The 72089-nt window shown below is 40.9% G+C and overlaps 1 protein-coding gene and 1 long non-coding RNA gene across 4 annotated transcripts; one reads left to right on the top strand and one right to left on the bottom strand.

Annotated features, from left to right (window-relative positions):
- Nucleotides 1–29103: 29103 nt before the first annotated feature.
- Nucleotides 29104–32246, bottom strand: LOC139165143 (uncharacterized). The gene is made up of 2 exons (XR_011558750.1): nucleotides 32186–32246; nucleotides 29104–31992 (listed from the first exon to the last, which is right to left on the bottom strand). It is a non-coding gene; the product is annotated as an uncharacterized lncRNA (long non-coding RNA).
- Nucleotides 32247–32397: 151 nt separating this feature from the next.
- YWHAZ (tyrosine 3-monooxygenase/tryptophan 5-monooxygenase activation protein zeta) lies at nucleotides 32398–56606 on the top strand. Of its 3 annotated transcripts, none has more exons than XM_070748146.1 (6): nucleotides 32398–32755; nucleotides 35820–36123; nucleotides 46270–46393; nucleotides 54979–55142; nucleotides 55228–55323; nucleotides 55564–56606. In XM_070748146.1, exons 2-6 carry the CDS (start codon nucleotides 35830–35832, stop codon nucleotides 55621–55623), a joined length of 738 nt encoding a protein of 245 aa, XP_070604247.1. In that variant the 5' UTR covers nucleotides 32398–32755; nucleotides 35820–35829; the 3' UTR covers nucleotides 55624–56606. The 3 variants fall into 3 exon arrangements, with proteins under 3 accessions (XP_070604247.1, XP_070604246.1, XP_070604245.1); XM_070748145.1 differs by lacking the exon at nucleotides 32398–32755 and adding an exon at nucleotides 33500–33741; XM_070748144.1 differs by lacking the exon at nucleotides 32398–32755 and adding an exon at nucleotides 33572–33894.
- The last annotated feature ends 15483 nt before the right edge of the window (nucleotides 56607–72089 follow it).

Below are 72089 nucleotides of genomic sequence, written 5' to 3'. Positions count from 1 at the left end.
ATTTAGGACGCTGTTTCCGGTTCCAAATATCTTAGTTAATCTAGGACTTGCTTTCCAGCTTTGCCAGGCTGCCTGCCAAGACAGTATAGCTGGTGTTCATCTACAGGGAAAAAGAGAAGATTCTTTGCTCATTTGGCAACGGGTTGATATTTAATAGGGGGAAGAGAGGGAATAAGCACAGGAAGTCAGTGAACGGATGGCTTTGCAAGGAACCGTTCTGAAACGTAGTTCAAATCTTAAGATTCTGAATCATTTTGTACTTTGCCAAATCATAACACAAAATGAATGGGAACAGAGAACTACTCATATTAGAATGTCATTGTAGAAATGTATGACATATCCATGCCAGTTGTGTTATAAATGGCTTTGGTACAGATATACAATGGTACCTCTACTTACGAACTTAATTTGTTCCGTGACCAGGTTCTTAAGTACAAAAGTTTGTAAGTAGAAAAAAAAATTCCCATAGGAATCAATGTAAAAGCAAATAATGTGTGTGATTGGGGAGACCACAGGGAGGGTGGAGGCCCTGTTTCCTCCTAGGAGATTCCTAGAGAGGCCCCACAGAGGCTTCTCTCTGCCTTTTCCAGACCTGTTTCCTCCCAGGAGATTCCTAGAGAGTTCCCACAGAGGCTTTCCCTGCCTTTTCCAGGCCTGTTTCCTCCCAGGAGATTCCTAGAGAGGCCCCACAGAGGCTCTCCCTGCCTTTTCCAGGCCTGTTTCCTCCCAGGAGATTCCTAGAGAGGCCCCACGGAGGCTTCTCCCTGCCTTTTCCGGCCCTGTTTCCTCCCAGGAGATTCCTAGAGAGGCCCCACGGAGGCTTCTCTCTGCCTTTTCCGGTTACAGGTTTGGAGGCTTGGGTTTGTAAGTGGAAAATGGTTCTTGAGAAGAGGCAAAAAAATCTTGAACACCCGGTTCTTATCTAGAAAAGTTCGTAAGTAGAGGCGTTCTTAGGTAGAGGTACCACTGTATCTCGTTTGAAAAGGGATATTATACAGCTGCAAAATGATATTAATGCACACTGACATTCTTCAAGAGAAAAAGGCAGGAGGATTATGGCTCCTTATAATGGAAACTTGACCAAGGTGTATAACAGTGATGGCGAACCTTTTTTGGTTCGCGTGCCAAAAGGGGGGGGGGAGTGTGTGCGAGGTCACATGTGCGCTCCCACACCCATAATTCTGTGTGCCCCCACCACACATGCGTGTGTGATCTCTCCTTTTCCCAGCACACAATGGCACACCTGTTTTTCGCCCTCCCCAGGCTCCAGAGCCTTTCTAGGATTCTGGGGCAACAAAAACGGTCTTCTCCACTTACCCAGGGGCCCTTTGGAGGCAGAAAATGGCCCATTTGCCAACTTCCAGTTGAACTGGAAGGCCCATTTTTTGGGCTCTTCCCAAGCTCCAGAGCCTTTCTAGGAGCCTGAGGCAACAAAAACGGTCTTCCCTACTCACCTGGGGCCCTCTCTCTCTCTCTCTTTCTCTCTCTCTCTTTCTCTCTCTCTTTTTCTCTTTCTCTATCTCTTTATCTCTGTCTCTTTCTTTCTTTCTCTCTTTCACTCTCTCTTTTTCTCTCTCTCTTTTCTCTTTCTCTCTCTCTCTCTTTCTCTGTCTCTCTCTCTTTTTCTGACTCTCAAAAGAAAATGAGCTTGGTAGGATTTGGGAGAATTCTAGGCACATCAGTGCTTCTGGATAGAGACCCTGGTTCCTTTACACATCTCTTTGAACAGACTGGGATTTCAATGAACATGCTTGACCTGAATTATAGCTAATTTAAAACCAGTTATTCGACAGCCCCTGGGGTTGTCAAAGGAACTGGCACAAGATGAAGTCTGAGTGAAGGAAGAGAACTATCACAACCCCTGCCAGTCTGCGTTTGCTTGTAAGGGCCTCCAGCAATTCCCATTTCATTCATGCAAGCCGCTGTGAAATTATTTAAATAGGAGAAGATGTTTTATAGACTATCAAGCCCCAAATATGTTGTTAAATTCCAGGATCCTCCTTCTCTTTTGTCTCAGGCAATAAGAAAACAGGAGCTCTTCATGTAACTGATAAGTGGTACATACCAAAGGAAGAGTCACCTGTGCATTTTATTAGAATTTGAAAGCAATTTTGCAGTTAAACTAACTTTCTTCCCCGTGAACAGTTTTATGCCTCCCCCACACCAACTGCAAATATGTAATTACTGAATGATCTGCAGAATTTTAATGAATTCTACCCTCACAATTGAATTTCCATTGCACTGACTTAAGGCTCACCCCCACGTCCCCCTACCTGTGCCTCAAAGATGGCTGGTTGATCATAACCTCATGATACACCCTCATCTCAACCCCCAGCCCATAGCTGAGGCTGCCTAGTTTCAATGTATCTGATCCAAGAGAGAAAAGCAAGCAAGAGACCTTGTAGAGGGATAGAGACTCTTTCTTCTGCAGGCTGAGTATGGGGTCCCCAGTGAAGGGCTACAATTTTCTTTACTACCACACTGGGGGTGTGGCTTATTTTGTGGGTGTGGCTTGCCAGCCATGTGACCAGGTGGGAGTGGCTTGATGATCATGTGACTGGGGGTTGGCTTAAAGGTCATGTGATTGGCTTAAAGGTGGCCAACTTGACGTCACTCACGTCAAGGGCTTGGGTTAGGGTGCCTGGCCTCTCCTTGCCATACAATTTCCCTGTCTATTTACTATTCCTCAACATCCAATTTAATTCTATGTATATATGCCATATGTGTTCATACATATTACATACAGGCACACAAAAATATATATTATCTACTATATAAACTGTATGTGTATGTACACGTACACACAGCTCTTCTAAAATTATAAACATTCAACCTCATTTACTGCGATGGGAAAAACACAGAGCCCAGAAAGGAAAAAAAGAAAAAAATTCAAATTTTTTATACTGGTACTGCGTACCTGACCGTACCCGTAGGAGCCTATCACTGGGAGTCCCTCATCTCAGTGTTTTTCAACCAGTGCGCCGTGGCACACTAGTGTGCCGTGAGACATGGTCAGGTGTGCCGCGAAGAAGGAAGCTCAGGTTCCGGTCTCACAACTTTTTGCTGAGAGAGAGAGAGAGAAAGAAAGCAAGGGAGAGAGAAAGAGTGAGAGAAAGAGAGAAAGCAAGAGAGAGAAAGAGAGAAAGAGAGAGAAAACAAGAGTGAGAAAGAAAGCAAGAGAGACAGAGAGAAAGAGAGAGAAAGAAAGCAAGAGAGAAAGAAAGAGAGAGAGAGAGAAAAGGAGAGGAAGGGAGAGAGAAGGAGAGAGAAATGAGCAAAAAGGGGAGGAAAAAAGAGAAATTAGAAAATGATTGAGACAGAGAATGAGAGGAAAGAGAGAGAAACGAAAGAGAGAGAGAAGTGACTCTTGATTTAAAGCATATGATAAAAAGCACCCAAAGAATAAGAGAGAGAAAAAACCCAGCCCTCACCTGTTTTTGGAAATGGTTCAAGAGTTTGTATACACACACACACACAAGGGGGAGGAGACAGGGATGGAAAAAGAGAGGAGAGTGTCTTAGGGTGTCATTTTGTGTCATTTTGGTTGGTGGTGTGCCCCAGGATTTTGTAAATGTAAAAAATGTGCCGTGGGTCAAAAAAGGTTGAAAATCACTGCCTCATCTGATCCCAAAAGTGAGTAGGGGCTTCACAGAAAACCAGGAGGTGCAGAAAAGCCCTATTCCACACCACATGTCAGCTTCAGACAGGAGGCTAAACCCAGACGTCCCCCACATATAACTTGCCACATATGATTTATGATGATTGTATGTTATGATTACAATCAGGATTATCACCATATTCCAGAGGTCTACTCACAGGACTGACCCATTGGTCATCCTGGAGCAGCTAGTCCATTCGGGTGCACTGCGGACCACAAAAACCAGTTGATGATCACTGGTCTAGAGCTTCTAGAAAAAAGTTTGTAGTGAGTAGCTGATCTAGAACAGTGCATGGGGTTTCCTGTAGCATCCCGTAGCATTTTTTCATCAGAGTTGAAAGAAAAAAGATAGAGAGAGAGAGAGAAAAGAAAGGGACAGAGATGAAAGAAAAGAGAGAGAGAGAGAAAGAGAGAGAGAGAGAAAAAGAGAGAGAGAGAAAAAGAAAGGGACAGAGATGAAAGAAGAGAGAGAGAGAGAGAAAGAAAGAAAGAAAGAAAGGGACAGAGATGAAAGAAAAGAGAGAGAGAAAGAGAGAGAAAAAAGAAAGGGACAGAGATGAAAGAAAAGAGAGAGAGAGAGAGAAAGAAAGGGACAGAGATGAAATAAAAGAGAGAGAGAGAAAGAGACAGAGAGAGAAAAAGAAAGGGACAGAGATGAAAGAAAAGAGAGAGAGAAAGAGAGAGAGAGATGAGACCGAGATAGACGGAGAGACAGACAGAGAGATAGGGAGAAAGAGACAGAGATGAGAGACAGAGACATGAGACAAAGAGATGAGAGAGAGAAAGACATGACAGAGACAGAGAGAGAAAGGGACAGAGAGAAAGAGAGAGATGTGAAAGAGAAAGAAAGATGAGAGAGAGAAAGAGACAGATGGGGGAGAGAGACAGAGGAAGATGAGGGAGAGGGGGAGACAGAGAGAGAGAATGAGAAAAAGAAAGAAAGAAAAAGAGAGATGAGAGGGAGAGGAAGACAGATGGATTCATATTAGTGGTCCACGGGATTTAAAATTATGAATTCAGTGGTCCCTGAGGTCCAAAAGGTTGGTGACCCCTGCTCTAGACGCACAAGATAAAATTTATTTCCCTGAGTCTGAATGTGCACTTATGAGAACAAATCATTCAAAGGTTCCACGTGCTCCGGTTTCATAATCAGAACAATGTGGAAGATTCTCCCAGAGAAGAAAAATAATACTCTGCAATTGTGTTGAGGTTCAACTCTTATGAACCCCCAGCAGTAGCCATTATGGACGGCGGGAACGATAGCCGGGTCATGTGCAAAAGAGCCCGTCCGTGCTTATTTCATGATTTGACTGCAGAAAAGCAACTCCACAAATGACATGAAGCTACTGTAACCTGACAGTCCAATAAATATGCAGCGATATAGTGGGAGCAGACGCCCACAGCCAATGTGGGGAGTGCACCCAATTACAGGCTAGTGCCATGCACTCATGTATCAAAGACATGCCGAAACCTGCCTTAAAACACAAGGCAACATTTAATTGCCAAGAGGACAATCTGCTCTTTCTCTTCCCCCATATACATACATACCACCTGCCTTTGCTGCGTTCACATGTATACAGCCTGCCTCTCTAATACAGTGGGACCTCTACTTGCGAACTTAATTCGTTCCGTGACCAGGTTCTTAAGTAGAAAAGTTTGTAAGAAGAAGCCATTCTTCCCATAGGAATCAATGTAAAAGCAAATAATGTGTGATTGGGGAAAACAAAGGGAGGGTGGAGGCCCTGTTTCCTCCCAGGAGATTCCTAGAGAGGCCCCACGGAGGCTTCTCCCCACATTTTCCGGCCCTGTTTCCTCCCAGGAGATTCCTAGAGAGGCCCCACGGAGGCTTTCCCCCACCTTTTCTGGCACTGTTACCTTCCAGGAGATTTCTAGAGAGGCCACACTGAGGCTTCTCCCCGCCTTTTCCGGCCCTGTTTCCTTCCAGGAGATTCCTAGAGAGGCCCCACGGAGGCTTCTCCCTGCCTTTTCCGGCCCTGTTTCCTCCCAGGAGATTCCTAGAGAGGCCCCACGGAGGCTTTTCCCCACCTTTTCTGGCCCTGTTTCCTCCCAGGAGATTCCTAGAGAGGCCCCACGGAGGCTTCTCCCTGCCTTTTCTGGCCCTGTTTCCTCCCAGGAGATTCCTAGAGAGGCCCCACGGAGGCTTCTCCCTGCCTTTTCCAGCCCTGTTTCCTTCCAGGAGATTCCTAGAGAGGCCCCACGGAGGCTTCTCCCTGCCTTTTCAGGTTACAGTTTCGGAAGCTCGGGTTTGTAAGTGGAAAATGATTCTTGAGAAGAGGCAAAAAAATCTTGAACATCCGGTTCTTATCTAGAAATGTTCGTAAGTAGAGGCATTCTTAGGTAGAGGTACCACTGTAGTTGTAAAAGTATACAACCCATGTTTCTGCTGCTACTTTCAGAGTGGACAAGAACAACTATTCTATTCTCCAAAACACCTGAGGGTAGAACAAGAAGCAATGGCTGGAAACTAAACAAGGAGAGAAGCAATTCAGAACTAAGGAGAAATTTCCCGACAGAACAATTAATGAGTGGAACAGCTTGCCTCCAGAAGTTGTGAATGCTCCAGTACTGGAAGTTTTTAAGATGATGTTGGATAACCATCTGTCTGCAGTAGTGTAGGGCATCCTGACTAAGCAGTGGGTTGGACTAGAAGACCTCCAAGTCCCTTCCAATTCTGTTGTTCTTATTATTATTAACATTAAGCTGAAAGACAACTTGATTCCAAGACAACAATCTCTCTGTGTGTGTGTGCTGCAGTGGGAGCAGGCATTGCTGAGCGTGGGGTGTGTGAGGATCGAGATGCGTTATCTTGGGCACAGGGGAAATGATCGGAGGAAAAACAAGTGGTTTTAAAGAGAACAAAATGCTGACGGTATCCGCCAAATTTGAATGGCAAGATCAATGAGAAATGCTATGCTGACAGTGCAGAAACCTTGAAAGAGCAGATTGCTGCATTGTCTTTACTAATGCCAGGATATCAGACAGCTTGGCTCCCAACAGCTTGAGTCTCAGAATTGAGATCAAACAAGGGAAGGTGTCTCTCTGCTGCATCTGTCCAAGATAACCTTTGTAAAATACATCAGTCCTGACAAAACCCAGGGGTGTTACTGCACAGTGAAAGATTTTCTAGCTCCACAATGCCAGCAAACGTTGCCAGTCTGACTTAGACACAGGCAAACGACACCAAAGTGATGACTTAGCAGAAAGATCCTATGGCACTAATCTCTCGCTCCATTAGAATAGTGACAGCTGCCATTTTTGCTACAATCAGAAAGACTAAAAAGATCTCAGATGATTTCCTGATAAACAGATCATTTTTCTGACCCTGATAAAGGATCTAATACAGTGGTTCCCAACCTTTCTAATGCCGTGACCCCTTAATACAGTTCTTCATGTTGTGGTGACGCCCAACCATAAGTATAGCATCAATTTTCCCAACAGAGCTTTAAACTGATTGGCAGGAAGGTCAGAAGGACACCCCTACTGTTAACGCCTGAAAGGATTTAGGGGTAGTGATTTCTGACAGTCTCAAAATGGGTGAACAGTACAGTCAGGCGGTAGGGAAAGCAAGTAGGATGCTTGACTGCATAGCTAGAGGTATAACAAGCAGGAAGAGGGAGATTATGATCCCGCTATATAGAATGCTGGTGAGAGCACATTTGGAATACTGTGTTCAGTTCTGGAGACCTCACCTACAAAAAGATATTGACAAAATTGAACGGGTCCAAAGACGGGCTACAAGAATGGTGGAAGGTCTTAAGCATAAAAAGTATCAGGAAAGACTTAATGAACTCAATCTGTATAGTCTGGAGGACAGAAGGAAAAGGGGGGAACATGATTGAAACATTTAAATATGTTAAAGGGTTAAATAAGGTCCAGGAGGGAAGTGTTTTTAATAGGAAAGTGAACACAAGAACAAGGGGACACAATCTGAAGTTAGTTGGGGGAAAGATCAAAAGAAACATGAGAAAATATTATTTTACTGAAAGAGTAGCAGATCCTTGGAACAAACTTCCAGCAGACGTGGTTGGTAAATCCACAGTAACCGAATTTAAACATGCCTGGGATAAACATATATCCATCCTAAGATAAAATACAGGAAATAGTATAAGGGCAGACTAGATGGATCATGAGGTCTTTTTCTGCTGTCAGTCTTCTATGTTTCTATGTTTCTATTGGTCAGATTGTAAAAATATGTTCCAAGGAGCCAGAATAGAAGCTTTGGTTCCTAACACTATGGGAAATTTGTCTTTTCCCAGGGTATTAGGTGACCCCTGTGAAACTATCATTTGGCCCCCAAAGGTGTCTGGAGCCCCAGGCTGAGAACCCCTGTTCTAACATGTCATCCAGAAGTGGGTTTCAACAGGTTCTGACGAGTTTTGGAGAACCGGTAGTGGAAATTTTGAGTAGATCGGAGAACCGGTAAATACCAACTCTGACTGGTTCCGCCCCATTTATTCTCTGCCTGCAGAATCCCAGCTGATCGGGACAAAGTGGGGATTTTGCAGTAACCTTCCCCTGGAGTGGGAAGGGAATGGAGATTTTACAGTATCCTTCTCCTGCCATGCCCAACAAACCACACCCACAGAACCGGTAGTAAAAAAATGTATATCCCATCAATGATTCTCATCCTTCCTTTAATAAAATATTAGACATTGTGTCTTCTCTTTTAGAGAAGTGGAAGAGATCTGGTTCACACAGGATCCTGGGAAACTCCCACCAAATTCCCAAGAGCCAGGGTGGCTCAGTGGTTAAAGTGCAGCACTGCAGGCTACTTCAGCTAACTGTTAGCTGTAATTCAGCAGTTCAAATCTCACCACTGGCTCAAGGTTGACTCAGCCTTCCATCCAGTGTTCCCTCTAATTTTTTGGGGGGGTGGGCGGAAAAGTATAGTGTCTGAGCGGCAGTCCCTTCGGGACTGGGTGGCACAGAAATAATAAACAAGCAAACAAACAAACAAACAAATAAAAAACCCACCCTGTTTTGCCTCAGATAATTTCAAAATAAAATACAGTGGTACCTCGAGATACGAGTTTAATTCGTTCCTGACCTGGGCTCTTAAGTCGAGCAGCTCTTATCTCGAACGACTTTTCCCCATAGGAATTAATGTAAATAATTTTAATTGGTTCCAGCCCTCAAAAAACTCACAAAGTTAGTCTAAATTATGCAGAAAGACATGTTTTTAATGAAGAAATGTACATGTACATATAAATGAATAATGAAGTTTCTTTCACTTAACTTGTAAACTTTCTTAAACTTTTAAATTTACATATGTTCAACTTCTCTGCCACCCAATCCTGTAGGACAGAGGTCCCCAACCCTTTTTGCACCAGGGACCGGCTTTAAGCGATCAAGAGAGGAATGGGATAAATGAATGGACGGAGGGTGGGAAGGAAGGAAGGAAAGAGGGAAGGGACAGGAACAGAGGAAGGAAGCAAGGAAACTTATGAAAGGGGAGAGTAAGAGAGGAATGAGTGAAGGGAGGGAGGGAGGGAAGAAGGTGGGAAGGAGAAAGAAAAGAAGAAATAGAGGAAGGGAAGGTAAAAGAGAGAAAGAAAAAGAGCTAACTTCCGCGTTCAGCTTCAGGAGACAGCTGCGAAGCGGCGCACGTGTTTTAAAAGGTTACAGCCGGCCTGGGGGGCTCGGGGGGGTGCTGGCAAGCCCCCCAGGCTGGCTGCAAGCACCCCCCGAGCCCCCCAGGCCGGCTGCAACCTTTTAAAACACGCGCGCCGCTTCGCAGCTGTCTCCTGAAGCCGAACGCGGAAGTTAGCGTTCGGCTTCAGGAGACAGCTCCTTGGCGCTTGTATCTCGAATTTGGGCTTGTAAGTAGAACAAAAATATCTCTCCCCTCCCAGCTCTTATCTCGAGTTGCTCTTAAGTAGAGCAGCTCTTATGTCGGGGTTCCACTGTACTGTACTGTGTGTCTATAACAGTGAGCTCATAATAGGGCAACTCTATCAATATCAAAATGCCACTTAAATAGTTGAGCTAGTTTCAAACTAGATTTTGATTTTCTTTCTCTCTTCCTTACTCCCATTCCTTTTCTTTCTCTTTTCCGTCCTCTCTTTTTTCTATCTGTTTCTCTCTCTTCCTCTCTCTCTCCTTCCCTCTCACTCGTTCCCTCTCGGCTTCTGGGCAGGTTTGGAAAACTCTGAGTTGATGATGATTTTTAAGTGAGCGATTGCTCACTGCTCAGCTTAGAGGGAACTATGCTTCCATCCTTCAGAGTTGGGTAAAATGAGGACCCAGATTGTTGGGAGCAATAGGCTGATTCTGTAAACCACTTAGAGAGGGCTGTAAAAGCACTGTATATAAACATAGAAACATAGAAACATAGAAGACTGACGGCAGAAAAAGACCTCAGGGTCCTTCTAGTCTGCCCTTATACTATTTCCTGTATTTTATCTTAGGATGGATCTATGTTTATCCTGGGCATATTTAAATTCAGTTACTGTGGATTTATCTACCACGTCTGCTGGAAGTTTGTTCCAAGGATCTACTACTCTTTCAGTAAAATAATATTTTCTCATGCTGCTTTGGATCTTTCCCCCAACTAACTTCAGATTGTGTCCCCTTGTTCTTGTGTTCACTTTCCTATTAAAAACACTTCCCTCCTGGACCTTATTTAACCCTTTAATATATTTAAATGTTTCGATCATGTCCCCCCTTTTCCTTCTGTCCTCCGGACTATACAGATTGAGTTCATTAAGTCTTTCCTGATACGTTTTATGCTTAAGACCTTCCACCATAAGTCTAAATGCTAATGCTATTGCTATCCTAGGAAACTTTGGAGTGTGTCTTATTGCCAAAATCAATAATACAGGCACCCAAAGAAACCATCTTCAAGTAAGTTACCTGTCAGACCTGGAAATCATCTTCAGCATTATATCTTCAGGCCTGCCACATTCAGTGCCGTGGGAAACTAAGAGGGAGAATTGTATGAGTGGGGAAATATAATGAAAATAACATTCCTTTCTCAGGGAGTCAAGGTTACTCTGCCCTGCATTTGGTGGAGTGGGTATGGGAGGCATCTCCAGTAGGGACAGTGCAATGATTGGACAATGTGATGGACATGTGTGGGCTGGGACAGGAACTTTTAATTTCCTTTTGAGCATGGGAAACTATTTTAATAACTTTAAAAATATAAAACACACACACAACGTACATCAAGTACTCAGTGATTTGTGCCCACCACCAGACAACATTCGTACCCCTCCACCAGAATGGGGGCATATTTTATAAATACCATTTTAACTCAAGAGCAATATAAAGTGGTACCTCGTCTTGCGAATTTAATTCGTTCGTAAGTAGAAAAGTTCGTAAGATGAAACAATGTTTCCCATAGGAATCAATGTAAAAGCGAATAATGCGTGCAATCCCAAAACTCACCCCTTTTGCCTTGTGTCACTGGGAATCCCCGCCTCTGGAATTCCATTGCCAGCCGAAGCGCCCGTTCTTGTGCTGCTAGGATTCCCCTAAAACTCCCCTTGCTGGGCTTCAAAGCAGCACTGGCAAAAATGAAGGGAATCCCGGTGAGGGGAGCCTCAGGAAATCCCAGCAGCGCAAGAACGGGCGCTTCGGCTGACAACGGAAGTCCAGAGGCGGGGCATCCCAGCAGCGGCGGTGGCTTGGGTTCATAAGGTGAAAATAGTTTGGAAGAAGAGGCAAAAAAATCTTAAACACCAGGTTCTTATCTCAAAAAGTTCGTTAGAAGAGACGTTCCTAAGACGAGGTACCACTGTATCTATTTACATATTATAAAGTGATTCCAATTTATTCCTTGTAGCTTGATCTCGAATTCTACTGACCATACATCCTCTTACCTGGTCCCATCGTCCCATCAGTTCGTGCAAATCAGTTTCATTGGCCGAGTTTGAGTGTGGAAAACTAGAAGCCTTCAGATTCGGGTTTTCTCAGATGTGCCAATATGATGTCTCCAATAAAATGTAGCTTTGAGGAAACACAAGCCTCAGAGTCTTCTTACATTGGGAGTGTAACCTGGAACCACTGAAGGGCTCAACTTACCTTTTCCTACCGTTACTGGGATCCTGAGGCCAGCGTGGGCACACGCACCTCTGACACATGTGCGCATGCCACTGTTGTACATACTCCTAATCAGTTGGAGGATGATGAAGATATTGAGGACTCGGATTCAGATAGTGTTTATGAATTAGTGGGGGGCCCGGGGTTACAGGTAGTAGAACAGGTGGGAGGCCAACCACAGGATGAGGCTATGAGTTCAGGATCTAGCGAGGGAGAATCAGACGCTTGCTGGGTTAACCCTAAATTCAGAAGGGCCCAAAAACGTAGAGAACAGAGGTCTGGAAGAAGATATTAAGGAGAGGAATGGGTTAAATATTTTAGTGATGTATTTGGCACGTCAGGGGGTCAGTGGAGAGGAAGGGTGGAGTTTCAACATTGCCAAAGGGAAGATGGCTGTGTTTCTTGCCGCTCTCAAGTAAGCAGAAGGATTCTGTGTTGTTAACAGTTAGTTCTGCTGTTTTTCAAAGTCATGCTGTTAGGAAAATAAATCTTGTTAAGTGGAGCAGGAGAAGGAATGTGAGGAATGCAGCTAAGAGAGATAACGGACCGAGTGCCTGTATGGAATGTGTTTGAATTACAGGAGAGCAGAGAAATAAATTGAGTTTCTTTATTCATGAAATGATGCATTTAATAAGAGTTATTTGTAATTGCTAAATTCCTACCAGAAACCAGAACAGCCCCCATGTGAGATTTTGCTTCTGTGCATGCACCCGAAGCGAAATCTCATGCGAGGACACTTGTGCAGGTGAGATTTCGGCAATTTTCACTCTTTTTTTGCTTCTGCACATGCACGCATTCTGCAAGTGTTCTTGCATGAGATTGCACAGTTCTCATCCTGAGGGTCGGGACCCCTTTTGGGGTCGAATGACCCTTTCACAGGGGTCGTCTAAGATCATGGGAAAAGACAAATTTTCTATGGTGTTAGGAACTAAAGCGCCATGGAACATATTTTTACAATCCGATGATTCGATGAACCAGGCGTTTACAGTGGGGGTGTCCCTCTGACCTTCCTGCCAATCAGAGCTTAAACCTCTGTTGGGAGAATTGGCACTAGACTTATGGCTGGGGGTCACCACAACATGAGGAACTGTATTAAGGGGTCGCGGCATTAGAAAGGTTGAGAACCACTGCTTTAGAATGATATCAGTATTACTGGTAATCTCCATCTACAGCTTTATCAGATAAACCAATAAAAGCTACCGCTGTCCCAGATCGATCAGACATTGATTAGATCGTCTGTCATCAGTGTAATTGAAAAGGAAGCACATGTGCTAAATCACATGAGCAAAAGGAGAATTCATTTTATACCATTTCTGTTCATGGGCTGGATTTTATTAAAAGAGAATAAATGTCAGAAATTAAGAAGGTACAGATTTTCCCATAATGGAAGGGGGAGAGAATCCTTTCACATTAATTGCCTGTTGAAAAGCATCTGTCAACAAAAAATCAAAATTACTACTGAAGGCTATTTCTATGGTTTATTTAACCATGGTTTAAAGCAATGGTTCTCAACCTGGGGGCCGGGACCCCCTTGAGGGTCGAACAACCATTTCAAGGCGGTTGCCTAAGACCATGGGGAAAGACAAATTTCCCACAGTGTTAGGAACTAAAGCTTCTATTCTGGTGCCTTGGAACATATTTTTACAATCCGACCAATCAGGCGTTTACAGTGGGGGTGTCCCTCTGACCTTCCTACCAATCAGCGCAAAGTTCTGTTGGGAGAATTGGCGTTAGACTTATGTTTGGAGGTCACCACAACATGAAGAACTGTATTAAGGGTTGTGGCATTAGAAAGGTTGAGAACTACCATGTCCAGTTAACGAAGCAGTGAAAGTGATGTGCCGGTGCCTGGAGGCTGTTAGGGTCTGGATGGGTGTCAACAGACTCAAACTCAACCCTGATAAGATGGAGTGGCTGTGGGTTTTGCCTCCCAAGGATAATTCCATCTGTTCGTCCATTACCCGGGGGGGGGAACTACTGACCTCCTCAGAGAGGGTCCGCAACTTGGGCATCCTCCTCGATCCACAGCTTACATTAGAGAACCATCTTTCAGCTGTGGCGAGGGGGGCGTTTGCCCAGGTTCACCTGGTGCACCAGTTGCGGCCCTATCTGGACTGGGAGTCACTGCTCACAGTCACTCATGCCCTCATCACCTCGAGGCTTGACTACTGTAATGCTCTCTACATGGGGCTACCTTTGAAAAATGTTCAGGAACTTCAGATCGTGCAGAATGCAGCTGCGAGAGCAATCATGGGCTTCCCTAGGTATGCCCGTGTTTCACCAACACTCCGCAGTCTGCATTGGTTGCCGATCAGTTTCCGGTCACAATTCAAAGTGTTGGTTATGACATATAAAGCCCTTCATGGCATCGGACCAGAATATCTCCGGGACTGCCTTCTGCCGCACGAATCCCAGTGACCAATTAGGTCCCACAGAGTTGGCCTTCTCCGGGTCCTGTCGACTAAACAATGTCAGCTGGTGGGTCCCAGGGGAAGAGCCTTCTCTGTGGCAGCCCCAACCCTCTGGAACCAGCTCCCCCTTGAGATTAGAACTGCCCCCACCCTCCTTGCCTTTTGTAAACTCCTTAAAACCCACCAGTGCTGTCAGGCATGGGGGAATTGAGAAACCCTGCCCCGGGCCTATACAATTCATGTATGGTAAGTTTGTGTGTATGTCTGCTTTAATAACGGGGGTTTTTGTAATGTTTGTCTTGAATTGTCCTATTGTTGTTGTGAGCGGCATACAAATCTAATAAATAAATATTGGAAAAACCAGGAGGCACAGCAAGGTTGAATCTTTTGCAACCCTGATAAAAAGGAACAGTTCGATTATAACCTTAAATTCTCTAGTGGCTAGTCAGATTAGATTAAAGTGCGCAACTAATGCTCACAGATGCTGTGGTGTTTATGCTCACAAAATGGCTGCTATTGGTTTTGGGAACATTTAAAAACTGAGTCGGATGTAAAATCTTGTAAGTCTTGTTCTCATGGGATAAAATTTAGCAAGAAAAATTGTAATGCATTTTGAGTAGACACAGTATAGCCTAATTTTAACGGTCCTTTTAAGGTTTTGTTTCCCATAAGATTTTAAAGCCTTTGAATGAAAATAGCACTTGAACCTGTTCCAATCTCTTACAGGTTTCCAAACAACTCTGATTTTAAAATTATTTTACATTGGCTTGCTTTCTTAGGTAATCAAAGGTATTATTTCTGTACTACAATAAAAGATAAATCTAAGATACCTTCTCTCTTTGTTCCTTTCCCTAATCCTATGCTATTTTATGTTGCTATTTAAAAGGAAAATAATTGCTCTTATTTGCAGCAACATTACATTGGAAAGCAGATAAACAATTGATTCAGCAGGTATGTAATATACAACAGTGGTGATGGGACAAGGAATATAATTCTCTTTTCCAGGTAGAAAATGTCCCAAAGATGCTTTAAGTCCTGTTTCCCCTTGAAAAAAATACCTTTGGGATAAACATGAGATGGATGACTGAGAATCTACATAGGTAAGTAGAAAATAGTTAAAGAAACCAACTCAAAGCTGAAACCTCAAGGCTATCTGTATAGTCTGGAGGACAGAAGGGATAGGGGGGACATGATCGAAACATTTCAATATGTCAAAGGGTTAAATAAGGTTCAGGAGGAAAGTGTTTTTAATAGGAAAGTGAACACAAGAACAAGGGGACACAATCTGAAGTTAGTTGGGGGAAAGATCAAAAGCAACATGAGAAAATATTATTTTACTGAAAGAGTAGTAGATCCTTGGAACAAGCTTCCAGCAGGCGTGGTTGGTAAATCCACAGTAACTGAATTTAAACATGCCTTTGATAAACATATATCCATCCTAAGATAAAAATACAGGAAATAGTATAAGGGCAGACTAGGTGGATCATGAGGTCTTTTTCTGCCGTCAGTCTTCTATGTTTCTGTTTCTATCATCCTCCAAATCACTTGGGCAACATTTTGAATGGCAGGTATAGTCAAGCTAGAAACAAACTACATAGTGGCTGTAGTAGTCACACTACATAGTAAACCATATTATTTGTTTTTGGCTTCACATGTTATGTAAATATAGCCATTGTGATTTGTGTGACCCATGTTAACGGCTTGGTCTGATGTATGAATCCAATTACTTCTGAATTATTCCATAAATTATTACATGGGACTACCTTTGAAAAGTGTTTGAAAACTTCAGATCGTGCAGAATGCAGCTGCGAGAGCAATCATGGGCTTCCCCAAAAATGCCCATGTAACACCAACACTCCACAGTCTGCATTGATTGCCGATCAGTTTCCGGTGACAATTCAAAGTGTTGGTCATCACCTATAAAGCCCTTCATGGCACCGGACCAGGGTATCTACGAGACCGCCTTCTGCCGCACGAATCCCAGCGACCAGTTAGGTCCCACAGAGTGGGCCTCCTCCGGGTCCCGTCAACAAAACAATGTCGTTTGGCGGGGCCCAGGGAAAAAGCCTTCTCTGTGGCGGCCCCGGCCCTCTGGAACCAACTCCCTACGGAGATTAGAATTGCCCCCACCCTCCTTGCCTTTCGTAAGCTCCTTAAAACCCACCTCTGCCATCAGGCATGGGGGAACTGAGATATTCTTTCCCCCTAGGCCTTTACAATTCATGTATGGTATGTTTGTATGGATGGATGTTTGGTTTTACAATAAGGGTTTTTTAGTTGTTTTAGTATTGGATTTACATTCTGTTTTTTTGTTACTGTTGTTAGCCGCCCTGAGTCTACGGAGAGGGGCGGCATACAAATCCAATAAATAAAATAAATAAATAAATTACTAAGTTGCGGTTTAGTGTAACATTTGAGCCCAGGTAGTAGATTTTGATCAGCAAGCCTTAATTTTTTTTCTAATATAATGTCCTTTTAATTCTCAAGAGCAGGGGTCTCCAAACTTGGGAACTTTAAGACTTGTGGACTTCAATTCCCAGAATTCTCCAGTCAACATAGCTGGCTGGAGAATTCTAGGAGTAGAAGTCCACAAGTCTTAAAGTTCCCAAGTTTGAAGACCTCTGCTCAAGAGGCTTAAAATAAAAGCCCTAGAAACTTCTCCATTTGCTTCTTTTCATCAAGGAGAGAAGCAACTTAGAACTAAGGAGAAATTTCCTGACAGTTAGAACAATTGATCAGTGGAACAGCTTGCCTCCAGAAGTTGTGAATGCTCCAACACTGGACGTTTTTAGGAAGAGGTTGGATAACCATTTATCTAAAATAATGTTGTGTCTCCTGCCCAAGCAGAGGATTGAACTAGAAGACCTCCAAGGTCCCTTCCAACTCTGTTGTTATTATTATTTTCTTTGGATTTTCTAATATCTTCTTTGAGTCAGAAGTAAACTTCAGGTAGCAGGTCTTAGCTTAGCCTTTTCTGCCCATTTTCGCTGGAATCACTTCAAAATAACCTGAACTGCATCCCCAGCGTCTAGGGAAGAGCTGAAAAATTATACTGTTGTTTTGAAAATTAACAACAAACAGAATTGATAATTACCCAGCTGTTCTGCCTAAAGGTTCTGAACAGCTTAAAGGTCATCCAGCCTAAAGGGGACCCGCTTGGAAGAATAAATCTGTGCAAGGATTTCAAGGCAACCGCGTTGCTTGGTTCTGCCTGGTTTCTGAAAATCCTTAAGCTGGGAAACCTACAGATGCTCCCAAGAGAGGCCAACATTTGTATCACTCCATCTAATTTCCACCTACTGGAGGGGCACATGCAGAGGTTGGCTGCTAAGGTGGAACGGTGACGTGTGCTCGTCCCCGTGGCTCAAGTGCTAGCGGAGTCCAGTGCAATCCTGCTACTGCACCTGAACAGGTAGAGAAATCGTGCACGGGCACACAGGGGTACCACGGGTGGGAGGGAATTTTTGCTTTCCATAGAGCCTCCGGGGGGTGGGGGAAGGCGTTTTTACCCTCCGCCAGTTCCATGGAAGCCTTTGGAGCCTGAGGAGGGTAAAACACGAGCCTACTGGGCCTACTAGAAGTTGAGAAACAGGCCCTTTCCAGCCTCCAGAGGGCCTCCAGGGGGTGGGGGGAGCTGTTTTTGCCCTCCCCAGGCATTGAATTATGGATGTGGGCGATAGCGCATGCACACGATCTTTCAGCATCTGACAAAAAAAAGGTTCATTATCACTGTCCTATCCTATCTTGCCTTCTCCTTCAAGAGAAGGATCCCATTTTTGGTTATCTCAGAAACCCTCAAAGTTTGTGACTGAAACCTTATGATTGTTTGTTTGTTTGTTTGTTTGTTTGTTTGTTTATTTATTTATTTATTTATTTATTTATTTGTTTGTTTGTTTGTTTGTTTGTTTGTTTGTTTGTTTATTTATTTATTTATTTATTTATTTATTTATTTATTTATTTATTTATTTATTATTTATTTATTTATTTATTTATTTGATTTTTATGCCACCCTTCTCCTTAGTCTCAGGGCGGCTTACAACATGTTAGCAATAGCACTTTTTAAAAGAGCCAGCCTATTGCCCCCACAATCTGGGTCCTCATTTTACCCACCTCGGAAGGATGGAAGGCTGAGTCAACCTTGAGCCGGTGATGAGATTTGAACCGCTGACCTTCAGATCTACAGTCAGCTTCAGTGGCCTGCAGTACAGCACTCTACCTGCTGCGCCACCCCGGCTCATTATTTATTTTTTATTTATTTATTATTTATTTATTAGATTTGTATGCCGCCCCTCTCCGAAGACTCAGAGCGGCTCACAACAGGAATACAAAATACAAATCCGATGATTAAAAAAGCAAAACAGTTAAAAATCCTTGATTACAAACACTCATACAACGCAAACAAACCATACATAAAACCAAACGGCCAAGGGGAATCAATTTCCCCATGCCTGGCGACAAAGGTGGATTTTTAGGAGTTTGCAAAAGGCAAGGAGGGTGGGGGCAGTCCTAATCTCCGGGGGGAGTTGATTCTAGAGGGTCGGGGCCGCCACAGAGAAGGCTCTTCCCCTGGGTCCTGCCAGATGGCATTGTTGCAGCACTATACTTTGCCCTGAGGGAGGGGAATGAAATAGGTATGGGACTCCATAGAGCAGTGGTCACTAACTAGTGGTTCTTGGACCACTGGTGGTCTGCAAGAAAATTTAGGTGGTCAACAGAAATATTATTGGCATTTTTAAATTGCCCTAAATGACGGTGTGAATTCAAATCGGAAGTCCTAAAACTATAAATTTAGTGGTCCCTGAGGGCCAAAATGTTGATGACCCCTGCCATAGAGCATACCTTTAAGTTTTAGAATTAGTGCATCATAAATTTTACCTGTTAAAATCCCATGACTTCAAGGGAACTAATATGTAGCTTCATAAAGCTTGGAATATCAATATATCCCATATTGCAGTGTTTCCCAACCGTTGGAACTTGAAGATATCTGGACTTCAAATCCCAGAATTCCCCAGCCAGCATTTGCTGGCTGGGGAATTCTGAGAGTTGAAATCCAAGTATCTTCAATTTGCCAAGGTTGGGAAACACTGCCATATTGAATGGTCATTTCAAACATTTTAAAATGCCTTTTATCCATTCTCTTTCGCATAATAACTGACCCACAGTATTTGGCTGGCTGCTAAGCTAAAATCTTATTTGTATGGTTTTGGATTTGCATTGTGCACAAATATATAATGGCTGGTTAATGAGAGATTTATAGAAAGCAGGTGAATTTGGTGAATTTCATGGTTCAATAAAATTTTGAATCTGAACAACCTGGGTCTTAGCCCAATTGCTTCCCATTGGTTCTTGCTGATTTATTTTTTCAATGAAATTTTAAACCAACTCACTAAGTTAGTCCTGCTCTCCAAAGTAATGTTTCCCACCCAAACTTCCTAGTGCAGCCACTTGTAACAATAACACATTGTTCTGAGCTTCGCTGTTGGTATTAACAAAGATTATCAGTGTGATTTGCCTTCGGATAATTCTTGACTGGAGTCTGACTTGAGGAAGGAATGTTAATTGCCCAAGATATTAAAGTTATGCTCCTCAGTGAGAGCTAATTGTTGGGAGATTGCTCCTGGATAGAGGGCTATTCTTGCAATGTTCTGCTTAGGAAAAGCTAACCAGAGAAGGGGGTTGCGAATGTGAAAAATACCTTCTCTCTTAGCAAAGGATGATGTAATCTCTTTTAGCTCTCTGTGCAGAGTGGGAAAAACAGCAGTTTTGATTCAGGAAATAAAAAAAGAAGCAGAGAGAGGTGAATTCTTTAAGTCCAATCTGCTTTGGAATGCTGCCTTCTTTTTCCTGAATAAGGCCATGAATTGAATGGCCTTTTGGGGTCATAAACTCAGCTTGCAATTTGAAAATAAACACAAAGCCCCATTAAGCTAGTTTAGCGTAGTGGTTCAAGTGTGAGGCCAAGACTGAGGAAACTCAGATTTAGATCCATACTCAGCCGGCTTGATGACTTGGAGCTTAGTCATTTTATCTCAGCCCAACCTATTTCTCAGGTAATGTTGCTGGGGGGGGGGGGAATGCATGAGTGAGCCCTATATGCTAGCTCCCAGGAGAAAAGTGAGATATGAATCAAAGAACTTCAGCCTCCCGTATATGTCTCTGAAATTCCTTTTTTGATGAGGAAATTTGTGATTTCTGAAACAATAGACCCAGAATGCACATTTACATTGCATGTATGTATGTATGTATGTATGTATGTATGTATGTATTCATTCATTCATTCATTCATTCATTCATTCCATTCATTCATTCATTCATTTGATTTCTATGCTGCCCTTCTCCTGAGAATCAAGGCGGCTTACAAGAAGTAATATATACATGATAGAAATCTATATCAAATTAGAAAAAAAAAATTCCCATAGTTAGATACCAAACAAACAGATTCAGACACCATGAATCAGACATTCATTCATTGGGCGGGGCAAGGTATTAAAATTTCAGTGGCCCCAGGCCTGCCGCCAAAGTTGGGTCCTTAAAAGTTTACGAAAGGCTGGGAGAGTGGGGACAGTACGGACCAGTGGAGGGAGCTTATTCCATAAGGCTGAGGCCGCCACAGAAAAGACTCTTCCCCTAGGCCCCACCAGACGACATTGTCTAGCTGATGGGACCTGGAGAAGGCCAACTCTGTGGGACCTGACCGGCCACTGGAATATATGAGGCAGAAGACAGTCTGGTAAGTAATCTGGTCCCATGCCATGTAGGGCTTTATAGGTCATAATCAACCCTTTGAATTGTCTTCGGAGATTAATCGGTAGCCAATGCAGCTCGCGGAATGCTATACTGACATGGGCATATCTAGAGAGGCCCATAATTGCTCGCACAGCTACGTTCTGTACTACCCTTCATGGCATTGGACCTTCTGTAGCCCTTCATGGCATTGGACCAGAATACCTCCGGAACCGCCTTCTACCGCACAAATCCCAGCGGCCGATAGGGTCCCAAAGAGTTGGCCTTCTCCAGGTCCCGTCAACCAAACAATGTCATTTGGCGGGCCCCAGGGGAAGAGCCTTCTCTGTGGCGGCCCTGGCCCTCTGGAATCAACTCCCCCCGGAGATTAGAACAGCCCCCACCCTCCTTGTCTTTCGCAAGTTACTCAAGACCCACCTATATCGCCAGGCATGGGGGAACTAAGACATCTCCCCCAGGCTTTCTTATATTTTATGTTTGGTATGTATGTGTTGTATGGTTTTTTAACAGTTGGGGTTTTCTATATAATTCTTATTATTAGATTTGTTCCATTGTTTATACGGTTTTTTATTGTTGTTGTGAGCCGCCCCGAGTCTTCGGTGAGGGGCGGCATACAAATCTAATAAAATAAATAAAATAAAATAATACCTGCAGTCTCCGAACTCTCTTCAAAGGTAGCCCCATGTATAGAGAGCATTGCAGTAATCGAACCTCGAGGTGATAAGGTAATATTATGATATGCTTGGTTTGGGTTTATGTTTTATGAATCTGGCAACTATAGTTCATAAAGCAATGGCAGGAAACTAATCAAGGAGAGAAGCAACCTAGGAGAAATTTCTTGGCAGCAAGAACAAAAAACCAGTGGAACGGCTTGCCTTTAAAAGCTGTGGACGTTCCATCACTGGAGGTTTTTAAGAGAATGGACCACCATTCGTTTGAAAAGTTGTAAGGTCTCATGCTTTAGAAGAAGGTTTGACAAGAACAGTGTTTCCCAACCTTAGCAACTTGAAGATATCTGGACTTCAACTCCCAGAATTCTGGGAGTTGAAGTCCAAATATCTTCAAATTGCCAAGGTTGGGAAATACTGGACTAGAAGACCTCTGAAGTCCCTTCCAACTCTCTTATTCTGTTAAAGCATACAGTGGAACCCCGACATAAGAGCTGCTCTACTTAAGAGCAACTCGAGATAAGAGCTGGGAGGGGAGAGATATTTTTGTTCTACTTACAAGCCCAAATTCGAGATACAAGCGCCAAGGAGCTGTCTCCTGAAGCCAAACGCTAACTTCCACGTTCGGCTTCAGGAGACAGCTGCGAAGCGGCGCACGTGTTTTAAAAGGTTGCAGCCGGCCTGGGGGGCTCGGGGGGGGTGCTTGCAGCTTTCTTTCTTGCTCTTTTTCTTTCTCTCTTTTACCTTCCCTTCCTCTATTTCTTCTTTTCTTTCTCCTTCCCACCTTCTTCCCTCCCTCCCTCCCTTCCCTCATTCCTCTCTTACTCTCCCCTTTCATAAGTTTCCTTGCTTCCTTCCTCTGTTCCTGTCCCTTCCCCCTTTCTTTCTTTCTTTCTTTCTTTCTTTCTTGCTCTTTTTCTTTCTCTCTTTTACCTTCCCTTCCTCTATTTCTTCTTTTCTTTCTCCTTCCCACCTTCTTCCCTCCCTCCCTCCCTTCACTCATTCCTCTCTTACTCTCCCCTTTCATAAGTTTCCTTGCTTCCTTCCTCTGTTCCTGTCCCTTCCCTCTTTCCTTCCTTCCTTCCCACCCTCCATCCATTCATTCACCCATTCCTCTCTTGATCGCTTAAAGCCGGTCCCTGGTGCAAAAAGGGTTGGGGACCTCTGTCCTACAGGATTGGGTGGCAGAGAAGTTGAACATATGTAAATTTAAAAGTTTAAGAAAGTTTACAAGTTAAGTGAAAGAAACTTCATTATTCATTTATATGTACATGTACATTTCTTCATTAAAAACATGTCTTTCTGCATAATTTAGACTAACTTTGTGAGTTTTTTGAGGGCTGGAACCAATTAAAATTCTTTACATTAATTCCTATGGGGAAAAGTCGTTCGAGATAAGAGCTGCTCGACTTAAGAGCCCAGGTCCGGAACGAATTAAACTCGTATCTCGAGGTACCACTGTATATTATGGCAGACCGCCAATTGTGGCTTACTCAGCAAACCATAGTTAAGCACAATTTAGTAGTCCAATGTAGTACACCAACATAACAAAAGTTTTGGCCTGCGCTGTAGCCCACCCAAGTCTGCTTAAGCATAACCTTGCAATACTCACAGCAGAAGTGCAGCTGCAGCCACTATCCAGAGTCTTTTGGGTGTCCCGCAAGCCAAGTAGGGGCACGTGGCTGGCCAACATGTGCAAAGCCTACTCATAGTGTGAGTAGTTCCAGCTTAAGGCAAGCTGCTGCAGGTTGTTTTGGCAGGCATCCTAGCTTTCTGGCCAGCTGATGTTTCTCAATACAGCAATTGAACAGCAGGTTTCTTTGGTTGAGTGGCTGGCAAGTTTTCCCACTAGATCAGAGCACTTCTTCCTCAAAGAGGCCCCTTGTCTAAAACATACAATGTAGCACACTAATGATACAAAGATATAAATATGTGCACATCCTTTCCAGAAGAGACTTTTGGTGTCATTTCAGTGACCCAGAGATCAGTAAACTTATTTCACAAAATACTGTCTTGCCCATTTCGCTCATAAATATTAGAGGGATCAGTGCAAGAACAGATGGATCCCTTGGCACCTTCCGGGCTGCCTGCCTCACCTGGGCTTTTACACATTTTTAATTACTTCTTGTTAAACAGGAAGGTTGCCTTCTGCACAACCACCATCTCTAGCGTCACCTTAGTTTTCACAAATGCTCCTGGCTACAAATGGCCACGTTTTCTTCAAACATAAAAACAATTGACCCTGTGCTCTTTCTATGACAGTGTCTGTTGGGATATAGGTAAGTTGGGATATAATAGTGTTAAGATTGGAGGAGGGAGGGAGGAAAGAAGGAAGGCTGGTATATCGATCCTTTGTGACTGGCCCTCCAATGGCAGCCATTTAGTGAATGGGCAATTCGCTCCTCCAGGAACCATTAGGTGAGAACACACACCTGATCTCAAAATTCCAAATGCAGTGGGACCTCAACTTAAGAACTTAATTCGTTCCGTGACCAGGTTCTTAAGTAGAAACATTCTAAAGAAGAAGAAATGTTTACCTCCAATACACCTGGTGTGAGGCTGCCTCCCATACTCTGGCTGCTACTGCCTGCTTCCTCTTCCTTCCCATGCTTCCTCTCGCTCACTCGCTTTGTAGCCGGCGCCTTTCCTTCACTGTGGTAACTCCTCGGCTGCCCAGAGTGAAGAGAGCGTTTCTTTTCTCTGGGCGCTGGCAGAGGTTTATACAAAGGGCAAATAAATAAAAAAAATAAAATAAAAATAAAATAAAAATAAATAAAAATAAATAAAAATAAAATAAAAATAAAAATAAAAATAATAAAAAAATAATAAAATGCTTTGTTCGCTCTGGACTACCAAAGCTTCCCTAAGTGCCACCGAAACGCTCCTCTGGCAGCCCAGAAAAGCCCGAGATGGCCGGGATTAAAGGGGGAATGCAGCTCTCAAATTTCCTGGGTAATTTTTCTGGGCTCGGGTTCTTAAGTAGAAAATGGTTCTTAAGAAGAGGCCAAAAAATCTTGAACACCCGGTTCTTATCTAGAAAAGTTCTTAAGTAGAGGTGTTCTTAAGTCTTCGGAGAAGGGCGGCATATAAATCTAATAAATTGAATTGAATTGAAAAATTGAATTCAGTAGAGGTACCACTGTATGTCCACTCTCCGAAGGGCAGACATGGAATGAAAATTGATGCAAGTGTCTCTGTGCCCAGGATAATAGTTTTTTCAAAGCTATGTTCTTACAAGATTCATAAAGCACTTTTAAGTTCACAAAATTTAAAACAAATACAATCCTATTTCCTTGTTCATCTGACGTATAGTGTAATGCATTTTAGGTTATGGAGTGTTGCTTCTTACCTGTTACTACAATTCACATCTTCATGAGTGATCCCTAAACATTTATTAGTTATATTCTTGAAAAGCTCTATTGCCTCTGAATCTCTATGCTTTCACAGAGGAGAGAATGAACAAGTTACTGAAAGCCTCTTTCAAAATTTCAAGCTTAAGGACAGTTGATGTGTAGAAAGTTCAAGATTGCTCAATTTTATTTCCGGCATGACTTGTATTAAGTGTTGCTCTTAGGCATATAGGGAATGATTTATTTACCCAGTTTATTATTAGCAAATATTTGATGTGGCATGACTATGTAACTAGTTTGTGAAATATTACAAAAGCAGTTCCAGTTGCCGCAGCTTTGCATTTATACTCTAGATTCTAGAGTCTAGAACAAGAGACATAGGTTCCAGAATATGGCACAAATGCAGTCCGCATTGAATTCATTAAGAAGATTGGTCTCGCATAAGCAAGATTACAGACTTTCTTTATAGCTTACTTCAACTTTCCCAAGAATGGAGCAGAGCTAAAAAGATTAGTGTGGATTTGTAGTTAATGGGATGGGCAAGATTGCAATCTTTGTGCTATGTGATCAGCAAAGATAAGCAAGAGCAAGCCAAAGAATAGAATAGAATAGAATTCTTTATTGGCCAAGTGTGATTGCACACACAAGGAATTTGTCTTTGGTGCCTATGCTCTCAGTGTACATAAAGAAAAAGATACATTTGTCAAGAATCATGATGTACAATTAATGATTGTCATAGGGGTCAAATAGAAACACTTCATAGCTGCTATCCACCTTACAATTTAAATGTGTATCCTGAATATTTTGTTTGGGGAGGCAGCAAGATATACATGACACTGGTAGTAATCATAATCATAACAAAGTTCACTGCTCAGGATGCTATGTATATGATTCTGGCCCTGTAATTAAATGCCATCCAGAATAATTTTAAAGTATTCATTCTGAAGTGTATCATAATTTTCTTCTGAAATAAATGTACCTAAAATGTAGCATGTTCCTGGAACAATCACTTATCCCCTAATAGTAATTAATTATGAAAAAGAGATAATAATTAGGTTGTTTAACATTTCTGCTTAGACCTTGAGTGAACTTCGCTAAGAACTTTAAATATTTACTGCCCTTGTCAGTAAAATAATTTTACATTCAGTTAAAGTAATACTTCTATTTTTTTTCTACTTATATTTCATTTTCAGGTAGTACTACCTGAACTTTCTACCTGCATTTCCTTTTAGTTTCAATTTCAAATCTATATTATTTCCCCCTAATATTTTTAGAATATCAATGAAATAAATTATCAATTATTTTCTTATGCAAAAGATTTGAAAATAAGCAAGAAAACAGAATGCATGAAGCAACAAAACAAAGAAGGGGCAGTCCAATTTTGGTCTGAAAAGAATGCACTGGTTTTTCATTTTTTCAGCTTTTAATCCATATTACCCAATTAGAGTGTATTTTCTTGATTTCTGTTATCGTTATATATATTTGGATATAAAATGTATCCAGATATAAAAATTACAGATTTAAGAGTCCATGGATAGAATCTGTGTAGATAAGGCTCAACAAAATTAAATTTAGAATCAAATAACTTTCAATCACTGGCAAGTTTATGACAACTTTCAAGTTGTTTTCAGTTCTCCCAGAAATCTGCCAATCACACCGTTCCTTTCTGAAAACTTCTAGGGTAATATCTCTGTGTTAAACAATGACAACTATTCAAATTGCTGATGTTCTTTAATACATTTCTCTGTAGAAATTGAAAGCATTTTCTGCCTTAGTAAATTTGGGGAGAAAAGTGTCTGTGTTCTCATTTGCTTACTAGAGAGAAAATACTTGTAAACATCTGGATTTCTAGTCATTCTATCATCCCAAGGATCCCATTGGTTTGGTATGTAACCTTATCCATGGATTGTTTCATGTTAATTTGAAAACTTTTTGTAAATAATTATCTGATAGTCTTGCATGTATACTTTAGGTATACTAAAATCCTAGTTTGTCTGTGTTTCTTTCCATATGGACCAATCAAATGTTTAAGAAAAAAATGGTAGCAGACAATGATTGCAAAAGCGTCTGCCCAATTGTAGTTCCATTTTGATGGGCAAAAGCTGAGCCCAAGGGACGGGTCAAACATATTATATCAGTCATGAGTCCCTTCGTGCCCACAAGTGATCTAAGTCCAACCCACCATGAATTTCTTATCTACTGCCAAACTGCAGTTCAGGTTCTTGCAGAGTTTAAGCTTACAATAAATCTTTACGTATACCCATTTGAATTGCTTGAATCTCATTTCCCTGGTGGTTGACAATACATCTTCTTTCAAAATGGATAAGAAGATGCTTTGCATTTCAGTTAAGAGTCTTATTTTCAACTTTATTTGGGCAGAATAATATGTTCAGTGTCAATTTGTAACCTAATGATCATATTTTGAAATCTGTGTTTTATCAAGATTTTAAACAAATTAATAGATTAAACCATAAGTATTAACAATTATAAATACAGCTTATTGAAAGGTGTGTGGGTGGATCAATGTGATTAAGATCTTTGTATTTCTATGGGACTAGAATGTGACATTGTTTTTTCTAATGTCTATTTGCATTACTTTGCTTTCCAATTTCTTCTTTTACAAGAAAGTTAATACTGTAGAGCAGTTTTTCCCAAACTTTTGACATATGTGTACCCTTCTATAATTTTTGTAACACTCTGTACCTGTCAAAAAATGGATGTATTTTAATAACAATCAAATATTTTTATTTTTTTGGTACATACATGAAAAATAAAATTATTCATAATAAAAACTAAATAAACATATTATAAATAACATTTATTTGGATCAATGAGAAGGATGAAATTGTTTGTGCTGAGATGACAGATCGTCATAATTTGGTTGCCTGGTTGTTAATTTTAATCTGAGATGTGGTTCCACGTCCAATAGTCTGTTCCTTTTTTTTGATTTAATGTCTATAAGTGCTAAAAAAGCAACTTCACATAAATATGAAGTTGGAAAAAGCAAGATGTATTTCAGTACCCCCACCAAACTCTTCCCCTACCCCTGGGGGTATGCGTACCACTCTTTGGGAAACACTGCTGTAGAGAATTGTGTGGTGCCCATGAAGCAAGCATGAGCTTACAAGTATTCAAAGCAATTACTGACAGCCTTAGCAAGTTGATGTCCATCAGGGCTTGAAGAATCAAAAACTACTGAACAACTGTTCAGCCTGCTATCTTTATTGTTCAGGGCAAGATTTTAATGTCTTCATCTTTTTCACACACAAAAAAGTAAATGAAATAAATATATCTAACTTGTAACAAACAAGAAAAAGTGTTCATTGGCTAGGTGCATCAGAAGACTCTGGTAGCTTGAAGCAAACATGAGACTATTTGGTATAGCAAGACCTCAATCCTGGAGCAGAAAATCCTGCAACCTTACAAATGTCTATGAGATTGTTCCCATCCAAATGGATGGGAACTGAAGAACTGAGCCAACAAAATTCTTATGTAATCTAACTTCCTGGAAGTGTAATTAATAGAGTAGTATCCCTGGAGTTATTTTCAGTGAAATTATTCCCTGCATTAGTTCTTTATCAATGTAAGAATACATATGGTTAATAAGCAGCTAGTAAGAATAATAAAATGAAGTTAGTGATAGAGTCCAAAGTAATAGACAAGATTAACCTTTGGTAAATTAAAAAAAAAAATAGATAGGAACATTTGCCCAAAGTATATTTCATTAGTCCAATTACAAGTAGTTTCCTGTACAGTATTTGTAATTCAAATTTCTATTACGGTATATATACTGTATCTGAATATCATAAGACATTGGAAAGAAGAACTGCAAATAAATTACCTAGGTTGCAGTCAGTTCCCCCCCCCCCCCCTCCACTGACACTTAAGGGACGCCTTATGATCTCTGAGCTTGGTTGTTTTGTTGCACATTTCATTACCCAAACTAGGTAACATCATCAGTGCTAGTAATGAGTGGGGTTTCCTCTCATTTTATACTCTAGTGTCTTGCCTTATAAGTTATAAGTATTGGTTCTTGGTAGTTCTTTGGTTGGACTGTTTACTGTTAGCTTGTTTGGTAGTCCTTTGATCGAGGTATTGTATGGTTCTTAATTTTCAGTCAAATGTTAATCTTGATGTTAATCTCTGCTCATCTGGATGTTGACTCTGATAAGGAAGTGTTCTGGTCTTTTTGGTCTCTCTTTGGCTTATTCTTTCTTTTGAATGATAAAACGTTGTTTATGTCTATGTGCCTGTTGATGACTGATTTGTCAAGAGTGTCAGGCTTCCAGGAATTATCTAGTGTTTTGGGGACTTAGCTTGGTCTAGGATGGTCAGTTTCCAACTTGAAGCTATGGTTTCATAATTTCTTCTGACTGCTAGTTAGCGTTCATGGATGCACTCAGCTAGTCTGTACTCTGCCTAGGCCAGAACATCTCACCAGCAACCAAACAACCAGATGGGTAGAGAAGAGACTAAAAGCAAGATTAACATTAGACTAAGAATCAAAAAGCAAATAATACCCCAATCAAGAAACTACCAAACAAGCTATCAGTAAACAGCCCAACCAAAGAACCCCTAAGACCACTCCCACAAATATTGACAGGGCAAAACACTGGAATATAAAATGAGAACAAACTTCACTCCCCACTAGCACTGATGATGTTATATTGTTTGGGTAATGAAAATAACCAAACTCGGAGAGCAACAAAGACCTCTTATTTCAACCCTGAGATACAAATAATCTCCTCTCTCAATACTGACATTTAAGTAGGGTCACCACACATAGTCACAAGATGGCAGTGTATTAAAGGCGCCTATGTATCTTTATTTCCATCCAGTGGTCATCTGATTCATACAGCCCAGGTATGACAGCTCTACATTAAGATACAAACATGTAAGACCATGTGAGAAAAGATAATTTAAGGCAAATGTAACACTAGAACATTATTTTCCTCAGGAATAGATCATACACAAGGGTCGAAAAAAATAACATTTTCAGATAAAATTATGCAGATTGGTAGAATTTGTCCAAAACATTATCAACATTATCCAATGGAGGTTAGTGACATTTTACTTTAAATCAATAAATGGTGTTGCTTTTTGTAAGGAGAATTACATTGCTCAGTAATTTGCTAGGTGCAAAAGAAATGCAAGAAGATGGAATTCTCTTTATATAAATTGCATTCACACTTCCGGAGGAGCTAAGGAAACTGCTAGAAAGCCCAGATTTTAAAAATAATACAGTATTCAACATTTTTCAAATGCCTTTGCTTAAATAATTCTTTCTATTTTTCTTGTACAGTATTTACAATTCATTTTAAAAGCACATTCTTGATTAAATTCCTTTTCAGGGGCCCAAAAAAGGTGCATGGATTTCTTATCTTTGATGAAGATGTATAACTGAATCATATCAAACACTCTTTATGAAATATATAATTCTACAAGACAGAGTTTAGAGTCCACAGGTGTCAAAATTGGCAGCCCGTGGGCCAGCTGCATCATGTGCAGGCTATGCCCACTCCAGCTCCGCAAAGGGAAAAAAAGTTATGATATGTCACGTGACATGATCAAGTTTGACACCATTGGTTGAGACCAATCTGTTGGACTTCAGGCATGTTGGTTGCATTGACTAGGAATTCTGTGAACTAAATTCCAAAAAATGTGGTCAAGTTGGAGTACTTACTGTACACATTAAGAGGTATGAACACCTTCATAAATCAATCTTAATGATCATTTCAAATCACTATCCTTACACAGTATGTGTGGCAGCTTTTTCAATGAGGGCCCTTTATATGGGGTATTTTTAAATTCTTGGTTAACCCAGCTATGTCTTGCTTGCATACACTCTTTTGTCATCAAATGAAAGTTAGGTGATAACAAATATCTGCTTTCAAAGCTTTATATTTTTAACAGACCTTTTCCCCAACTTAATAACAAGCGTACAAGAATCCATTTGGGAAGTTGTACTATTAAACCTATTTCAGGTGTTCTTGTTACAATTAACAGTTTAATTTGTTCTTCTGTACATTTTTTTGTTAAGATCTTTACTATTTACAGTGCCTCAACCTTTTAAAAATCTTGAGGTAATTAACAAAAGATGAGTGCATTATACCCATTTTTCATTTACTTGGCAGCGTGAATTATACTTTTAGATTTGTGCAGTGTAAATGGGGATTGCTTCACAAATATATATATTTGTATGGGTATGGCTAGCTGATGAGGCCAAAATAAGGCCGAAATAGATCTACCCTAGTCTCCCTTAATTTTCAAATTCAGCAAAAAACCATGTGACACATATATATATATGCTTTCGTAGATTTTCACGAGTACAGGTATGACGGTCTTGGCATATTTGGGTTTCTTCCCGTGTAGGATTCAGAAATTCGAATTTCGTCAAAACATCGCCAGAAATTTCTGAATCCTACGCGGAAAGAAACCCGAATATGTCAAGACCATCATATATATAAACATATATGTTTTTTCTGAGGCCAGAATAAGGCCGAAATAGTGCTATCCTAGTCTCCCTTAATTTTAAAAATTCAGCAAAAACATGTGATATATATATATATATAAACGTATGCCATTCAAAAGCCTTATTTCCTTTCCTTTTTTTTCCTATCACAAAAATAACATTAAAAGGAGCATTTAGTCATTCCTTCAGAACACTGCTGTTTAAACTGGAACTTTATATGTTCGGATACACACCAACGAATAACAATCGCTTTGGGTCTAATTCATATACGGGACATCATATAAAAAAAGACTGAAAAAACAAGCAAAGGCGGCCAAGGTCACCTTTTGTATTTGGTCACTATACTGTGCTGGGATCGGTACATTTCCCAAGATGGCTCCACAGCTGAATTTTAAAAGTAAATCGGATGGCAGCATTTGGACCCGAGCCTTTCGCTAACGCCCGCACACACACACACACACACCTCTCCGTCCTCGTCACACATGTAGCAAATATAGGAAACCATCGAAAAAAGGGACCCGGGAGAACTTCCTCTAGTGGCCTTGAATGACTGACTGAGACTTGGCTCAAGGCCTCAAAGACTGGAAACCCGGAAAGAGAGTCGAGCGGTGGTGGCCACGCGCGCCGTCTGAGGAGAAAAAAAAAGAGGCGTCGGGCGTTTCTGCGGCCTCCCGGCGCGAGGGCCCCACTTTAGGCCTATATCAAAATATAAAGGAAAAGGGCAAAGGCGGTAACGTAGAGATTACGCCCCCCCGGGGGGGAAGATACACGAGAGGGAAGCCCCCCGCTGCCCTTTCCCCAAACCCCGCTCAGGAGCTGACCTGCGCCGGTTAAGAGGCGCGGCCCTCTCGCATGCGCGTGCGAACACGCTCTGCGGTAGACTTGGGAGGGACGGTGGGTGGGGGTGGGGGTGGATGGGGGCGGGGGAGTTGGAATCTAGAGCGCCAGCGCGAACGCGCGCGCGTCCCCCGCTGGTCGGCCCAGCGTTTAACAGCAGGGCTAAGGCGTGGCCGACATATACGCCGCGCGAGGCAGCGGGCGCGCGCGCGCGCCGGCGGCGGTTAACATGAGAGAGCGAGAGAGCGCCAGTCCTCAGCATTGGCGAGAAGGGGAGAGAGAGAGCAAACCGCGGGGTGGGTCGGAGGGAAGCGCTGGAAAGTGTAGGCGCAGGCGCGCGCCCGCGCGCGGTTACCATGGTGCCGTTTGACGTCATGGCTCTGTGTTGCCCGTGCGTTGCGACGCGGTGATTGGCGGAGACCCTGTGTGTGGCGCTGAGAGAGAGCGAGCGAGCGAGAGCGAGGCTGCAGCGGAGCGAGCTCCGATATAGGCACAGTCGGCGCCGGTCCACCCGCCTTTAGAGACTCCGGTAACCCCCCCCATCCACCTCGCAGGTAACGGCCTATTCCGGGGACGCTTCTTCGTCTTGGCCATCTCCCTCCCTTTTCTCGCTGCGGAAAAACCGTAGGTGGGGCGGCCGCCGCCGAGCGGGGCGCACAGGGAGACCGACCGCAAAGGGAGGAAAGGGGAAGAACGACAAGGGCGAGGCTGCGGCGAGGCGGCCCCATTCTTCCCGGGCCACAAGGGCGGCGGCTCCCGGCCCTCCGCAGGGCTGACTCCTCCGAGCGGCCTGCTGTGTGTGGGGGGGAGTTGGGGAGGGGGAGAACGAGCCATTCATTCCCTGGCGGCGTCGGGAGCCTCCTCTTCCTTCGAGCCCTCGCACAGGTGCGGCCGGCCCCACCTGCCTTGGGAGGAAGTCGCGCGGCTTTCTTTGAGGGGAAGGGAGGGGAGCCCCCCTCCGCCCGAGCGGCAGGTGAAGCCGTGGACAGGGCGGCGCCCCCTTTTCTCCCCGCATCCGGGAGCCGCCGGGGTGATTATCGCGTTGGAGCGGGCGGGGGTGGTGGTGTCGGCGTTGGGAAGGGAGCCGAAGGGCCCCCACGCAGCCCGCCCACTCCTCCTTCTCCTCCTCGCCCGTCCGACTCCCCCCTTTATTCCGAGGGAGGGACGGTGGACCGGTCAAACGACCTCTCTCTCTCTCTCTCTCCACGGAAGGCGTAAAACGAGGAGGGCGCCATGTTGGGGAGTCGGGGGTGGCTCCTTCTCGCTTTCCTCCCCGCATCTCTTCCCTCGGGAGGCGGGCGGGCGGCCTTCTCCTTCCCGGCCCGGAGTGACTGCAGGGTGTGGCCTCCCCGCGGGGGTGGCAGAGGAAGGAGAAGCGAGGTGCATCCAACCGGTGCGATCCGCCGCATAGAAAAGATCCGTCGTTAAAAGGAGCAGCCTCCTCTCTGGGCGGGGGGGGGCTCAGAGAGAGAGAAAGAGAGAGAGCCCCTCCACCCCCACACACACACCTCGGGGCCGGGATGGCGCCGCAGGGCAGCGAGTAAGGAGCGGGGCAGGTGGGCGGGCGTGTCTCCTCGTCCTTCCCGCTGTTGGGCGCCGCCTGGGCTTCCCCTTTTTTTTTCTCCCTTCCCTCCTCCTTCGGGTTTGCAGGGGCGGAGATGCTGCAGCTCCCTCCCGGCGGCGCGGAGCGGAGGTGAAGTGTGTGTGTGGAGGGGGGGGGGGGAGAATTAACGTGCTGCTACAGAAGTGGGCTGGGCTCTGACACGAATCCGCCATGACAAAGAACCCAGACAAGGCGCTTCACGGCTTGAAGAGCCGGGCGGGCGGTTGCGGCGCAGGGAGGACCACCGACCGAGCGGAGTCTGGCCTGGCTTATCTTGTCCTTCTTCATCTTCTTCCTCCTTCTACTCGCCCACCTCTCTCTCTCGTCGGGGAAGGGGGAGGTTTTCGTGGGCGCTTTTGGGCTTCGCCCTTCCGTCTCCTTCCGAGCTGTGCCAATGCAGCAACCTACCCCCGTGGCCACATGAGCAGCACCATTTTATATTACAGTCGGTTCCGCCACAGGGGAAATTGCTCCGTTTTCTCCCCCTCACAACTTGTTCCCTTTCACTTAAAAAAAAAAAAGCAGAAGTCCGCCGTCATCCCTTCCGAGTGAGCTGCCGTGAGGCGACTGACCCCGCTTGAATTTTAAATAATTATTTTTCCCGTTTTAGAATTCTCTGGCGTTATTATATTATAGAGAGTATAATAATATAGAGATGGATATAATATAGAGAGCATGTCCACCAAAGACAAATTTCTTGTGTGTCCAATCCCATTTGGCCAATAAAGAATTTTATTCTATTCAATACTGCTCAAAAAAATAAAGGGAACACTTAAACCAGTGTTTCCCAACCTTGGCAACTTGAAGATATTTGGACTTCAACTCCCAGAATTCCCTAGCCAGCGAACGCTGGCTGGGGAATTCTGGGAGTTGAAGTCGAAATATCTTCAAGTTGCCATGGTTGGGAAACACTGACTTAAACAACACAATATAACTCCCAGTAAATCAAACTTTTGAGAAATCAAACTGTAGGAAGCAACACGGATGGATAATCAATTTCACATGTTGTCAGCACATTCAACTTTGTACAGAACAAGGTATTCAATGAGAATATTTCACTCATTCAGATCTGGGATGTGTTCTTTGAGTGTTCCCTTTATTTTTTGAGCAGTGTATATATGAAATACAGACGTCTATAATGATTCTTTCAAATGCTAAGATAGTAATAGATGAGAATCACAAGGGATTTTTTTTGAACCTGAGTAGCACTGTTAGTGTGAGGTCAAAGATTGTAGCACTTCATCTTCATCCTAGGATATTTAAATAGACCCGAATTTTATTGAATGTAATAGCTTTGTGTTGTAATCTTAACATATAGCTTGGAATCTGTTTCATTTAGCTATATACCCTGTTCCCCCCCCACCCCCCAAAATAAGACATCCCCTGATAATAAGGCCAATCGGGCTTTTGAGTGCATGGCAATAAGGCCAAGGGCTTATTTCAAGGTTCAAAAAAATATACGACAGGGTCTTATTTTCGGGGAAACAGGATGATATGCTTTTAAATTTAATGAGAAATAATCAACATTTTCTTAATTGTGTATAAAGGTAGTAAGAGGGTAAAGTTGATACTGTCTGTGACTTGAGTTTCATTTGAAAAAGAATTGACTTTGTCCAATGAAATTCCTAACATTGCAAACTTCCAAAATGGATGTCTAAAAATAGCAAAGCTGCTTGAAATAAAGAATCGGGATCATCTAGGGATAGAAGGTTGAAGGTTTCAAGGGAATGCTTTGCATTCCATGTATGGAGATCTCATAAAATTGCAGAGATCCAAATTATTTCTATATTCTTAGTGAATAGAAAACAAATACATTTTCTTCCTATTTTGACAGAATTATAGGGATTCGGTTTCCAATCTTATAGTCGTCTTGGATTAATCAAATTCAGTTACATGTGTTTTTCAAGATTGGAGCCTAAACAGTCTGTTCTTGCCCTTGCTAAGAAACAAACTCAATGTCAATTGCTTTTGTTTGGTAGATATTTGATAATATTTTGATATTTTTCATTCTGTAGAGTAATCAGCATGGATAAAAACGAGCTGGTGCAGAAGGCCAAACTGGCCGAGCAGGCTGAGAGATATGATGATATGGCAGCCTGCATGAAGTCTGTGACTGAGCAAGGAGCAGAATTATCCAATGAGGAGAGGAATCTTCTCTCTGTCGCTTACAAAAATGTTGTAGGAGCAAGAAGGTCATCTTGGAGAGTTGTCTCAAGTATTGAACAAAAGACAGAAGGTGCCGAGAAAAAGCAGCAAATGGCTCGAGAATACAGAGAGAAAATTGAGACTGAACTAAGGGATATCTGTAATGATGTGTTGGTAAGAATTCATTTTAATTTTTAATACTTAACAATTAAGAGTAGGTAAACCCTGGTTTAGGCAAATTCCAACATGTTCTAATGTATTTTTTAAAACAATATCTTATAAATCGGTTGAAATGTATAAATCTGTAAAAAAATCAGACAATAGAATAATTTTCCTTTTTCTTAAAACTGGAAATTTAGCATGTTACCTAGATATTGCAATAACATGTTATGTCTTGCTGACAATGTCAGTGTTCAAACAATTTACAATTCACTCAAGATAAATGGAAAATGTTTGATCAGTTAGTACTTTGGAAAAGTAAAATATTTCAATATACTTTTATAAGCTATCTTATCTATTATCTGTGTAACCTAGGGGATATATGCTTTGTATGAGAAGTTGTAATTTTCACTACAGAAATCAGGCCCCTCCTTAAATAAGATGATGTAATGCTAGCAATGACTCACCCCTATAGAGCACTTTTAAAGAGGGGGAAGAGAAAGCAGCAATAGTCTACTTTAAATTGTAAGATCCAAGCAAGTTTTCTATAACTGCACCATTGGATCATAAACATGATTGTGTGAATTAAAAAATAGCAACACCAAATGTGCTTTTTTAAAGTTTCAATTTTTTGATAAACCATCAATTTATGTTGTGTTAACATGAAAACAGTAAAATATTTAACATTGGATATATTTCAGTAAGAAATTTACTTTAATGCATTGACTCAATCATGTTAGCATGATTAATATGTATCTTAATATATTGTTTAGGTATGTCCAAAAGCCATATTTTAAACACATTAATTTACCTTGGTTTTTCTCCTTATTGAGGAAATAAGAGTGATAATCGCATGAGAGATAGAACTTATATGAAATAGCATTTTATCCCGTTAATCTCCAAGTGAGTTTTATTTAGCTATAGGAAAAATATATTTTTTGCTCTTTGTTACTTAAAAGTAATGTTGAAGATAATTAATATTTTGCTTCCTAAAGGATAAGTAGTTGCTTCCCTTTTCCACTTGAGCATCTCTTTTGGGATTGAAAGGTGGGGAAAAATGTCCATTCTTCTAACATTAAACTTTTACTTTCACCTCAAAAATGAATGACTTTATTCTGGCATGTGAGCTGTAGTTGAACTTACAGAATTACCTTATCTGTGCTATGTTTTGTCCTCTTTGTATCCCAGGATGTAAACTATTTTTTTTAGAATCACATATGCAAATGTGAAATAGAGTATTTAGGAATAAACCATAAATATTTTATGGTTTATCTCTTACTTTATATGGAGATTCTTTTCAAGGGGATCACTCTCTGGGAGAACGACATGGAGGCTAACTCATGCAAACCAAGGAGATTAAAATCATTAATGCATGAATTGAACAAAATTCTAGATTCCCCTTTTATCTCACAGACTGGTGCTACACTTATGCCAATTCCCAAAATTAAAACTGGCATGGAATTACGGGGTTTAGCAATCCATATTTGATACTTGCTAATGTTGTGACGAAGAGTCCCAGCCACCATTTCATGGTCTCAGGAACAGAAGTTAGCCTCAACCTTATGAAGAGTTAATATCCCTATTTTAGCCCTAAACAGCATGAGATTTATTGTTGAATTTTCATATGATAATGTTGGAAAATACTCCACCCATTTGCCCCAATTCTGCCTCAAGGGGTTACAAATTAAGGATCATAACAATGTGGGGTTTTTTAGTGTTAGAAAAGACTGTATAGTACCTGTCAGGGATGTAGCACAAACTATTCATAGACACCTGGAAACAACATTGACATTGATTTTTGCTCAATTATTCTTTTTATACTCAATTTGTCTTTTTCTGACTTTGCCTTAGTTCCATTTTGCCCATCTGGAAGCCCTTTGCTTCAAGTAAAATACATAGGTCTGTGCTGAAAGGAAGGTTAAGATCCTGGTGACCACAAATTTTGCCTTGACTAAGTTTAGGCAAAAGTGTAACTAAATGTCTCCCAAGCAATAGTTCCATACAGTTCCAACATAGCTGTAATATTTATTTGATAGCACAAAGAATAATAATTAAGACTGAATGATTTACTCCACTCGTCAGTGATATAATTGATCTTAAAATTGATTTAAGTAACATATTTGTGATTTTAGAGCAAATTTTGTGGATATCTGGTCATACTTTCATAAAAGGCTATAATACTGTGAATGGTTTTGACTTGATTGAATATATTTAATTCCACTTGACATATTTGGTTTTGGGAACTGCTATATACCAGGGATTAGTCTGAAGCCTTCTAGGTGTTTTGACTTCAACTTCCATCACCCTGGCAGCACAATGATAAATCAGTACAGAAAAGTTTCTGATAAAACTTACTTTTCTGAAACCTGTTATCTGTTAAATAGAAAGTAAGACTTATCCTAAAACACTGATCATTCAATTCTTTGGTTGAATATTGTCAATCCTTTATATTTTATTTTCCTCTTCTCCCTTTCTTCTTACAACGTGGAGTTTTTAATTTTGTTTGATGAAAGACATCTGAAAATTATAAAAACAGCTATAATTTTGTCCATTTTTGGTTAATGCTAATAGTTATTGATTGTGGATTTTGGAAATGTTTAAATAAAAGCTTTTCTAATATTTTAGCAGATGGATAGAAAGTCCATTTTATGTTTATTCTGTCCGTGCGTGCATGTACGTGTGTGTGTGTGTGTGTGTGAAAAATGAGATACCTTGTTTTTAAACTTGGGAGTTATTAGGCAATTCCATTGAAATGGCTTCATTTACAGTTTTTTTCCATTTAGATCTAGATATCAAAATGACAGCATAGCTGTATGATCCATCTCTGTTCACACTACCATTATTTTATTTTATTTATACAGAGAGCAAAAACTCTAAAATTTCGCAAATAAACTTGTGAAGTTGTCAGTATTAAATAAAGTAATTGTCACTAATTAACTTATTAAATTTTTCAATCCATTATTTTATTAAACTATAATTTCTACATACTATTTATGTCACCAAAGATTATAAGTCTACATTACAACATCCATATAATATTGAATCTATGTTTGATAAACAAAAGGGATGTTTCTGCTATAGTTTTTTATTACATATAGTGGTAATTTCATTTTTAGTAAGTGCAAATAAATGAAAGGTGAGAGAAATACTCCAGTGGAATCCATGTATTGTAGTTGCTAATTCATAAGTGTTTTTCATGACCAAGAAAATAATACTCTTAATCAGTAATAAATTTAGCAAATCAGGGTGGCAATTGAGATATACTGTAAGGCTAACTTTACTATAATAAAAAACGGCATCCTTACACTGGAATGAATTTCTTCTCAAAGGTAAAAAGAGCCTTAAAAGTATATTATTAGCAGGATTTGGGGATATACTTTGACTTCAAGAACTGGTTCTGTAAAGAAAACATTTCAAAATTCTAAAAACCTCAGTAACCTGCAAGTGCATTTGTAGATTCTTTCCTCATTCCACTTTCATTGAGTTGGGAATCAATACTGGTTAGGCTTGGGAAGTTGCAAGATGTCACACTTTTATAACAAATGAACTTGTTAGAATGGACACATTTTAGAACCCTTAGGATTTCCAAGTTGTTCACTAAAGTTAGCATACTCTTTCATTTCTAATTTTCTGTCAGAAATCAATAATGCTAATTGATTAGGGTGAAAATCCTCCAGAATATTCCAGTGGAATAAAACTGAAGAATCCATCTAAGTAATATGAAAGTTTACATTTGACTTGATATATTTAGAAAGAGAAGTATAGAGGGGACTGTTCATTCTTACTTATGGCAGAATAGAATAGAATAGAATAGAATTAATTATTGGTCGAGTGTGATTGGACACACAAGGAATTTAGTGCATATGCTCTCAGTGCACACAAAATAAAAGATACATTTGTCAAGAATCATGAGGTACAACACTTAATGATTGTCATAGGGTACAAATAAGCCATCAGGAAAAAATATTAATATAATATAATTGCTCTTAGTGAAGCATTTTTCTTTGCACAGGTGAAATATTTCATCAAAAGGAAAGTAGAACATTCAATAGTGCAATACATCAGTAGTATAATTACTGAAACCCCAGTTGATTTTATGTTCATTATCAGCGTCTGCATTTGAGAAACTGAACATTAAAAATTGGTTTCTTCCTTCATCATAATAGGCCAGCAAAGTATCTTAAATAGAAGGTTAATTTATAGGAACAAGGTTCTTGGTCATCTACAATTTATTTGTGGGGGGAGGGGATCTAAACGTGCAATATAATTATAATGGGTCAGTTTAGTAGTGGTCGGACTAGGAACTCAATTCTGAATATTAAAATCTTTAAAGTCAGGTTGTATAATATAAATATATATCACACATTTAATAAGTTACTTTGATATAATTGTATTTAAAAACTAAATTTATGTTACTCTTTTTTATTTATATAAATAAGAAACTATATCAATATTGTAACTAGAGAAATGTATTTTTAGTTACTACATGTGATTCTGAAGTGTATACATCTCTGCCTATATCTCTGCTTTCTGTGGCTCAGATTGGTTTTTGAGAAAATAATACGATTTCAGGAAAGAAAAACATATGGTGACAGCAAGTATTCTAGCCAGAGTTGTTGCATTTCAGAGTTTGGTGAATATATGGACAAAGCTGCATGCTTATGTTAGCCATAACATTATATACTGTAAGGTGCTAAAAATAATAAGTGCTTCTATATCATTGAGAATATATCCTTAATTGTTCATGAATTTTCAATATGCCAGGAGTTTAGACGGGTTGGGCAGGACAACCAATATATTATCTGATGATGGGGTGCCAATTCATTATTTATCTATGTAGCTGTAGTGACCATATATTAGTTGATTTGTAAACTAATATGTTGGAAAAGGTATTGAAACATAGAATTATTTAAAGCATATTAATAAGTAGACAGTAATAGGGAATAAATTCTTCACTGTATGAAAATATAGTATAATATAATAAAAATACCATTGTTGGCATTAAAAAGTATAAAATTTAGAAAAATGTTAATATTGCCAGCATCAAAGAGAATGGTAGATAGAAGATTCTTGAACTACACCCACAAATTTCATGGCATATTTTCAATTGTGAATGACATCCTCTCTCTATATTTCATATTATTTGTAAGAAAGTGGCTTTTAATCATAAGCATCTCATCCAAAAGAGATTTCAAATATGAACACAGAAGAGAGATTAGGGATAAAATGTTATTTATCATTTGGATTTATTCCTTGGCAGTTTTGCCATAGCTAGGTTCCAAGTACATGTTTTCCCATAAAAATGAGAAGGAGGGAAAGGCTTGGTGAAAAATAAGAGGTAAAAGATAGATTATGAGCAGTGGAAGATTTAGATGAGCACACAGCTGCAATGCCATCACCTGTTTTCTTTATATCAATCACATGTTATTTGATAATTTTGATGCCAGACATCAAAGAGTGTAGCTTCTTCTGATTAGATCAGTGGTTCTCAACCTGGGGGTTGGAACCCCTTTGGGAGTCGAATGACCGTTTCACAGGGGTCGCCTAAGACCATGGGAAAAAACCAAATTTCCGTTGGTGTTAGGAACTAAAGCTTCTATTCTGGCGCCTTGGAACATATTTTTACAATCCAACCAATCAGCCTTTTACAGTGGGAGGTGTCCCTCTGATCTTCGTGCCAATCAACTTAAAGCTCTGTTGGGAGAATTGGCGTTAGACTTATGTTTGGGGGTCACCACAACATGGGGAACTATATTAAGGGAGCGTAGCATTAGAAAGGTTGAGAACCACTGGATTAGACAGAGAATGTTGGGCAACAGAGGCATTCTTTTCACAGTGGCATCAAACTGCAAGAAATTCTGTTCACTAATAATTGGGCTTATTATTAGGCTTGGGCTGATTAGATCTTAGCCCCTGACCAATGAATGATTGTATGATTGCTGTACGAATGGATGTGATTGATTTTTAATACAATTAGGGGTTTTAGATAGCTATGTAATTTTAATTTAATTGGATTAATTGTATTGTAATTTACTGTTTTTATAAGTTGTAAGCCGCCCCGAGTCTTCAGAGAGGGGCAGCATAGAAATCCAATTATTAATTAATTAATTAATTAGTTAGTTAGTTAGTGCTGATATATTTATGTATGAATAGCTCAATATTCATTACAATTTCAAAGGGTTTGATTTTGCAGTTGGAAAGTGCAAAGAGTTGCTTTTACAGATACAGTGTTCCCTCGATTTTCGCGGGTTCAAACTTCGCAAAAAGTCTATACCACGGTTTTTCAAAAATATTAATTAAAAAAATACTTCGCGGGTTTTTTCCCTATACCATGGCTTTTCCCACCCAATGACATCATATGTCATTGCCAAACTTTCATCTGCCTTTAATAAATATTTTTTAAAATAAACTTTAATAAATAAACATGGTGAGTAATACCGTAATCTAAATGGTTACTAAGGGAATGGTAAATTGCAATTTAGGGGTTTAAAGTGTTAAGGGAAAGCTTGTGATACTGTCCATAGCCAAAAATAGTGTATTTAATTCTGCATCTCTACTTCGCGGTAATTCGACTTTCGCGGGAGGTCCCGGAACGCATCCCCCGCGAAAATCGAGGGAACACTGTATAGGCAACAGATCTAGGCGTCCAGAAAAAAGTTGAACTTAATCCCACTTTCTTCCAGTTTAGCTCTATCAGTATCCATACTACCTGCTCCTTTTCTTTCAGATACACAGACCAAATTCTAATAACACTTATTTTACAGGTGCTTGCTTTTTTAAAAACTGATACAGAACTGACTTCTTGTCAAGCTGCTAAATAACACTTTTTCTCTGCTGGGTCAGATAGTATGTAATAAAGCTTAAGTTTAAACTCATTAATAGAATAGTAAATTCTATTATATTCAGTCTTTATTTTAAAAAGTGAGATTGCCTTTAAATTATTCTCTCCTCTAATAAATGCTAGTCAGTTAAGTTCATAAATAACATTTTATTAAATATTTAAATTATTTGACTTTTTTAAAAAATGCTATCCTATTGAGGCTGCAAGATGATTACATAATGGAAATTTATCTTCTTTGCCAGAGATTTTATTTTTATACAGAAGAGGAATAGAAAGCAACAGCTATTCTTTACTTGTCTTATTCTTTGTATGAAATTTCTGGTCATTTATCTTTAAATTTGCAGCCTCCAGAACTTTTATTTACTGTATAAAGGTCTGTTTGCTTTCCCCCCACTTATTTTGAAATAAGGTGCCAAAATGAACTCGTGGAGTTCAATTTCCATTACACTTTTGGAAGTAACGATTGAGCATGTGCCATCAGATTGATTTGGTTTACCACATAACAATCTGTTTCTAAACTGATTTTTCAAGAGTAACTTAGTGTATCAACCTTGCTCCTAGTCAACTTTCCTTTGCTTTCTCTTTTCCCAGCATTAGAGTCGTTCCAGAGAGCTAGGTCTTCACATGCTTTGTCCAAAGTAGGGAAATTTGAGCCTCCTCATTTGTGGCTTCAGTGAGATCTCTGGGTTGATTTGTTCAATGATCAATTTCCTTATTTTCTTGGCTGTTCCCTGGTATTTTCAGAAGTCTTTTTCAATACTAAAGCTCATAAAATATAAATATTCTTCCTAATCGTGTTTATTCAAAGTCCGGTTTCTGCTTCCACAAAATATCACAAACTATACCTTTGCTTGCACTCATCTGCCATCTCCAAGTATAGATCTATCAAAGCAGTTGGATATCTTTTCCAAAACCTGCTCCATGAAGTGCTATTCTGGTGTATTTCTTGTTTATTTTGTTTGTTTTGTTTTAGATTTATGGTTGATCTTGAAAGACAGAAGCTATTCACCACTTTGGTATCTTTATTGCCAATTCTGAGATGTACCTGATGTTATTATTTGGGCTTTATATTTAATTTTAGCCCCATGTTCTTAACTGCACTACTTGACTTTTCTTACTAGAGTTTGTGATCCTTTGCATTTTCAGCTACTGTATCAAGAATAATATCATCTGTATAGTGCAGGCTATTGATGTTTCTTCCTCCAGTTTAAAAATACATTCAACTTTTTCCAGTCTACCTTCCCTTAATATATATTCAGCAGGTAGGCGAAATAAATAAGACTATGAGCTTTGCATTACTCCTTTGACAACCTGGAGCCATCCTATTTCTCCATGTTCTGGCTAGGTTTCAGAAGAGAACAATAGGATATTCTGGGGTTTCCATTTTTCTCACGTTCTGCAGCTTGACATGGTTCACAGAATCAAATACATTTCTATAATCAATAAAGCACAAAATGACAATACAATACCTTTTTTTTGTTTTGTATTTGCCTTTCTCAATTATCCAGTGTGTATCAGCAATAATGTGTTGTGTTCCTTGGCCTTTTCTAAAGCCAGTATGAACATCTGGCATCCCTTTTTCTACATTGGGCTCTAATCTGCAGTGGATGATCCGAAGCATTTGGCTAGCATGTAATATTAAGTACATTGTGCAATAGTTCATATACTCTTAAGTCTTTTTTGTGTGTATTTGAATGCAAATTGATCTCTTCCTATCTGTTGGTTATTGTATCATTTTTCTATTTTGCTAGCACAATTTGGGTAGAACTTTGAAGTTTCTTTTCGTTGCAATATTTTTGTGGGCATACCTCCAAACAGTTTGGAACTTTTTGATATCAAGTACCTCCAAACAGTTTGGAACTTTTTGATATCAAGTATATCAATTAAAATTATATTTACAGGTAGTTATACATAATTTTTGCAGTCTGTAGTTCAGTAATAGTGTTTTGGAAGTACGGTATGTTGTATTATGTCATTGGTATTGAAACATTTTTTTAAATTCAGCACCTTATTGCTGACCAGGATTAGTGTAAAATTTATTCTGTTTTAATGCTAACCATCTGGAGGAATACATTGTATTTATCATTGTATATAGCAAAACCTATATAGTTTTGATATATGTTGATTTAATCCAGTTTGGTGTAGTAGTTAAGGCACCAAGCTATAAAATGAGTGATCATGAGTTTAAGTCTCACTTCAGCCATGAAAGCCAGCTGTGTGACCTGGTCAGTCATTCTCTTTTTCAACCCATCCTATCCCATTTGATTGTTTTTGTGGCAAAAATAGGAAATTGTGTTTTTTATAGCCTTGATTTATTTGTAAAAACAAGACAGAAATAAATAAATACATACATATATAATAAATCTGTTATTATGACATTGAGTTATAATAACTGTTGTGAGTTGGGAGATTTTTCATCTATTTATTTGTTACTATTGTATTTTTTAAACTTAACTTATTGTTATGTAACCTTACAATGGTCACATGGGAGCTGTTTTTCTGTTAGAATCTCATCTGTATATGGGATAATGGTGAAATGATTTGGTCATACAGGCTGACCAAATTGTAGGTTTAACAGTCAGATATCTGCTTCTCTAGTTGAATTTAGCTTTAGCCTTAGGTTGAAGCCATTATTATAAATGCTGAGCAGGTTCATTTTCAGATAATTTCTTTTACTAATGGAATCAATAAGTGGGTTGCTTGTTTATTTGCTTATTTGTTTGATTTTTTAAGATCTCACAGATCATTTCATAAATTACTCAAGGTGGGAAACAGAATGAGGTATCCAAATATGGATACATGTGTGCATACAACTTGATGCATTTTTTCTAAGTTGTTTTTATATTGCAATATTAGTTTCATAAGCTATCCTGAAATTTCTGAATGACTGATTGCATTTAAGTTAATAATTAGGTTATTGGGATGTTTTAAAAGTTATGAAAATCCATCAAAATTTGGAGAATAGTAAGTAATTGAAATTAACAATATCTTTAGCAACACTTAAATGCTTTGTATAAACATCTGTCAGTCATTCACTTTATATTAGAACAGTGAGATGCTACACACACAGAACTATTGAATGTTCTAGTAACTATTTACTTTCTGTAACTTTCAAAATGAGTCGCCTCGAGAAGGGGGGACGTAGAAATAAATAAATAAATAGAGCCAAATGAGTTTGATTCTATTTTATTTGGGGCCACATATGCTAAATATCAGTATGCATATTCAGATGAGATAGTTTTTAAAAGATTAAACATTTTAAATTTACTTCTAACATTAGTACAGTAATTTAATTTTCTATTTTTTTTTCTTAATTGCAGTCTCTGTTGGAAAAGTTTTTGATTCCTAATGCTTCTCAAGCAGAAAGCAAAGTGTTCTATTTGAAAATGAAAGGGGACTACTACCGTTACTTGGCTGAGGTTGCTGCTGGTGATGACAAGAAAGGTACAGTGTGTTACATTCTTATAATTGCATTTTCATAGATTCATACTTAGTAAAATAATAACTGTTGGCGAGATTGTTGTTATAAGTCAGTAAAGGAAATATTTTAAATGTTTTCAGCAATGGCAACATATACCTGAATTTTACAGCAATGGAATGTTGCTTTATGGTAGTATCCCCCAAACTGGTTTCCTGGAAACATATTGGAATGCATTCCCAGCACATGTAAGTGAGGGTACCAGTTGCTTCAAGGATACAGACTTAAACATGATCTTGTTGATAATATGAATGCATACAGTTAATTGTTGCAAGGTGATATATTTAGGTAACATCTTCATAGTAATCTCTCACTGTTGTCTAACTGTATTATTTATACATATACAGAAGATACGCATTGTTTTCCAATATGTGTTTTTTAAGGTAGATGATCGGATACATTTCATAAGGTGATATAATAGCAGGATAATGGCACATTTTATTTTTTTAAGGTCATCAAGTATCTTACTAAAATTATGGCAGCTGCAGCTGATGTCTGAAATTCAAATGTCAGGCATGAATATAGTTTAAGCAGGGGGGGGGAGACTACAAATCTGTATTGTTTCTTTCTTGTCACTTGAAATGTGTTTACTAAGAACTTGAGGAGATTTATCAAATGTGACCAAGACAATTTTGTCAGTGTGAAAATATGTCTGATTTCTAATCCAGAAGTTTTCAATTGGTGGGATAGCAGGATAAGAGAAAAATGAAAGCTAACCAATCGGGGAGAGGAGGAGAGGGATGACAGATTAAAGAAAACTGAGTCAGTTCAGAGGCATTTTGAAGGAAGCCAGTTGCAAATAGAGCTGGTGAACAGAGAAAAGATTGAAATTTAAACAGAGATACAGAATTATTTTCTGCTTTCAAGAAGACAAAACTCGTCTGACATCATATTTGCTTGAAATTAGGATTAAGTGGAAAGTATTTGGAAGAAATATACTGCCAAGATCATTTCTTCTTCTAAATGAGAGCTTTAATAATAATAATAATAATAATAATAATAATAATAATAATAATAATAATAATAAGCTAAAGATATAAATGTGGAAGAAAATGTTGAAAGGAAGGATTTGTTTTGCAAATAGAACTTAAACTAAAATGCACTACAGTGATCCCTCTATTATTGCGAGGGTTCCGTTCCAAGACCCCTCGCGATAATCGATTTTTCGCGATGTAGGGTTGCGGAAGTAAAAACACCATCTGCGCATGCGCGCCCTTTTTCTATGGCCGCGCATGCGTAGATGGTGGAGTTTGCGTTCCCCGCCGCCCACGCAAAGGGGAAACCCCGATTCGGCTCCTCGCTGCTGCTGCGCTCCCGAGCAGATCAGCTGCTGGGCGGCCGAAGGAACCTTCCCTGGGTCTTCCCCCTCTTGCTGGCGGGCGGGCGAGTGGCGGGCATCAGCGAGGAGCCGGGGTTTCCCCTTTGCGTGGGCGGCCGGGAAGACCCAGGTTGGGGGTTCGGGGGGGGGTGGGAAGCCCCCCAGGTCGGCTGCGACCTTTTAAAACAGCCGCGCCGCTTCCCAGCTGACTCCCGAAACCAAACCCGGAAGTGGGGTTTTTTTAAATTAATCTTTTTTTAAAAATCGCAATATAGCGTTTCGCGAAGATCAAGATCGCGAAACTCAAGGGATCACTGTAGTACTGAGAAACTTTAGGCGGGGGGATTGAATTGAAAATACAACAGCCACTTTTCCAGTAGTATTTCTAGAAAGAGAAGGAAAGTGATATGTCAGACATTCAGAGTGGCTTCGTTCTGCCAGATGCTGCCAGTCTTCAATTGGCCCTTCCCCTTCCTTTCTCTATTTACTGGGCAGAAGGGTGCTTCTCCCCCAGCAGCCACCTTCTCTGAACCTCCTTCACCTTTCCAACAATGCCAGGGAAGGAGCATCCCCCTTCTTCCCCCGCAGCTTGCATAGGGAAGGGGCTGGCCCAGGGAATCCTGTGCTCTGATGGGGCTGAGCAGGTGGGAACAAGGCGTGGCGCAGCACTCCGATGCCCAAACTACTTTTGCCTACAGTCTCCAGCCCACCTCCTCGCTTGCTCTTTCGCTCGCTTGCTTCTTCTCCTCCCACGCCCCTTTCACAGCCCCCTAGTTACTGGAGCTGTCCTCTGGATTTGGGGAGAGGGCAGATCCAGGTTCTCCCTCTGCCCCTGGTGCGGTTCCCCCCCTCCCCAATCTTCCTCTCCCATCGGTGTGCAGAGAAAACAGCAATGGCTGTTTCCGGAGCAACCTCGCACAGCAGATCACCTCCCAGATTGAAGACTGGCAGTCAGTACGAAGCCGCTGGTGCTTCCGGACCTCTGCTGCTGCAAGGTTGATCCGGAGAACAATGCCTGGCGCCACCAGCCCACATCCTCACTCGCTCTTTTGCTCGCTTCTCCTCTTCTGCTTTCCACCTGCATCCCTTTCGCAGCCTCCTTGCTACCAGAGCTGCTCTCTGGACTTGGGGAGGGGGCAGATCTGGGTTTGCCCCTGGCATGGTTCCCCTCTCCCCAACCTTCCTCTCCATTGGTGTGCAGGGAAAACAGCAAACTGCTTCCCACAGACGGTGGCTGGACTAGCATCCCTATGGAAAAGGTGGGGGATTCTTCTCCTGTTGCTATTTGGTGGGCAGCCATCCTCCCCTTCATAGCTGGAGCAAAACACTTCGGGCCTGGTGCAAAAGTGCAACAACAGAGAACGAAGAGAAGTGAAACGAAACGAAATGAAATTCAGGAGCTTCTGATGGGACAGGAGGATTGGGAATGGGGCTTCCTTTGACAGAGAGCACTTTTGAACCTTGGAGGAGCCGGAGTGACAATCTGCGGGGGGGCGGGGGCAGCGAAACAGGCAATTTCCCATCTGACCCTGGCCTCCCCCTGCAGCAAGCCCGTGTGGATCTCGGGCAGCACAGCTTCAGGGCCTTTCCTCGCGGCGACAAGGCAGGTGGGCACAGGGGAGGGACTGGCGGCATTGGCTGGCAAGTGAGTGGATGTCCCAGGGCACGCATGTGCTCCGGTCAGCTAATCTTCTGTTTACTGGCACGCATGCCTGCTGGCTAGCTGATCTTCCAGTTTCTGGCATTGCCGCACATGTGAGGGCCAGTTGATCGTTGCGTGCGCATGCGCACCAATAACCAGAAAACTAGCTGCTGGTGCGCATGTGTGCACCGGAAACCCAGAAGAGGAATGGATGACACTGTGTGTGCCAGGGCGACATGGCTCTGTATGCCACATTGGGCACACATGCCATAGGTTCGCCATCACGGTACTAGCTGATTCATAACATTCTTGCTCCCTTATATATTTTAGACATAAGGATGGGGTGCAAGTCCTAGCTGAGTGAATAAAATTGTTTAAAAAGAAAAAAAATCTGGGTCTTTGGGGGAGACAGGGCACAAATCTATGAAATACTGTTTCTGCTTCCATCTTCTGTTCATATTGGGCAATAAAAACTTTTATTTCCTGTTCTTGACACTGCAAAGTATTACTGATTTAATGTGATGCCAGTTAGACATAATGGAATGTGTATCTGAATGTAACAGTGTGTCTCTCTATCTCAAAAAGAGAGATAGACATTATAGGTGAATCTGATTTCTTCTCCTGTCACAAGAAATAATTACCTAAATTAAATCTAGTTTGTTCAATTGCTGTATTACTATAATATACCGTGCACATGAGTATCTGTGTATGTGTATCTTCATAAACATAAACATTTGATTCAAGATATTTAATGGATGGCCTGTTTAACTCAGAAAACTTTTCAGATAGTCCTCAACTTATAACCGTTCATTTAGTCACTGTTTGAAGTTACAGTGTCACTGAAGAAAAAAGTGACTTATGGCCATTTTCCACACTTCATTGCAGCATCCCCCTTGGTCATTCAACAAACCAAAGCAACTACAGGCCATAAGTGACTTTTTCCAAAGCCATTGTTAAATGAATGGCCATAGTCCTTGTTTAAGTACAGCAATTGGAACCAGAATTTCCAAGGCAATGCAGTCATAAAGCACGATTTCATGTGTTTGCATCTCTTAGCAACAGCAATACCGTCAATGTCATTGCCACTGTTAAGCAAGGACCTCATGCGACTGTGGCTTCCTACCAGTTTCCAACAGTCAGTGGGGTCAGTCAGCCTGCACAAAGTTATAAATCCTGGGCTGCTTTCAAACAGGCCGATGGTTTGGTGGGCAGTGGTGGCCATGGCACACGTGTGGCCAGCAGAGAATGGCTCCTGTGAAGTGTGAGAGGGTGCACAAGTGGTCTCATGCCCCATAGCTGGGTTCTTCAGCAGAAAAATGGATGGTAGTGGGTTGTGATTTTCCCTGCCAGCTTCCTGGTTGACTTTTGGCTTGTGAAAAGCCAGAAAATGGCAGTCGTATGACTGCATGATGCTGCAGCTGTCATAAGTGTTCACTACTCACCCCAATCATGGTGATGATCACATGACCACAGAGATACTGGAATGAATGGGGCAAGACATAGTTATTCAGACCCTATTATATGACTGGATTTCAGTGTGGGTGCATCTAGTATATGTTTACCAAACCTTTTGTAGAAAAAGTGAACTAAATAATTTTGCAAATTAGTAGTCTTTATTGATAAATTGATAGACAATTAAAGCTTCCTGAGATAATTGCCTCAGAACAAGAGACTAAAACATGTTCCCCAGGGATGGACATACAGTTTATAGAAAGCCAAGGTTTAGTAGGATTTTTTTTTCAGATTATTGAGCAAGAATAACTAATGGCTGTTGGACCCTGCAGTATCTCTTATCAATTTCCAGTTGTGTCCTAAATACTGGTAGAGTGAATAACAGTATAGGGCAGTAGTAGGCAAAGTTGGATCTTCTATGACACGTGGGCTTCAACTCCCAGAATTCCTGAGTTAGCAGGAGATGAATCTTAGTACAAATTTTGGCCAAATCATCAGGTTTTGTGAATTGCATAATTGGAGATTTTAAAAGCTACATGACAAATGGCAGGTAAGGTAACAGGGTCTGTTTCCCACTGTGGTACCTTGCTGTAATGAATGTAACCGATCTTGTGCCAGATAGATTTCAGAGGCTGAAGGATCTTATAGCTGCCGTGAGTCCTTCGGGATTGGACGGCATAGAAGTCGAAGTTATCTGCATTTAACTTTTATTTGTTATTTGGGCAGAGGGCTGCACCTTGAAACACAAAGCCTGTTTTGTTTACAACTTCAGACAACTGAACATAATTTTTGTTGCTTCATGTTTCTGTGGCTATCCAGAAAGGAAGTAACTGCTAGGAACTCTATAGCAGAGGGCTCCTATGTCCTAGAAAAGCCCCAGCCTAATTACAGGTAGTCTTTGACTTACAACCACAATTGAGTCCAAAATTTGCCCTATTTTATGACCTACCTTGCCACAGTTGTTAAGTGAATCACTGCAGTTGATAAGTTAGTACAGTAGTACCTCTAGATACGAGCAGCTCCACGTGCGAGTATTCCAAGTTACGAGCCCCGACGCAAGCGAAATTTCTGTTCGACACCCGAGCTCAAATTCGGGATACGAGCCGAGCTTCCACTAGGTGGCGCAAGAATCTCCTTGCTTCCAGTTATCTCGGCGCGAAAAACAAAGTCTAAAGGCATTTGTTCGAGATGCGAGTTGATCGACTTACGAGCTTGGGTCTGGAACGAATTAAACTTGTATGTCGAGGTACCACTGTAATCTGCTTGTCTATGGAGATTCTCAGTCATCCAGGTCATGGTTGTCCCAAAGCTGCTTTGTCAAGAGGCAATTGGACTTTTTGGTTTTTTCTTTGAAGATGTTATGGTTCTCATCCAAGAAGCCTCTTCAGTTTCAGTTGCCAGGCATCTGACTATTGATTACATGACCATATGGATGTAAATCTGAAAAATGATTGCAAGTCACTTTTATTCACTGTTGTTCTAACTATGAACAGTCACTAAATGAACTATTGTAAATCAAGGAGCACACCTATTGTACTCCACATGTGTATCATGGGCAGGAAAGTGGTTTCCTGTTAAACCCTAACAGAAGGGTCCAGTTGCTGATGGTGAATGTATTGAAACAGTACAGGTGGTACTTGACTTATAACCAATCACTTAATCACTGTTCAGAGTTATGGCGGCTTGATGATCCATAAAGCACTTTTGGACATCATAATATATTATCCTCCCCCCCCCCCCCCCCCATGGTCAAGATGTTTGGCAACCTGTTCACATTTATAACACGCTTCCAATTGCCCTGCGGTCCTGTGATTGTCATTTGTAACCTTCTCTGCCAGCTTCCCCGGAAATTCAATGAGGAACCTGGCAAGGAAGGTTGCACACTGCTGTTTGCCAAAGGATTTCCCCTCTGCATATAGGGGGAGGGAGGGAAATCTCCATCCGGCTGCAGAAATGAGGCTTGTATCTCCACAATCCTCACTCGTCTTTCCAGCCCCATGCACAACGAGTTCCCTTCCACATGGAGGGCAGAGGGAGTTGTGCGCTGGGTAGGAGGGACCAAGTGGGGATCTTCACAATAACCACCTTGTTTGTCCAGTGTACAGAGCTGTCAGCTTTCCAGCACGCAGTGTTTTTCACAGCATTCTTAACAACCACAGCTGGGAGAAATGAGATTGTAGTATGAAGCGAAGCAATCATGTAGTGTACTTAGTAACTGCTTTGCTCAGTGACCAAAATCCCAGTCCCAATTGTGGTCGTAAGTTCAGAACTACCTGATTTGATGTTCTCAACTCATTGCGGAATATTCAGATTAATAGCACAGGTAGAACCATACACCTCACACAGGGTACCGAGTAACAAAGAATGTGAACATGGTTTGTGGTGTTATACGTGGTTTCCTCATGTTGCACAGGAAGCGTGAAAAGAATTGAGACCGTCTTAATTTCTTCCTACCAATTTCTTTTGTTTCTGGAGACGAAGAGTCAAACAAATCATAGCCTGGGCCAGTGTTTCCCAACCTTGACAACTTTGAAGTCCAGATATCTTCAAGTTGCCAAGGTTGGGAAACACTGGCCTGGGCAATCAGATTTGGAGAATCATGAAATTTCTAGTTTGCACAAAATGTGCCAGTTAACAATACTGTAGTAGAATCATATGGTGCCACGAACACAACTCAAATGGTTGGGGTTTTTTCCATTTTAAATATTTAGGATCTGATTTTATGAGCAGCTATTCATTTCTATATAAACATAATAAACAAGCCCCAAAGTCCATGATGCCTCTTTATCTTCTATTCAGGAAAAGACCGCCTTCTACCCTGCTCTCAGGTTACAGAATGCAAGGCAATTTTTCCTTGGGTGCAACTTGAAACAATAATAAAATGAAAATGCAGTTGCTCCTTGTTGTGATTAGCAAACCGTTTCTTCTGGATATTAGCAAGACAGTCACTCCAAATATGCTTCACGCTATCTATGTTTGACTGTCGGAATTGCCAGCCTAAAATACGGTTCCTAACTATTTGCTGCCTATTTAGAACAAAGCCTTTATTGCTGTATTTTTTGTTGGCTGGGAATTATAATCCAACAGTCTGAAGGGCATAAGGCTCAGGAAAGCTGAAGTAAGTTGTGCCTGTCATTGTTTTAAAAATAGATGTTCTGATCTAGATCATTCATTCCATACTGGTTATGCCACAAGGTCATTTTTAAAAATTAGTATAATTAGCTTCTATAGCATTTGCTTCTTCTGCACTAAAACACTTTTTTTTATCACTCTTCCTCGGCTCCTCACTGTGTTGTTATGAGAAAAATAGAAGGATGAGTGATGATTGGGTACGTTCACCAGCTTGAGTTATATATAGGGGGAAAGGCAGGATAAAAATATGAAACAAAAATTGTTCGATCCTGAAGTATTACAGTTTTAAAAAGGCTTTTTTGGCCGTCTGCCTACATATGATGTGATGTATTCCGTCCAGATGCCTGTCCTTAGATTTCAAAAGACTGTCCAAGCATAAACAGGCTTGAGTCGGTTGAGAAGGGTGGCATAGAAATATAATAAGTAAGTAAGTAAAATTAAATTATTAAACTGATTAGTTTTACCCTTTTTAAAATTTGGACTTTTTTCTTTAAATGCTATTTTAACATTAAATTTCATTTTAAAATTGTCATATTTCCTAGAATAATGGAACCAATGTTTCTATATTTAAATGTAATGTGTCACTTGAGTACTATTGCTGTGGTGGTAAAAACCACCCTAGTATAAACAAGAAATTGGTGGTACAATATTCTTGATACTATTATTTTTGACAGTTTCTTCAGGCAGCTGTAAGCTTTTTCTCTGGAACACAATAAAACTTATAAAAGTAACAAATTTGCAAAAGTCACATTTTTCAGGTTCTCTTTTTAAAGATTTTAATCTGGAAACATAAGTACATTAATTTTATTTAGAATACATAAATTTAACAATCTAAAAAGTTGCATGGAATATCATACCTCGGTGAATATTGCATATATTTAAAAAAATATCACTTTCTGAAACTAAGCTATCTTGTATGTGTGGGTGGTGGATAAATTTCATCTTTTACTTGTTCTTTTGAACTCCAAATAAAATTGCTAGTGTGATGTTTACTCTGTTTTTTTCAGGGATAGTAGAGCAGTCACAACAAGCATACCAAGAAGCTTTTGAAATCAGCAAAAAAGAGATGCAACCAACACATCCTATCAGATTAGGACTGGCTTTAAATTTCTCTGTGTTCTATTATGAGATCCTGAACTCACCGGAGAAAGCTTGTTCTCTTGCGAAGACTGTGAGTTGACAATCTAATTATTACATTGCATTTACTATTTTTAACAGGTTTTGCATGTATAAATTTACTTTTTTTTTAACCATAGGCTTTTGATGAAGCCATTGCTGAACTCGATACGTTAAGTGAAGAGTCATACAAAGACAGCACACTAATAATGCAGTTACTGAGAGACAATTTGACAGTAAGTACTTGGATTTTTTAAAAATACTTTATATAAGTAAGGATAAATATCTTAATGCTAAGTTAATAAAAACTGAAATCTAATTCAATTTTAAAAACCATGGCATGGATTTATTTTATTGTTCTAATTCTTGAAATAGTTGTTTCTTATAGCATAGCTTTCTAGGAGATAATCCTGCTGGACGCTTTATACAACTAAAACATTAAACAGTAACACATGTCTGCATTTTGTTTTAAACAGTTGTGGACATCAGATACCCAAGGAGATGAAGCTGAAGCAGGAGAAGGAGGGGAGAATTAACCAGCCTTCCAATTTTTGTCTGCCTCATTCTAAAATTTACACAGTAGACCATTTGTCATCCATGCTGTCCCACAAATAGTTTTTGTTTACGATTTATGACAGGTTTATGTTACTTCTATTTGGATTTCTATATTTCCCATGTGGTTTATGTTTAATATTAGGGGAATAGAGCCAGTTAACATTTGGGGAACTTTTATTTCATCCAAGGTGGCCAATATAGGGATGTGGAATTTTTATAAAAGTTTTACATGTTTGGCATAGTACTCTTGATACTTTGTGGCTTCCCACAAAAGCCAATGTTAAACAACTTCCTATGTTGAGCAATGAAAAACTGCTTGCATATTGGTCTGTCACAGTGGTTTTAAAAAGGGATGATGGTTGCAACCACATAGGTGTAGTGAATGTGGGTACTTCAATGTTGGAACGCACAGCAAAGAAAAATTAATGTCCCATGGATATTACATGTCAATCATGTGAATCTGTGGAATCTACAATCCAAGAATACATCTTCGATTAAAGCTGAAAGATGTTCCTTAAAGTGGCTTGCTAACCAAATGAACTTTCTCTAGAGAAGGGCAGAAACGGTTCACATTCCATTACTTGTAAAGTTACCTGCTGTTGCTTTCATTATTTTTGCTACACAATTTATTTGTATTTAAATGGTTTAGGCAACCTAAGAACAAATGTACAAGTAAAGATGCAGTAAAAAATGAAATGCTTGATATCCATAATTACACTGTATATCGAGCACAGCAGTAAAACAAACCCATGTATTTAACTTTTTTAGGGTTTTGCTTTTGTGATTTTTTTTGATACTTTGCCTAACATGCATGTGCTGTAAAAATAGTTAACAGGGAAATAACTTGAGATGATGGCTAGCTTTGTTTAATGTCTCCTGAAAATTTTCATGAACAATCTAAACATAACTGTTAAGAACATGTGTATTAAGTTGATGTAAGTGGAATAAAAGTTTTATGAATGGACTTTTCAACTATTTTCTCAGTAGCTTTCCTGTACATCTCAACTCCTGTTGAAGATACTTTTCATTGTACTGTCTGCAGTGCTGGATTAAGCTAATTCTGAAGTTGTTTGTATTCAGAACCTAAAAAATTGTAACATAGTTTTGTGAGCCTGCTCTGCCTGGCTACCACAGATACTTGAGAGTGAAATAATAGGTAGTGATTAATATATATAAACTCTATAAATTGTAGCTACTGATTTTAGCCCCTAATTATTAAAATACAGTGATACCTCGTCATACAAACTTTTCGAGATACAAACCCGGAGTTTAAGATTTTTTTGCCTCTTCTTACAAACTATTTTCACCTTACAAACCCAAGCCACCGCCACTGGGATGTCCCGCCTCCGGACTTCTGTTGCCAGCGAAGCGCAACGGAAGTCCAAAGGTGGGGTTTAGAGGACATCCGTGTTTTGGCGATGCTGCAATTTCACTGAGGCTCCCCTCACTGGGAAACCCCACCTCCGGACCTCCGTTGCCAGCGAAGCCCCCATTTTTGTGCTGCTGGGATTCTCCTGCAGCATCACAAAAACACGGAAGTCCGGAGGTGGGGTTTCCCATGGAGGGGAGCCTCAAGGGAATCCCAGCAGCGCAAAAACAGGCGCTTCTGCTGGCAAAAGGGGTGAGTTTTGTGCTTGCACGCATTAATCACTTTTCCATTGATTCCTATGGGAAACATTGTTTCGTCTTACAAACTTTTCACCTTACAAACCTCGTCCCGGAACCAATTAAGTTCGTAAGATGAGGTATCACTGTATTTGTAAATATTAATTTTTTTAAGGTCATTTTTGTAATGATCTTAAAAACATGTCTAGTAAATCATGTGCCAAGCCTTTGCTTGTAGAAAATTGATAGATGTTGTATTTTGTGCCCTTTTTTATTCTCTGCTAGATTCACAAAGTTTGAATGGTTTCAAAAGAGACATTAATTCCATCATTAAGGCAGGCTTGAACATAAGATAGTTTTTTTAATTGGTGCGGCCAAAAAGAGTTGGTTTCTTCTTCCTTCATAATTCGCTGCATTTATGAGAACAGGTCCATAACCATCCATAGACTGAGGAAATGGATGGTTGTTCTCCTTTTATTCCAATCCCTCTCTTTATCTGGCTATAAAATATAGCATATTATTTCTCAGCTGCCATTATCTCATAGGCAAACTGCTTGGGAGATATCACTAGTGAAGGCCAATGCGAGGCATTATTTATCATCATCAGATATGCTTTCCAATGAATTTACTGCCTACCAAGATATTCCAGGTCTCCTTTGGAGACATTGTTGCCATGGTAGAGAGCATGTGCAATTTTTTTTCTGTTTATCCAATTAGTCGTTGCAATGAACGGTGAAGTCCCAAATATATAATTCACCATGGTAAAAATCAAAGTAAGACAATTACAGTTGTGTATAAATTATAAATACAAAGAATTTGTATGAAACGTTGGCATTTTTAACATCTAAATATACCTCTGGTAGTAGTTGCATGTAGGGTTGTTAAAGATTTTATGTTTTCTGATCCCTCAATTATAAGTTTTTTTGTTCTACAGTCTTGAGTTCTTTCTCGTTACCATTTTAGAAAACAGGCAGCAAAGTTTAATTCCTCTTCATGACATGGACGAAATTGGGGTTTTGTCAATTCAGAGAAAGTTTCCTTCTATGGAAATTACCTTGTGCTTTTCCCATGCACACATTGATCTGGAAACAACAAAGAAGATCTGAAGAATAGAAATGCAGGCCCAACATGGAAAATATCTCAGTCTCTCAGGTACAAAGTCATATGATGCCTTTTCTGATGAAGCATAAGGAGGACAGAAGGAAAAGGGGGATCATGATCGAAACATTTAAATATATGTTAAAGGGTTAAATAAGGTCCAGGAGGGAAGTGTTTTTAATAGGAAAGTGAACACAAGAACAAGGGGACACAATCTGAAGTTAGTTGGGGGGAAAGATCAAAAGCAACGTGAGAAAATATTATTTCACTGAAAGAGTAGTAGATCCTTGGAACAAACTTCCAGCAGACGTGGTTGGTAAATGCACAGTAAGTGAATTTAAACATGCCTGGGATAAACATATATCCATTGTAAGATAAAATACAGGAAATAGTATAAGGGCAGACTAGATGGACCATGAGGTCTTTTTGTGCTGTCAGTCTTCTATGTTTCTATCTTTCTAAGGTATATTACAATCAGGGCAAATTAAAAATAAAACCTTGCTCCCTGTGCCTTCATTAGAGATAACAGTAACATGGCTGAAATTCCAACGTATTACAGTTTTTCTAACAGTAGTGGAAGATAAGGCAGGAGCCCATATTGCAGAAAAGCCAATAAGTTGCTCTTCCGTTCGCTTGCATATCCCTTTCTTTTCCACTTGAAAGCTTTTTGCTCACCAAGAATGGGGGCGGGAAATGCATTACTCCCTTCTTAGGTCCACAAAAGGGGTGGCCGGTGGTTTCCTTCCTCTTAACTATAAAAAGCTCCTTGTGGCCTCTATCCTTATCTTCTAAAATCTCATTCTGAGAGTGGAAAGATGCTATTGAAGGTCTTCAGAAGATTTCAAACTGATAGCCAGAATGAAAGGCAGGCTGAGGCAACCCTTGAGATTTTTCATACATGACATCCCTCCAGTTTACTTAAAATCAACACAATTTGTCTGACTGTTTACAAAACTGAGTTTGTAACGTTTCTCCATAGGCAAAACCCAAATGGGAAAATTCAGCATCAGAGAGATTGCTTTATCAATCTGAACAATATTTTACTTCCTGCTAAGAGGCAGACAGCAGCCTGAATTTTCCCTTGTTAAGCCTACTGTTAGATTAGATTAGATTAGATTAGATTTATTGGATTTAGATGCCGCCCCTCTCCGCAAACTCGGGGCGGCTCACGACAAGGTAAAAACAATACATAATAACAAATCCAATACCCACCAATCCAATTACAATGTTAAGCTAAAAATTTCATTAAAAACAACCCCAGAATATTAAAAACCGAGCACACAATCAATCTAACACCAGAACAACATGGGCAAGGGGGAGATATTTCAGTTCCCCCATGCCTGACGGCAGAGGTGGGCTTTAAGGAGTTTGCGAAAGGCAAGGAGGGTGGGGGCAATCCTAATCTCACCTGGCACCTATTCAAGTTGGAAATATTGAAAATGTATGAGGAGGTGTGAACTGCAAGCGTAAGATGATACACAGTAGATGACCTGAATGGGTCCTAGGCTAGATTTTGGGGAGGGGAGGGCAGAGGGAGGTACTATTCTCATAGATGCTAGAATCTCCTAAAATGTTTAAAATACCCAACAAGGAAGATCAGGTTTTTCTTCATCAATAAGCAATGACTCAGATGGATTTCAGAAGCAATGTGGCCTGGTATCCTTTGGGATTCATAATCTTACTCCTAATAGTTTGATCTCTTATAGCAAGCATAACAAGTTTACAGTGGTAACGTCCCCCCCTCCTGAACATAAGATGTTAGTAGAAAAATCTTGCCTTCAGAAATGTTCTTCTTTTCTTTTGTATTCTTCATTGTGCCAAAGAAAAATACAGAATGCTATTTTAGACTTCAAATTCTTAAAATTGTTTTCTCTGAATTCTTTAGTTGCTCAGAAGTATTTTTAGTGCATTGCTACTTTCCCACTTTTGTGCTTAAGGTAAAACAATCCCAGTTGAACCCTACCCCTATTTACACAGGGGTAGGCAAAGTTGGCTCTTGTATTGCATGTGGACTTCAACTCCCAGAATTCCTGAGCTAGCATGATTGGCTCAGGAATTCTGGGAATTGAAGTCCATAAGTCATAGAAGAGCCAACTTTGCCTACCCCTGCCCTAACCCCATGATGGTGAACCTGTGGCACGCATGTGCATGCACCTCCCACTAGTTTACAGGTCTGCCACACATGCGTGTATGGCGGGGCACATGTGGGAGGTGGGTGGTATGCACATGCATGTTGGGCACACAGCCATGCATTCTCGGGGCGTCCACTGGTCGCATGCACAGGGTGGGTGTCGTGTTTGGCGCTCGGCACTGAAAAGATTAGCCATTACTGTCCTTCAAGAATCTCTTTACCATGCTTGAATGTTTATCACATCTCCAGTGGAACACAACCACTAAACTATGTTATATTTCTGTGTCACACTTAACCCAGTTCCTTCATACTATCACTTGACCTGCAGCTTCAGAAAATAGCACGGTCAAAGGACCAATAGCAACTTCATTGTTTTACTTAATGAACTCATTGTTACTTTATAACAGCCACCACAGATTATGCGATTAACATTAACTCCCTTGAAATGGGCCGGGTTTAATCTCAACCTTTCAAAATACTGTTATATGTCAGTATTGGATCTCTCACTCTGTACCTGGAAGTACCATAGAAAGTCTGAGATGAGTGATTAAAGCTTATTTATTGGATATATATTCTGTGCGAAACTTACTCAGTTTTCATAGCCAGGGTGGAACTTGGCATTTGTGGGTCAGTTTCTAAATAATTTTACACCGAAGTAGTTATTGCGTATAAAGTGTAAGGAGCTGATAGCTCTATATACAAGGGAGAAGCAGGCCTAGAGCATCCATTAGTTAAAAGATACTGTACCTCCAAATCTTTTCTTCTGAGAGAGTTTCCAATGTGCCATAGCCTGAAACTAGGTTATCACACATCTGTCTCCATGCATATCAATTCTCATCTATGTATTGAGTGAATGAGAATTGAATGTTTTTAAACTTTTAGGATGTTTTTTAAGTCTTTTAACTGTTATTAATTGGATCAAATTGTTTTATTATGTATTGTTTGTTGTGAGCCGCCCCGAGTCCACGGAGAGGGTGCGACATACAAATCCAATAAATAAATAAATAAAGAGGCTACTTCCGATTCAGAAGCCTTGAGCCAAGCCACTCTGTATATAAAAATCATTCTGCAATAATTTCAGTGAATGAAATGGCTACATTTTTCTTTTGTTCTATTCTTGCAAGTGTTTTGTGAAGATCATATATCTTATTTGTAGAGCTGGCACAAGGTCCGGATCACTACAGGGGAGTAACCCCGTTCTTCCCAGAAGCTGTTACTCAGTCTTGAAGCATGCAATAAAAACAAATGAAATCCAGACTGATTAGGAGGAAGGGAATTCTTAAAAGCAAAGGTCCATAACTCACGCACTGTAAGAGCTATCTTAAGCCATTAGAATTACTCCACTCTTTAATTTTAGAATTAAAAAATAAAGAGTTTAAAAAACATAGTGAGATAGAAATGGATTTGATTATTGAACTGATCATCTTATATTTCTAGATGTTTTGCACTGTACATTCTTGATGGAAAATTCATTATACAGCTAATGATCAGGATCTCATACTAAACACTTTTCAAGCATCTTTTCAAGAGCTGTTACTATTCTCTGAGATCCAAGCTCCGTACCTAGCTTTTGCACTGTCATTTTGGGACAGGGAGCTAAAATAATAAAAGCAAGGGTTCTGTTAACAGGTGGGAGAAGAGTTAAATACATCTGCAACTGGATTTGATGAAATTTGTTAAAACTGATAAAGGTTATTTGCCAATTGAGCTTGATAAAGTCAAGGGGGAGAAGAATCTGGCAGGTATTAAAGAAAGGACACATTTTGACTTGATGAAGACACCTCAGGTTCTTTAAGTCAATTAGTCTTAGTAGGTGAGTACTCAGTACTGTAGGCATATCATGAAAAGGCAGTTTTTAAAGGAGTAGGTCCTCTTTTTATCTTAACAAAATTACACTTGTCTTTCAGATCAGTGGTCTAACGATAGAAGTGGGCTGTTCTATTAAATGATAAGTGGCATCTGTGATTTGTTGGCCAAGGCCAGCTAGTGGCCCATGAGGTTTGCAACCAGGCTGTGGAAACAGGCAAGAATACATCCCCACTTGCGCAAGCAGTCGGCGAGTGCATGCACACACACTCCATTTGCATGAGTGGCAGGTGTGTATGTGCACGCCTCTTGTGCAAATGGAGCTGCGTGCATACTTGCTAGCTGTTTATGGTTCCACATCTGTTCACAAGGGCTGAAAGGTTGGGGAACCCTGGTCTATAACACTTTTTATTTACTTGAAATTCTTCGTCGTGTTACGGGCTGGGAGTAGGCAGATCAGAAAGAGTTGATAGAATTCATGTGTTTTGTAGTGCTTCTATCTCTTCGCTGTTGATATTTTATACCAGAGCAGGGGTAGGCAAAGTTGCCTCTTCTGTGACATGTGGACTTCAACTCCCGGAATTCCGGAGCTAGCATGATTGGCTCAAGAATTCTGGGAGTTGAAGTCCACAAGTCATAGAAGAGCCAACTTTGCCTACCCCTGTACTAGAGCATATTATTGCTTTGCATATAACATACACTTTTCATCTAGATCTGAAATAGCTATCATAGGCAGTTAAGGACAGGACTTTTTATTCATTAGCTCTTTCAAGGCTCTATTTCAAATGCATCATTTGTTTGGTCAAAATGCTACAGGTGAAGGACGGTAGCAACTCATGAAAGAATATAAACGTATTGGGTCTGGGTTCAGTGTGATTTATATAGCTACCGGTAGCCACTGAATTTATGACTAGTCCTGAATGTGATACCCATGTGACATTTCTTTCCAACATATTCTGGCCTATTTGTGCATATTGGCAATAGGAACAGCTCAGGGGTGGGTTCCACTTACCTTCATTGCCAGTTCGCATCATGACTTTCCTCTTGGATGCACGCGGCCCCTCATGCAATTCTGGTTTCACACATGCTCAGTAGCTATAATCAATTGGGAGAAGGAATAAAGACAAGTATAAGTCCAAGGGGAAGGTATGAGGGCCCTTTTTCAAGCAGTAGCAGAGGAAACAACTTCCTAACAATAAAAAATTCCCCCCCAAAAGATGGCAGTGCCCACGGACCGACCGAACCGGATCCGTGACGCTATTGTGATGTCACTAACGGGTTGCTACCGATTTGGGTGATCCAGACCAAACCAGGAGGAACCCACCCCTAGAACAACCTCACTAGTTTGTTCCCTAATAAAGGGTTGGTCTATGAATGGTCATAAAATCGTTCAAGAATAAATACTATATATGTATTTGTAAAAAATCCCATATACTGTATTCACTGGGCCAAAATATTATTAAGGATCTCTGTTAATGACTTAGTGTGATATGTAAACTTATACATAGTCCAAGCAGTACTGAAGAATCCTAAATAATGGGATATTATTTTTTAAGTAAAATTTTATATTTAGTTCTAAGAAATTCCACAATTTTTTCTCGGGTTTTTTTTCCTCTTTGACATATAAGATTATAATTTACCATTCTATTCACATAATCCTTTCTCTTAGCACCATTTTTATATTCAAGTATTTGATAAATTTTAAAAATATCTATATTCGGCTTGATGCTGTCAGACTCCAAATGACTGGGCAGTTCAAAGCAGTTCATAATGCTCCAAAAATTTTATATATACTGTATATAAATAAAATTTGGAGCATTGTGAACTGCTTTGAGCTGCCCAGTCATTTATATATTTATAAAGACAGATTAGGACAAAGAAAAAGATGGCAAACCCCAAAATGTCCCACCAGCAATGATCATCCAGTGGCCTCAAACCCACTTAGCTCAAGAGCTTGGAGAATAGTCAGATCTTTCTGGCCCTCCAGAGAGCCAAAATATTCACAAAATGTGTAAAGAATGAGGAATTGTTCTCATTACCCATCTGTAATCTGAATGTGTTCTGGTGGTTCTAAACTTGGTTCAAAGCATTTTCATAAAACTGAATAATGGGCTAGGCAAAATCCCACACACTACCTCGCAAGGTTGCAGGGGAGGAAATCAGAGTACTGTGTAATTTCTTAAGTTCCTCAGTTTAAGGTGGGAAGTAAATAAAAAAACATTGGAAATATTATGAAATTCGTTAGGATCTGCCTGGCACACGGTATATAGTTTTAAACATTGTTTAGCAGAAATCTATTGTCAGGTCCCAAGAACTAAGAAGGATACATGGAATTATTCCTCTGCAGTTTCCTTTATTCTGCACCTGTAGGCAGAAATCTTGCCAAACTAAAGCCATTATCTGCATCACTATAGATAAACTCTGAGAATTACTAAGGGAGGAGCCTTACCTAAGTGTCTTTGCCCCCCGGAATGCAGCCCCTCCCTCCTTGGAATCCATACTACATTCCCCCACAGTTACGGAGTGGCATGGATTCATTCTTCCCATACTATTAACCTCTACAAGAGAAATTATTTAAAATTAGGAAATAAGATGTAATTTACGTATCTTCACCCCGCTAGGCAAGAGATAACAGGAGTCCTGACCTGGCAGCCAAGTCTAGAAAGGATTAAATGGGCACAGCGTGAATTTACAATTTAATGTGTTGGTTATCACTTATAAAGCCCTACATGGCTTAGGGACAGACTATTTATGGGCCCGCTTCTTGCCACATAGCTCCCAGTGACCAATAAGGGCCCATAGGGTTGGCCTTCTCCAGGTCCCGTTGGCTAGACAATGTCAGTTTATGGGGCCGCATGGGAGGGCCTTCTCTGGGGGGGCTCCAGCTCTGGAACCAGCTGCCCCAGGAGGCCTGTACTGCCCCTACCCTACTGGCCTTCCGGAAAACCATTAAAATCTGGGTCTGTCTGCAGGCCGGGGGCCCTTGAGTATGATACCATCTAAATCCGCCCAAAGATACGAATGATTTTTATTTTTTTCTATGGGGTTTTTTATTTTTATTTTTTTCTATGGGGTTTTTTAGCCGCTCTGAGCCCATTTTGGAATGAGTGGCATATTTATTTATTTATTTATTTGATTTTTATGCCGCCCTTCTCCTTAGACTCAGGGCGGCTTACAACATGTTAGCAATAGCACTTTTTAACAGAGCCCATGTATTGCCCCTACAATCCGGGTCCTCATTTTACCCACCTCGGAAGGATGGAAGGCTGAGTCAACCTTGATCTGGTGATGAGATTTGAACCACTGACCTACAGATCTACAGTCAGCTGCAGTGGCCTGCAGTACAGCACTCTAACTGCTGCGCCACCCCGGCTCTATATAAATACAATAAATAAATAAAAACTGTTTTTATATGTTGTACGCTGTCCAGAGTCCAGGAGGAGTTGGGCAGCCTACAAATTAGATAAATAAATTCTACAAAAGAGAATAGCTGCTAATTTGGCAGCTGACACAATGATTCTCCATCTTTGATTCTGATTGGAACAGTGCTTCCCAGACGGATCTTAGCTGGGAAGGAATCGTCCTGGGCTTACAGTTCCTACTTGAACAGCAGGTGGAGGCATAACCACAAGGGCCTTTTCATAATTGCATCTGGTGAGCCAGCTGCAGCCTCTCTTGCACCAGGAGGCCTTCCTTTCAATTATTCATACTTTTTGTAAAGTAGTGGCTGGATTATAGCAATGCACAGAAGGCTGAACTACCCTTGAATGTCTGAAAGCTTCAGCTAGTACACCAAGGGTCGTCACGTAACATTTTACCATAGGAGTTACTGCAGTGATCACCAATTAGCGTCTTATTTTATCAAAACATCCCCATTAAAGAAATCGGAGTTTTAATAGCATATGTTAGCAGGTATTATTTAGGAAGGCAATAATATATTGAAGTTAGTGTTCAATTCTAAAAAAGTTATGAATATTTTGGTTCCCGTTTAGAAGTTTAGCCAGGGCATAGATAATAGTTCATTGTTTAGACCAGAGGAGCACAACTCCAGCAACTAGCTGAGAGGTGGAAGATATATAACTAGAAAAGTGATGGTAGCACAGGATCTTTGGGGCCTCTTTTTCTAAATATCAAGTTGTAAGGCAATGTTTGTTAAGGCCAGGGGTCCCCAAACTTGGCAACTTTACAATTTGTGGACTTCAACTCCCAGAATTCTCCAGCCAGCATAGCCACCCAAAGCAATTTAAAAATGCTGGGTGGAGAATTCTGGGAGTTGAAGTCCACAAGTCTTAAAGTCGCCAGCTTTGAAGACCTCTGGTTAAGGCCATCTTAAAACACGTGGACTTCAATTCCCAGCATTCCCCAACCAGCATACTGGCTAGGGAATTCTGGGATTTGAAGTCCAACTTCAGACAGAGATTTGCAGAGAGATTTACTTTCCTTCTTGGTAAAGGAACGAATCTTTTGGAAGCCTTTAAACTTCTAGAACAGGGGTGTCAAACTCAAGGCCTGGGGCCCACAGGTTATTTAGATCTGGCTCGCAGAGCCTCCCTGGAAAGAGTGATGGACCGAGTGATGTCAGATCTCCATTATCCCTGGCAGAGGGTTGCAGGGGGCTATGGTGTTAAATATTAAGGAGTGTGCAGGGTAATCTCTTAGTAGTCAAAGATACACATACACAGAGGAAACACGGAGATGTAGCAGGTATCCAGCTAATAGACCAGAGATACTAGTAATAATTCAGCAATACCAAGGTATGCCCATGTCACACCAATATATTTTTACAATCCGACCAATCAGGCATTTGTTTGGAAACTTCAGATCGTGCAGAATGCACCTGCGAGAGCAATCATGGGCTTCCCCAAATATGCCCATGTCTCACCAACACTCCGCAGTCTGCATTGGTTGCCGATCAGTTTCTGGTCACAATTCAAAGTGTTGGTTATGACCTATAAAGCCCTTCATGGCACCGGACCAGATTATCTCCGGGACCGCCTTCTGCCGCATGAATCCCAGCGACCGATTAGGTCCCACAGAGTTGGCCTTCTCCGGGTCCCGTCAACTAAACAATGTCGTTTGGTGGGACCCAGGGGAAGAACCTTCTCTGTGGCGGCCCCGGCCCTCTGAAACCAACTCCCCCCAGAGATCAGAATTGCCCCCACCCTCCTCGCCTTTCGTAAGCTCCTTAAAACCCACCTCTGCCATCAGGCATGGGGGAACTGAGATATTCTTTCGCCCTAGGATGCTATAATTTATGCATGGTATGTTTGTGTGTATGATTGGTTTTTATAATAAGGGTTTTTAGCTGTTTTAGTATTGCATTGTCGCATGTTGTTAGCCTCCCTGAGTCTACGGAGAGGGGCGGCATACAAATCCAATTAATAATAATAATAATAATAATAATAATAATAATAATAATAATAATAATAATACAATTCAGACACACTTAAGTTTATAAAATACTATTTACTTAGTCAAATATCTTGATCAAAAACAATCCTAGTCGTACACAATTATACACACATGTTTGCCCAGGTTCGCCTGGTGCACCAGTTGCGGCCCTATCTGGACAAGGAGTCTCTACTCACTCATGCCCTTAGCACCTCGAGGCTCTGTGCAAGCCAAAAATCAGCTGGCCAGCCCACACATGCATGTTGGAGCTGAGCTAGGGCAACAGTTCGCGTGCCAGCAGATATGGCTCTGCGTGGCACCTGTGGCACCTGTGCCATAGGTTTGCCATCACTGGTATATGGCATTCTGAATGTTGCCGATTCCAAATCTGCGGAATCTGACTGCGCCCACCCCTGGTCCGCATACTGTGTCTGAGCAATCAGCCTTTCCATTTCTCTGCAGCTTCCCACTCCCAAATTTTCAATGCCTGGCACGTCTTTAGTCACATGGATCTCATTTAAAGAAAATAAACAGGAGTCTGAAAAATAAGATTCTAACCTCCTCCACCCTTCTTGCTTAAGGGAAATCCAGAAGGGGAAAAAAAACCAGGAAATTGTCCAAGCCACACCAATATATATATACAGTGATCCCTCGAGTATCGCGAGGGTTACGTTCCAAGACCTCTCGCGATAATCGATTTTTCGTGATATAGTGGTGCGGAAGTAAAAACACCATCTGCGCATGCGCACCCTTTTTTCAATGGCCGCGCATGCGCAGATGGTGGAGCCGGTGGCTGGGGAGGTGGATTCGCCGCCCCCACCAGCCCGATCTCCCTCCGGTGGCTGGGGAGGTGGATTCGCCGCCCCCACCAGCCCGATCTCCCTCTGGTGGCTGGGGAGGTGGATTCGCCGCCCCCACCAGCCCTTCCTGCTCTGAGTCAGAGCCGCGGAAACCTTTGGCTCGCCGAGGCTGCGTCTGACCCCTTCGTTTGTATTGCAGCGAAGGAGGCGAAGCAAGGCTCCAAGCTCGCCTGCCGCCGCTGCCGCTACGCCTCTGCCGCCTCAGCCACCCCCTCTGCTCTGCAGGGACCTCGCATGCCACGATCTCCCTCTCTCGCCCTCCCCGCGCTTCTCCTTGGCGGCGGCCAAACGGCAGGCTTAATGGGAGACCAAAGGCGAAAAAAGAAAAGAAAAAAAAATCCCCAAAAGAGGCAGGCACAAAGCGGGGGCACAAGGGGAGCTGCCCGGCAGAGGTTGCTTTTTTTCTTCTCATGGGCAAGTGGAGGGGGGGAGAGAGAAGGAAAGAGAGAGAAGGAAAGAAAGAGATGAGAGAGGGACGAAGAGAGTGTGAGAGAGGAAGGAAGAGAGAGAGAAATGATAGAAAAAAGGGGAGAAAAAAAGAGAAATGAGAAAATGATTGAAGCAGAGAATGACAGGAAAGAAAGAGAAAGAGACAGAGAAGTGACTCTTGGTGATGACATATGACGTCATCGGGTGGGAAAAACCGTGGTATAGCAAAAAAAACCGTGGAGTATTTTTTAATTAATATTTTCTGAAAAATCGTGTAGCGTTTCGCGAAGATCGAGATCGCGAAAATCGAGGGATCACTGTATATATATCCAACTCGCTTCACTTTTGCTGCAAATCCAAGATGCTATTTCTAGAACAGCACAGATGTACTTAGCTATATAACTGCTTCCTTCCTTCTGTCTTGACATCCAACAATATTTGAGTCTAGTAGGAAATTACCCTTATCCATTGCCCTCCTTGTCTTCCATCTCCATCTAATCAAGTTAACGGCTCTGGTGCAAAAACTAACCTAAACAGCCAGCAAACTAAAGTAGCTTGGTCCAAAGCAATAGAACATATTGCACATTTCAGTGGAACAATGGGAAAAAATGATTTTTGAATGCTTGTTTAAACCAATGTTTCTCAATCTTGGCAACTTTAAGATGGTGCATACCCTAATTCCATGCTGGCTGGGGAATTCTGGGAATTGGAATCCACACATTTTTTAATTGCGATTGGTAAGAAACTTCTATAAAAGCAATGCATCCCTTCCTCTCCCAAGTAGACATTTATTCAGCCCAGGAGTGTCAAATTCACGGCTCACAGGCCACGCCCAGCCTGGTTTAGGGAAGGGGGGGGGGGGTAAAGTTGGGATATATCATGTGATGACGCGAGTTTGACACCCCTGATTCAGCCAGTAAGGGAGATGTAAAACTTTTCAACACCACCGATAACACAGCTACACTCCAGAAAGACCGTGACTTTGTGCCTGAATGGTCAAACATCTGGAAACTCCAAATCTCAACCGAAAAAATGCTCTGTCCTACACATTGGCAAAAAGAATCAGAACACCAAATACAAGCTGAATAAACAAAACCTTGCAGACAACTCTATAAAAGACATTGGAATACTCATATCAAATGACCTAAGCGCCAAAACCCACTGCAACAACATTGCCAAAAAGGCTTCAAGAGTTGTTAACCTAATGCTACATAGTTTCTGCTCCGGTAATCTCACGCTACTAACAAGAGCATGCAAAACTTTCACCAGACCAATCCTTGAATACAGCTCATCTGTCTGGAACCCACACCACATTTCAGACATTAACCCTCTAGAAAATGTCCAGAGATACTTTTCTAGAAGAATGATAGTTTATTTAGAGAAGCAGTTTGATAAAAGAGAAGTAAAATATATATTTTACAAGAAAGCCTGCTGCTGTGTTTCATTGAAGATTTCAATTAGGTATAGTGGTTAGAATAGAATAGAATTTTATTGGCCAGGTTTGATTGGACACACAAGGGATTTGTCCTGGTGCATATGCTCTCAGTGTACATAAAAGAAAAAGATACATTTGTCAACTGTGGCTACTTGGTGGGTTAACTTCCGTGTGCGCAAAACTCTCTCTGCCCAACATTGTCAAAATTCTTTTTCTATTCAGGAGCTACAAATCCACCCCTTTCAGGCTGAGCCTAGCCCTGCAGGAAAAACTGGTGGTTGCTGATAATAATAGCTCGGCAGCTGCCTTCACATTAAAAGTACATTTCTCCTCTCATCCATTTTGGAAAGCAGCAACAGTAACTGTCATCCCAATAGTATTTGTGAGGTAGTTAACACTGTGAGTAAAACACTTGTAGGGGGGAAGGGAACATCCCGACAGAGTTCAGCAACCAAGGAAGCATCTTCTGTCTGCCCGAGAGTGCAAAAATGGAGATTGCGACAGGCCATAATACTCAGCGGTGAGGCTGCCTCCAGCTTGGTGAGTCACCACTTGGGTTGGCATGGCTCTCATCTCTAGAATTCTTGGAAGGGTTTTCTCTCATACCACTGCAGAACTCATACACTGTTCTAAAAGTCTCCTAACTACCATTGTGAATGGATTCCTAAAGTATGGTAAACCATGATTTACAGGTTTATAACCTTGGAGTACTCATTTCCAATGACCTAAGTGCCAGAGCCCACTGCAACAGCATTGCCAAAAAAGGACTAAGAGTCACAAACTTAATTCTATGCAGCTTCTTCTCTAGAAACACCGATCTACTAACCGGAGCATACAAAACATTTGTCAGACCAATTCTTGAATACAGCTCACCTGTATGGAATCGACACTGCATAACAAACATTAATACAATTGAAGGAGTCCAGTTCACAAGAAGAGTCCTCCACTCCTCCTCACACAACAAGCATTTTATGCATTATGTGAAGGGGTGGATTGCTATTACTAGCCGCTACCAGTGCATTGTGTGACAGCTTCCATTGTTTTGCATGCACGCATGTGCTATGGATGGATGTGTGCCCCAGTGTGTCTGCTTCTGCGCACTGAAATATTGCGAGGGGACAATAAGGGGACATGTGTGAGATTTCTGTGATTTGTTTGCTTCTGTGCAGGCACAGACTGTCTCTTTCCAGCCCTAACCAGGTGCTAACAACATTCCCAGCTCTTACAAGCTTGCAAGCTCTTCCACTGTTACTCTCTGCAAAGAAGAATGTTTTTCAAGTCCTAAGTCTTTGCAGAGGTTTTTTTTTCATTGCCCTACTTGCTCCAACTGTTCCTTTCCAGGTGCTAATTATGTTCCCAGCTCTTACTGGCTTGCAAGCTCTTTCATTGTTACTCTCAGAATAAAGTTTTTTTAAAGCGCTAATTAGGGGATAAAATAATGCACTGGCTAAGGATGCAAGCCAGACAAACACCTGGTAAGCAGATTCTTTTCCCTATTTTCCTCCCCACAAACTAAGATGCATCTTATAATCCAGTGTATCTTATACTCTGAAAAATACGGTATTTGCAGCTCTACCGAGATGGGTTGGCTGAAGTACAGAACTGAGCTTGAAGTGTGACAGCTACGAAATTTATTTATTTGTCTTTATTTATTTATTTATCTATTTATTTATTTATTTACTTATTTATCTT

The sequence above is a fragment of the Erythrolamprus reginae genome, chromosome 3 (assembly GCF_031021105.1).
Source record: "Erythrolamprus reginae isolate rEryReg1 chromosome 3, rEryReg1.hap1, whole genome shotgun sequence".
Classification (NCBI taxonomy): Eukaryota; Metazoa; Chordata; class Lepidosauria; order Squamata; family Dipsadidae; genus Erythrolamprus; species Erythrolamprus reginae.
This window is presented reverse-complemented; position numbering and strand designations above follow the sequence as displayed.

Coding starts and splice junctions, on each gene's coding strand:
- YWHAZ (XM_070748144.1), top strand. CDS start 33,860: ATGCTGCAGCTCCCTCCCGGCGGCGCGGAGCGGAG. Junction 33,895..35,819: donor CCCGGCGGCGCGGAGCGGAG/GTGAAGTGTGTG, acceptor TTCATTCTGTAG/AGTAATCAGCATGGATAAAA. Junction 55,324..55,563: donor TACTGAGAGACAATTTGACA/GTAAGTACTTGG, acceptor TGTTTTAAACAG/TTGTGGACATCAGATACCCA.